General features: G+C 37.7%; 3 protein-coding genes across 3 annotated transcripts in view; all 3 read left to right on the plus strand.

The window, feature by feature from the left end:
• The window catches only part of LOC145777449 (uncharacterized), a 21,717-nt gene extending 20,937 nt beyond the window's left edge, over nt 1-780 (plus strand). Inside the window, exon 8 of the mRNA XM_082588821.1 lies at nt 375-780. Within this exon, the coding sequence (XP_082444947.1) occupies nt 375-780 (406 nt within the window). The remainder of the gene's footprint in view (nt 1-374) is intronic.
• Nucleotides 781-36,441: 35,661 nt separating this feature from the next.
• LOC145777406 (sperm-associated antigen 7 homolog) lies at nt 36,442-43,169 on the plus strand. Its single transcript, XM_082588776.1, has 6 exons — nt 36,442-37,268; nt 37,764-37,920; nt 39,336-39,398; nt 39,960-40,071; nt 41,199-41,358; nt 42,113-43,169. Exons 1-6 carry the CDS (start codon nt 37,190-37,192, stop codon nt 42,211-42,213), a joined length of 672 nt encoding a protein of 223 aa, XP_082444902.1. The 5' UTR covers nt 36,442-37,189; the 3' UTR covers nt 42,214-43,169.
• A 3,983-nt stretch (nt 43,170-47,152) lies between these two features.
• LOC145777344 (uncharacterized) lies at nt 47,153-60,224 on the plus strand. The gene is made up of 13 exons (XM_082588706.1): nt 47,153-47,636; nt 48,126-48,326; nt 48,975-49,196; nt 49,897-50,077; nt 51,554-51,647; nt 52,380-52,585; nt 53,197-53,261; nt 53,519-53,624; nt 55,856-56,260; nt 57,213-58,284; nt 58,566-58,884; nt 59,287-59,361; nt 59,993-60,224. The coding sequence occupies exons 1-13, from the start codon at nt 47,205-47,207 to the stop codon at nt 60,029-60,031; spliced, it is 3,417 nt and encodes a 1,138-aa protein (XP_082444832.1). The 5' UTR covers nt 47,153-47,204; the 3' UTR covers nt 60,032-60,224.
• Nucleotides 60,225-68,733: the final 8,509 nt, after the last annotated feature.

Genomic DNA, 68,733 nt, shown 5'->3' on the forward strand with positions numbered 1-68,733 from the left:
GTAACAGTATTACATCTTATTGCAGTCTACTTTATTTGCACCAAAAACGGCCGTGTTTTCAAATGATAGATCTGGTCACTAGCCTAGTGTCTTTTAATACTTTTTATATATACACATGTTAGTGTTATTAATTACACGTTATTGTTAATAAAACAAAGTACTCTGTACATGAAATAGTTGACATGGTGGCTTACCCCAAAGTAACCCAAAATGTTGTGGATACGGTCATGTGGGGACTCACAGTGAGCTAACTTTATTGTTATTTATCAGTCAGTAAGCATTTTCCAGGTAATTTTATGATGCAGTTATTTTGATTGAAATACCAATATTATACAAGTCATACCATGTGTAGGACATTATTTTTTTGTTTTTAGAGAAAGAACTGAACTTGCAAATCAAATTAAAGAAATCGAATCAAAGATGAAATTGAATGAAAACACTGACCCTAATGCTGTTGCAACTTGTCAAAAGCTTGAACAGCGTTTTTCTGTTCTTACTTTGGAATACGAATCTCTGCTCAAAGAGGAAGGTGTCACTGAAGCAACTCACTTGAAATCCAGTGTGGAAGCTGCACGGCATAGCGAGGAAGGTGGTCAATCCAGTAGAAGCCAGAAAAACAGCTACCTCTGGTCAAACATTGTAGGCAGCTTCATTAACTACAAGTCAATTGCTCCTGTGGTTACAAAGCAAGAAACCCTCATCACACAAGATTTAGGCTCAAATACTTTTGGTCGACGACATGTGAAACGTGATTACTACAATTCATTTGAAAAAGAGTAAGCTATGCAAGTATGTAATGACAAAATACATATCACAATATATATTTGTAATGTGTATATGCATTATGCAATTATGCATGTATCTATAAAGTATGGTGTTCAGCAGTATGATATTGGCTTGGTTTTACCCCATAAGGACGGAATTAATGTTTTTAATAGAAAAAAAATATTGAAATGATTTTTGTATGACACAATATGACACATCAATTTTTTATCAAATGTTTTTTAATTATATAGACCTACCTTAATTTTTTTTAAACGTTACAAATCTTGTCTGTCGAATTCATCCATTTCAGAAAAGTGTTTGCTCAAAATCACAGATGAAACAAGAAACATTGTTCAATTTGGACACTGTAATTCAATGCTTATTCAAACTTTGAGCTCATGACAAAGCAATAATAATGCTCACAAAAAAAGTGCATTGCGCTGCAAGCCATAGTTTCACTCTTTGAAATAATAAAAACCAGTTGTTGTTTAAACACAAATCTACCTAACATTTCATGCAATATATGTATGGTGCACTCATACATCCTGGAAGCCTTCATCTTCCTCTTTTTTCCTGGTATGTATAAAGAAAAATTGTCAACATTGTTCATGCTTATTGATTTCTATGGAATTGGTTTTGTGTTCGACCCCATTCTCTTCTTGCTTTGATAAGGTCCTTCTACTGAGCTTGATGAAGGTCTGCCTAGTTTCCTTGACATCACCTCCTGACCTTGTTTGGACAAACTTTCAGCAACAGCTAAAGTGAAATCCATCCAAGCAAGTTGGTTCTTTTTCGGCACTCCAACGCTGGTTTTTTTTTTCGGTCATTTATATGTCATTGACCGATTTTTTAGCAAAATGTCCGAAAAAAATATAGTCAATTCGGTCAAAATGTCCGAAAAAAAAATATAGTCAATTGACTATAGTTATTACTATCTGAAGCCTTTACAAATTGTTTCACCTAACGGATCATCAGAAGGTCTTATTCAAATATAATTCGCTCTGCTTTGCCTTTTTGCTTGGCATTGAGCACTTTTTGTAGTATTAATAGTTTTCATTGTTTTAGTCAATTGACTATATATGACCAAAAATGACTAAAAATGACCGAAATAAATAAAAAATGACCGAATTTTTTCAAGTCATTTTGGACAAATGACCGAAAAGTCTTAGCGAAAAAAAAAAACCCAGCTCCAACGTCTTTACAGTCTCTTCTAAGTAACCAAGAAGTTACAACCGTCAAGTTGATGAAGTGAAAGTAGATTCGGTGATAATACTTCTTTGTTCGGAGCGTAATTCTATAAGGCCAATAAGGAAATCTAAAAGATCTACATTCTACACCACCCATAAATTGGTTCTAGGACGTAGGTCTGTACGACTTTGGGGTATGGCACATCAACGTTTCTTCAGCTCGATCAAATCGCTTCACATTAGTAATTGGCTGAGCAGATTTAAAACTTGTCACGAAAGTCACACATTTCGAGTCCAGCCACTTGATTACTCTCAATGTCGTACTTTCAACGACACACTCTTTTTCAACATCGGCACTTCTTCCTTTTTTTCAAATCTGTGTCAGAAAGCAAGTTACAGTTTTTTAATTTTTTACTTGAACAGTGCCCAGAGAATAAATTTTATTCTTGGAAAGCTCACATGCCAAAGGAAATGAACTAAACCAGTTGGCATAGTATAGCAAATAATTCATGTTAGTGGGCATGTTGCTAACCAATTTTAATACAATGTCGGAGCTTGCTCCCAAATCAGGACCGTTTGCAGCTGTGGAGAAAAATTTTCCGTATATATCTCGAAGTCATGAATGATGGCAGTAGAGTCACTGAGAACAAACACTTTATATCCATGCTTGTGTGGTTTGTTGGGCATATATTGTTTCAAAAATGGAACACCCTTGAAAGGGTATCATTTGTTCATCCACACACAGCATCTGGTTCATTGGTATGCCAATAAATTTTTGCTTCAAGTGATCTAAGAGAGGTCGGACTTTAAACAATTTATCAAAATTTTCATCTTGACGTGAATGCATATGTGCATTGTCATTGAAGTGTAATGATACTTTTATCTTTTCATATCTATCACGACCCATAACGCTGCTTATCTGACTCATTCCAAGTGCTTTTGACCAATATAAGCGACAAGCGTAAACGCGGTAAGCCAATTGTTGACATTTTCAAAAGTATTGCCAAAATTTTTGCAAATTCTAAACTGTCCATCTGAAGTGGACTTGCAGGGTTAGTAAGTATGGCGCATAAATTGGACTGTTCCACAATGTGCTACATTATAGTTTCATCACAGAAATTTTCAAAATACATAGAAGGAAACAAAATTGACTCTGATTCGGGATACTACGTATATAGTCAATCTGAGTAATGCGCAGCCATTTTTAGCAAACTTTGCTCTCATTTGGTCCAATTACACCGTAGACAGCCAGTTTTAACTTTTTAAGTGTCTTGCTACTTGTAGATCAATTGTACTAAGAAGTAGGACAAGTGCGCCTTGCGTTTGTTCTCAAGCAAATTTTGTTGCACAAACATTGACAACTACAACATGACTCTGACACTAAGTCGATTGAACTTATATATAATTGTAATAATGTAATAAATGTAAGAATGTAAGAAACTGGCGCAACATTGTCAAGGAAGCCTATTTAGAGGCGACCAATTACGACGTCATGAAAAGCGCGTAAAGCAAAATGCGAGACACTGGTAAGGGCAAATTCCCACACAAAATTAAGAGTGCAATGGTGTCGTTCCAATACATTTCATCCCCCTTTGTCTGAAGAAAGAAAAGAACTATCTAACGATACACAAACAGATTACAATTATGAAGGGGGGTACACTATCAAATGCATATGCAATAACGGTATCACATTTACAACACAATTTATTGTCAACAAGCAAGTATTACACTAATAGCAGGTTTGCTCTCGTGCAAACTCCAACAACAGCACATGTCTACATTGTATGTATGATGCACAGCACAAAATCTCCATGTATCACTACAATACGATTCAAGTTTCGCAAACACCTTATCTGTCATGTGGTTTCATTATCTGCCCAGAACGGGTCATACACAATCATAGGCGCTTAGTTTTCAAAATAGCTGGGCGGGCGAACACATATTGTCACGTCATAAAGGTTATTTGTGCGTTTTTGAAAAGAGCGATTTTGCTAGGTTGTTGGGCTAACCTAGTTTTACATTTAAGTCTATACATTTACGATTTGGAAACAAGTAATAAATATAATTGGTACGCAACAACGTCTGGTCCTGGTGATTCAGTTCCGCATATTTTTTGTGATTGGTATGTGCGGGTTGTGGGACGAAAATTGCTATACTGTACTAGTTCCATATTTACATTACTATTCTTGATACAACACGATAACACACACACAATACATCAGTGGGTTCATACGAAAAGTCGCTCCTAGCGAGCGCACAGATAAGAAACAAGATGCTGTAATGCAACGCAGAAGCGATTTTACGGCAATTCAGCTCTCGAGAAGCCCATAGTGGGGAAAAGAACGAAAGGTATAAAACACTTTTTTACAAACGGCGCTCCATAGCATAGTTGAACAAACAATGTGTTTTTCCGAACAGTGCTTTTGGAGATAAATTGCACAATTATTTTGTCTTAAGTACATCAACTTCTTCTTTGTGAGCGGTCATGATGCAGGCATGGTTAAAACGTTTCTGTGTCATGGTCGTTCGCAAGTAGGTTTTCACTCTTTGCAGTGTGCTAAAAGATCGCTCCGGCTCGCATGAAGAGCACGGCAAGGTCAAATACAGCTTGGCAAGTTTAGTGATGTTTGGATAAACTAGCTGCTTTTCTTCTTCCTTACTTAAATACGAACACGAATCATCACCAGTTGTGAGAGCTAAATTTTTGGAGATTTTATAAGTACTGAATCTTCTGATTTCGGAAATCAATTCCGCTGAATTAATAAGCGGAAAATGGCGTGTTATATATATCTTCTGATGAAGCTTTTACATCTCCTTTCAGCAAGTCTTCCATAATTTCTACAAACTCTAAGCTGGTCGCAGAGTAGCGTGTGCTCAACCAAAGCGTGAATAATTTTTAAGCATTTTCCGATTGAAATTTCTCTGCCCTTTTTAATCAACGTTGTTTAACGTTGCATGAATGTAACAATGGCAATAATTGACAAAAACTAATCGCTTAATTAGTAGGTCTAGTAGAGTCTATCATGTGGCAACAAAACCCTGCGAATAAGGTAAGTAGGCTAGTATCAGAAGGTGGCAAATGGTTACAGACATTTTGGGACTTAAAATTGCATTACATTTTTTTTTTCATTCCTGAAATGTCCAGCGGGCGCGGCCCACCAGCCCGCTCGGGACTCGGCGCCGGTGTACACAGTGCTGGCATATTATTTTCACATGGCACATTGGGCTCGTCATTAAAATCATCAGCAACAACGCTTTCATCAGCAACAACGCTTTCATCAGCAATAATGTTTTCATCTGCAACAACGTTTTCATCAGCAACAAGTAACTGCATTTCTCTACATTTGACTGTGGATATAATGGGCTAGACGTTCGGTGATTAGTTTTCCTACCATCACAAAAATTCGCAAATTCGAACGTTAACTCGACCATCCGTCTCCACTTTTTCAAATTTTCTACAACATTTTCTTGTTGGAAATTCATCTCTGACTTTGTTGCTTGCATCGAATCCACTTCTGACACCATGTAATGTTGCACAGACTTCGACAACTACAACATGACTCTGACACTAAGTTGATTGCACTTATTATTGTAATAACGTAATAAATGTAGGAATGTAAGAAACTGGCGCAACACTGTCAAGGAAGCCTATTTAAAGGTGACCAATTACAACATCATGAAAAGCACGTAAAGCAAAATGCGAGACACTGGTAAGGGCAAATTCCCACACAAAATTAAGAGTGCAATGGTGCCGTTCCAATACATTACAAAGCGCACTGGGCAATCGAATGTCGAATGCGCAGTTAGCCTGCATTATAACATCTTCGTGTCCTTGCACAATGCACAGTCTATCACCAGGAAAAATCGGGGAAGGAAAATTTATTGGTGTTTATATCTTTGAGTACACTACCGTACCGTACAAGCCAATGACCTCGCTTTTTGCAGATTCGACATAGGGAAGATGTTCCTCTCCTGGCTTTATTATATTTATCCATATTCCATGTAGCCTACTTTTATTTTTTTGGGATATTTTCTAGGTTTATATCCCTTAGGTGGATACGGACATATTCAGTTTTGATGGTTGGGAATTTTTTAAATTGCCCAAAGAAGATTTTTTCTGGTTTTTCCCATTTACAGTTGATTGCAATGTCTCTTAATAGTTCTACTGGCCACTCTACTGGAACTGGGTAGAGTGTTACAATGTCACAGGATGGTTATGGCTTCCAAGCTGTAATTGTTATGGTAGTTCCTTGATATTGATACGCAGTTGGGGTTTAATGATCTTTTGCTAGTTTATCAAGGTTTTCCTTTTCTTCTTCGGTATGTGTAGTTACAAATTGATGTTGATTGAAACTGGTGGGATTCCTGAAACATGTGGAATTATATAATCAGAAAACTAATTATATTATTGTTTATAAGTTGTTATTGAAAATAAAAAAAGCTGTACATAAATAGGCTACCAATAAACTAGACTTACCAAGTAAAACCTCATCGCCCTCCTGCTCTAAAAGTATAGCCACTGTTAGATCACGAAATGCAAGCTGACAACGCGGATCAAAACGGGGCAAAGTTGGTATTCAAAATGCACACCTTTTATTGAGTATAGAACTCGCAGGCTATGGTTTTCTGAAATGAAAATTACAGCGTAAGAAAAACTTAAAAACATTACACAAAAAACTAATACAGTATAGTACTGCTGTAGGCTACAGAGCTTTGCCTACCCGACTCTAAGCCAAGGTCTAAAAATAGGCGTAATAAGCAGCACGTATCATATAAGACTATAGGTCGAGCACTCATACAGTTATAGCCTACAAACGAATCTCTGACATACATAGCTAATTAGCTTGCACACAATATCAACTAGAAAAATTAGCACAAACTTACCGAATAATTTTACCACAGCTTCAACAGACAGGCGGTTTCGGTACCCAACATTACACGATCCTAAGTTACGATAACAGAGTAGCAGTATACATCATACAACTTATCACTTAAGCCACAGCAATATGAAAATGAACAGAATTCAGTCAGTTCCTGTATTATACAGATATCCAAGCCTAAAAACCACTCCTAAAAACAATAGCACAAAAACGACTGCTGCAGCTGCGAATGCCGCAAGAACGACAAAAAGTCCGCGAAAAATAACGGCAGCGAGCTAGAGCATATCTATGACGTCACAAAGCTTTACGTATTACGTAATACCATGATACAATGTAACAGCCACCCTCTCCTCTTATTTACCGATGTGTGTCAAGCTCTTGAGATGTTCCCGTCCCAGTGCAGAGTACAACCTCCAGTTAGCTTTTCCAAATTGCTTTTCAGGAATTTCATCCCAGCTTCGGTTCTAGTTTTATCTCTCCTTCGTTTTGATGTAGCTGCAGAAAGAGTAATCTCATCTAGATCCCCACCTTTGTCCTTGTGAGCGACTCCAAAAAGCTCAGTCAAGCCTCTTGACGAGATCTTGTGCTTGTCTGCTACTACACAAACACCTGGAGAGTATGGTGAAGACGTACCAGCTCGAGATTCTCGCGATCTCGTTGGATTGGAACTGTATTCATTATCGTCATTTGGATATTTTGGTTCAGTCTCTACTGGATTTTGGTCGTTCGGTTGGATAATCTCAGCATGACTGTGAGATGGTCCATGCTGTTTTGCTACTGTAACAAGTTTCCTTGCGGCTTTCCTCATCAGTCTTCGTTGATATTCAGTATCTAGGCAGCCAACACTTCCATCACGGGTTGTCTTCATGTTCTCGAGGAACCGTCTGTCTTCTCCTTTTCTGGGATCAGTACTGTCTTCAAGTAGCTTCTCATAGTCAGGACTCACTGCCCAAAATGGTTTATTGAATTCTTCCAGGAAAGCATCTCTTTTTGTTTGCTGCTGTACAGTAATCTTCTTTCTTTGAAAATAAAGCGTCTTCCAATTATTGTTGAGCTTCTCAATCATTGAAATAACGTTCTTCAATGTTTTAGTAGCAATATGAGTCCTTGCCCACCATTCAATAACTTGTTCTGCTGTTTGTTTGTAGGCATCTCTGAGTGAAGATGTTCTGTTAAAATCAGCCTGGAGAACGTTATGAGTTCCCTTAAATTTGCGAAATACATCTTTTACAGTTATAGGTTTTGACGCGAGGAATGGATCAGGCATATCAGCATTTAATCATCAAGAAGCCAGATCTTCTTTCTTAGACACATTTCGAACAAAAGCACGTTGACCAATGACCAGTAGCCTACTTTCAAAACAGAATATATTATACACTAACAAATGTAAATTGTTATTTTATTGATTGTTTCCTAATAAAATCATCAAAAATTGAATTTAGGTAATCTATCAAAAAATTGAAAATTAGTCGCAAACTGGCTCAAAATACAGTTTTTCGCAAATAACATAAAAACTAAGTCTCCTAGAGCTTAGAGTTGTTATACAAGCCAGGCAATTGCGAACGTTTTAAGCCTATAACCAAGTCTCTAGGTCATTCTTAAGCCAAAATATGAGTATTTGGAAAGCAATACTTCCTGTGCGTACCCGGAAATTATAAATATGGGGTGAAAGGACTCTTTAGGGTTGGCCAATCGGCCCAAAAGTTTATGGGTGTTCTAGTTAGACCATATCGCAACTTTTGGCAAGAGATTGAAAAAATTGGTGATGGTGGTGTAAATCTGCAACGCCCTTTTCCACAACTTCAGCTTTATCCACTTCAATTAAATTAGTACGGACATGTCTGGGTTTTTGCCTGGTTTTCCTGCCTCTCAATTTCTTGAGCATAATTATGCTTCTTTGATGATGATGCGTACCGCCATGCCCTTAGTTTAACCTTTCTTCATTTTTTTTGGGTTTGCTCTTGTGACCCTTTAATTTTGTCCAGAAGAATCTCTTCAAAGCTAGTCTGTGTTGATTTTGGTGTTGATGAAAATGCAAAGACAAAACTTTGAATCGGCTCCACGCATGCCTTTATTCGTAGCTCAGACTAGGGTCGCCTGGTGGTTTTTCACCTGTGAAGTAAAAAAAATTGTGATTATTGCATGTTTCCATTTCACAAGTAAGGGTATCCTGTGATTAATATTTTCTGGTGTTAATACAAATACTGGTAATGTTATTTTATTGAACAGAATATTTATTACGGCGATATTTATTTATCTAATTCAATGCAATTCGCACAGCTGCATTTTCCAGTTACAGACGAAGTACTTGGCTGCGCTTCCACTGTTTACTGGTTTAATAGCTTTGGCAAGTGCTAGCTTGCACATTACTTCTTCAGGTTTGTTTACTGCAACCCAATTTTGGTACCTTTTTAATAGCCTCTTGTCTATTCTCTCCAGTGGGTATCGTGATCAGTCAACAGGATAAATACCTGTTATCGAAGCCGCTGACAACATTTTCGTTTGAAAGGCAATCACATCAAATAGAACATGATTTGTCGACAAAGGTTGACTTTCCTATTCACTTTCCATTCCCCAACATTTCAGCTCATGCTGATAAAACCTCGTTCTACCTTCTCTTCAATGGAGAGAAACATTTCACATCCAATGGCTGGAGCACATCAGTTGCATGGGGTGGCAATTTCAGCAGTGTTATATTTTCGTCGATAGCTTTTCTGATTACTTGCGGATACGCGTGGCTTAGATGACCGTCCATAATCAGCAGCAAGGGTCTTTTCGTAACAGATTTTGCAAATTGCTTTTGGGAGAAAAAATTCAGTTTCCATCCACCCATTCGCACTGACACTATACACTACATTGTCCCGGAAGTGCTTGCATGCCATTCCACGTTTATTGCAAATTTTTCCTCGGAAAATTACTAGGAGCGGAAGTGCTTTCCCACGTGCGTTTCAACAGGCTAACACTGTCGTGTTTTGTCGACTTGCGTCTTTAGTGATGCGATGGGCAGTTTTTCCCTTTGGGCCAACGACACTGCATCGACTTGGGTCATGGGAAAAAGAAGTTTCATCGCAGTTTCAGATCTGGTCTGCAATCAAACTCTTTTCTTTAACAACTTTTGAAAGTGGTTGATAATAATCAAAAATTGCAAATGGATTTGCACTAGCAGATTTTCAGGCTTGGCTAATCAGATTAGCCTTTTTCATTGAAAGTTTGTTACGTTTTAAAAAGTTCATAAGCCAATCTCTACCTGATCCTGGTCTGCCTTTAGAAAAACAAGTTTTAAGGTTGCTTCACTGAGCATATTCTTGAACAATGTCAAGCAAGTCGCTTTGACGTGGACTATAGCCGTTTTCATACAAAACTGCAAGACAATCTGCCAAACTTTTCTTGATTTCCAAACTCAGCTCAGCCTGCCTTCCTTTTTCAAGCTTAGGAAAGTCCTGCAATCTATGTTTGCGTTGTCGAATTGTACTCTCAGCCTCAGGAATACCGTATGCTTCCGCAGCTCCTCGAATACTTCGGTCTCCTGCAAGGACATCGTTCAAGGCCTGCCCATTTCTTCCTTCGTCCTGCTCATTAGGGTGGTCCTTAAAAATCATTTTTTTGAAATTTACTGCTCCTAACCCTTAAAAAGTTTCGTCCTTACAAAAAATGAGGTCTTGCAAAAAATTTTAAATTTGAAGATAATTTAGAGGGTGCACAAGATCCCTCAAGTTTTGCATCCCCCTAAAAATGCAAAATTTGGGTATCTTGAAAACCGCTTGAGCTAGATATGTGCTTTTGGTGTCTAAAGATGCAGAAGACAAGGTTTTCTATATGCTTTCTGAACATTGAATATGCCTATCTTGAGTAGAAAAGCAGTTATTTTTAAAAAACTACTTTTTAGGGGTTTTACGTGTAAGATTCTTAGTTAAACAATAGTGTAGACCAAAAAACACAATTCTACAATTTACCTTTCTAACCTGTTAATTTGTGATGTTACAAGTAAACAAATAGAACATTGCAAACATGTGTTGTATGGTAGTAGGGTGGTCCTTACACAAATACCAGGGTCAGGTAAGGTGGTTCTTACGAGAAAATGCGCTTAAATTCTGAGATTCAATAATTTGTTTTTGAAAAAGGCTACAAAAGCACTTCTTGTAATCAAAAATAGGAAAACAATGCACAATAAAAGTTCTATACAAAGCATAAGCTTAGCATTATGACAAATTCTTGGGCTTTATCAGAATATCACTGACCGCCAAATTAACTAGCTTTTCGCATTGCTTTGGCATAAAAATCACATAGTTTTTCTGTCCGCATTGTTAATTGTTTGCCAACACATGCTTGTCAGCTAAAGTGGCTTTATTGCAGTTTGGAAATCGTTTCCGAAGGTCTGCAACCACCTGTATCAGATACTAAGGTGTGTCATATTTTTTGATATTTAGAATCTGTATAAATATTCTCTCGGCTACCCCAACAAATGGTGCAAATCTATGCCTAGTACTGGGGAAAAAAGTTTTAGCAATATTGAAGTTTGTTTACCTACATCATTTTGCATCTGAAATTTCGAGAAAATTTGAAGTTTTTTCAATTTTTTTAAAAATTAAAAAAAATTGAAAAAACATTTAAAACACAGCAACACATCGTAAAACACGTAGATAATTGCTGCACAACTACAGAAACACAACAAGAGTTGGCAAAATGGATATTTAAATTGTTCCGAAACTGCCAAACTGGATCAACTTTGCTATGTCTTGTTTGGAATGATTTCTGGACATCAGCATACGGCTAACCTGCTGTGATTTGATGTACCCTTCCCTTCGTTCTTGTGTAAAAACAATTGCTGCTGCTTCAGACACCATCTTTACACACCTCTCAACACTTTGTGTGTGGCTAGACCACATGGGCACGTCCATAGGAACAGCATAAAACTTTCTCAGTTCACTGCTTGTAAGAGAACATGTAAGAGGTGGCTCATAAGCCGATGCTTCCCACTTTATCATGTCTGAAATCTTAGTTGCGTCGATATTAATCTCTTCCACCCGTCTCACTCGCACTGCTTCATTTCCGACTTTGCTTTCTCCTTCTCCTCTCAGTTCAATGATCTTGTTAACGGCCCAAACCCTTTCACTTTCATCCTGGGAACAAAGCATTGCCTGCAAAATTGTCTCGCTGAAGGCGTTCCAAGCTGATCTTTGCACTGCAGGAATGACCAGCTGCTGCACTTCGGTCTTTTGCTTTCTTATCTGTTCTAGCATGAACAACAAATTGGCGGGACCTTCTGTCCATTTATGTTTCACTTTAATATTAAACCAGTTAGGAAGATAGACGCCATGATAAATTGAACAATGCTTTGAAGATTTTGTAGCTTTTTTCCCTTTAAATTATGCTTGGAAATCCAAATTCGGCAGAATCGAAGAGCGGTAGTGAGCCAGCGAGCATGATTTACAGGGCCAATTTCCATGCGAGCGAGAGATGGTGAGAGGTTACCAGTTTTTATAGCTTCATAGATTTTGTATGCGTAGCACTGATCTGTAGACAGATCTTTTATAATTTCTGGTTGAAGATTAAGAAGTGCTGGACCACCACTAATCGTGGGAAAACTTGGATTTATCTCCATCTCCGTCGCATCGTCTAACATCTTGCCTAGGGGTCCAAACCACTTACTATCAGATACGGTCTTTCCATCAAGAGCAATTATAAGATGCTTCAAAGGCAGCTCTCCAGTGTGCAAGTCGCAAACTATCCAAACCAGTTTTCTGTTCAATTTAGTTTCCAACTCCTCCTTTCCAACCTGTGTTTACGTTAGTTGAGTCACCGCCGACCGCCAGGATAGTTTTGTCCAATCCTCTTTCGACCAACCACTCGAATATCTTCTCAGCAATGATTTCAGCATGTTTCTTTTCTTTAGTTGCAGTATCTGGTGTAAAATGAAATAAAAATTTTCCTCCTGGCTCACTACACACCGAGTAATGTTCCTCCTTTACCATTCCTGGGTACTTTTGGCTAGATCCTTCAACATAGAAATAAGAATTAGTATTGTCTATCCTTCCATCAAAAAACACACAGGAAATTTCTTCCGTTTTGATCTGCTCTTCAAGCTTGGATTCGATGCTTTTCATCACTTCTGTTTGTGCTCTTCTGAGCTTGTTATGGTCAATCACCTTAGATAGGTCATCCTTTGTTATAATCCCAGCATCTATCCAAGCTGCACTGGCTATTTCAGCTGCCGCTCGTAAGCCTGTGTTGTGTCGTAAACTAGCTAATGCAATGTTTGGTATTTTTTCTGTGTTACGCTTACGTCGCTTTATAGTAGAAAGCCCAGCAGAAGCTTCTGTAACAAATTCATTATCTTGTAGACTTTCGTTTGCTTGATAGTCATCTTGTTCTTCTTCTTGAGGTTCGAACATTTCATCCTTGTCTTCTAGTCTAAATTTTCTTTTCTCGCTGGCTTCCATCTTCCTTTTTTGATTTAAAGCACTTGCAATTTGTTTTCTTGTTTCAGGAACATCCTTATGAGACATTTGATGGGGCCCCTTGCTGCTATTTTTTTCCCTTTGTCCCTTGATGTACTCTAAATCCATAACTGGAATCTTGTGTTCACGGGTGCAGGTAGAGAAAATATGAACCACTTTTTCACAACCCGAACCACATTGCATTCATCACATGTTTTTATAACACAGTTGCAATGAAGGATGTCAAACAATGAGTCTATGCTTCCTAGAAACTTTTGGCGTGCTTCGGTTTTTCCCTTACCACTTGCAATCTCATTTGCTCTTTTTCACAGTTTTTTTTAACCGGTTCATAATGCTTTTTTCTGCAATAATGACAGGGAATTTGAATAGGGCATTAGCTTTTTGCCACTGAGCATACACCTGGTTGTAGACCATTGAACTGACCACTGAACCCAGTGAACAGGTTGAACCAATCTGAACTAAAGCTGGCTTTTGTTAAATCAGCAATCTTCACATTGACTCTATACATTGGTGTTGGATATTGCTAAATTATCTTTGAAAGCCTACTATTCCCTTGGTTTTTAATTCCCAAACAAACTGGAAAACCAGCAACCTTCAAGCTACCATTATCAAGCAACCAGAGTTCATTACTGCATCACAAATGATTTGATGCACTTGGAGAAGGTGTTTTAATCACTTTATCACATATTTATCTTGTAAACTTTTGTTCATCACTTTATTGTTAATGTTGTTTTAGAATGTAATCATATCCTTTGATATTCTGCAAAACACAAGCATGTCAGGATCCTCATTGCCCTCAAATCAGAAAGTCAATAATGGAGACTATTCTTGGCTTTTTTTTTCCAAAATTCACTGGTTTTTGACATTATTTACAAGAATGTTTTTGGAGGGTAGAGCCATTTAACCACATTTAGGAGGGAGAGTGTAACTATTTTGAGCCATACTGGAGTCAAAAAAGCTGAAAAAATTTGTTGGGTATCAAATTATAAAATCAAGAAAATTTTTAAAAAATGCAAATTTTGGCCAAAAATGAAGATTTTCAAGTGAAAATCGATGTAGGTAGACCTTCTTCAAATTCTTTCAAATTATCAGGACTTGCTATTGTCATTAGAATATCACCTTTTTTAGCATAGCCGATAAAAAATAAATTTTTGCAAAAGTATGACACACCCTAATCAGATACTGAACCTGTTCTTCATTGTAAGTGAGGATGCGGTTATATTCCTCTATGAGAGCTACACCTCGCTTAGCATGGTCATCTGTGACAGTTAGAGTGTCTACTATCTTTGATGCCTCACAGTGTCTACTATCTTTGATGCCTCACAGTAGGCATCACATATGGCCCAGGTTTCTTGTTCCTGTTGCATAAACTCAGTTGATATGTCCAGTTTTTTGAACAGTGACAATGACCCATTAGTGACCTCGTTAGACAACTCCAGTCGATCAGTCATTGCAGAATTGATTGTCAGTCGTTAAGGGGCATCCTCAGTTTCTTCCCGCTCCTGTATTGCTTTAACCATGAGTCTTTTGGTTTGGGCCAATACAGAACGATCAAAAAAGGCAAGGACAGCTACTTCTTCAGACAGATACCACGAGTGGGAGGAAAACGTGGATACTGCAGTGTTAATGCTCGAATATGCTTTAAAAGACTTCACAAGATTTAGATTGTTATTCGGGGCTGCAGCAGGAGATTCTATCCATGCCAAAAGGTACAATTTTGTAGCAAAAATACACATCTGCAAGCGCCCACTCCTTTGTCTTTCTGTAAGTTTAAATTATAAAACAGCCCATCTGTCCTACCCAACACCTTTCCCGAACCACACTCTTTTGCAGTCACTTGATCAGCCATGGTCCCCAAACAGATAAATTACACCAAAAACAAAATACACAATAAGCTACCAAAAGCACAAGAGTATCAATATAAAGGCACAAGAATAAATTATTGTTCAATCCGCAAGAGAAAGATACCTTTTCGTTTTGATGAAAAGTTTGTAGACTGAACGAAGGACACCTCTTCGTATCGATCAAGATTGTAAACTGAGCAAAGGACACCTCTTCGTCTCGATTAAAAAGTTTGTAAACTGTATCAGCTTCGCGCACAGTGCCGTGGAGCGTGACGCTCACATTCTGATAAGATTTCTTCTCTTTTCTCCAATGATCATCAGCATAATCCTCTTCTTCTTCATCGCTCTCACCATCCGAAGTAGTCACTTTTTCATCTTCTTTAATAGGTGTTCCTTCAGATTCCATTCTAATACGCTTCCGCAACACAGGAGATGCAGGATCATAGCTCCTCGATGGCGAAGATGCGTGAGAGCATCTGGATTGTTGAAAGAGTAGATTAAAGAAAGATAATTACTTCTCTATCATCTTGTAGTTTGAATAAAGGCTTGTGTGTGCATGATCGCTACACGTTGGAGCCGTTTTGATACAAGCGCTCTCCTCTTTGCAGCAGTGAAATTAGAAATCAGACCTCCTAAGGGAAAACGAAGAGAAAATAGATGACATATGAAAAGAAGATTTTAGTAGCAGTGGGCTATAAATGGGCAGTTTTTTGTTTTGCTTTAAGGACAGTTTTTTTTTGTTCCATTTACCTTATCTCAACATAAAATGACAAAATTTTTTAGTCTAAGTTCCAAGAAAAAAGTGTGCAGGGCAAAATTCAAAATGGCCACCATTTTCCCCAAAAAATCACATTTTTAGCCATAACTTGGTCATTTTGGGGTTATTTTTACCTGGTTGTGGTGTCTTACCCTATGTTTGTGGGGTCAAGAAATATGTTTAAGCAATAAAGTAGGCTTTAGCTTTTATGTGTAGAGTTATGATATAGTTTGACAAAATTACCCACTTTTTTAAGCTTATTTTGTGGTTTTTATTTCGATCATCAACAGACTACAAACTATGAAATTGTCCTGCCTTCAGCTAAATCTATAAATAATTTCAAACACAAAAAGGCACTCTGTCAGGAAGTAGCAGCTGCAAATGCCTAAGTTGTAATTTTAAATAAGAAGCCCACAGGGTCATTCCATGCTTAATGGAGCAAAAAAGTTAGAAAAGTTCACCCACCCTCTCAGAATTTGGTAAAATTCGGTTCATTTGAAAGAGCTTCAAAATTAAAGCCAAATAAAAAAAAATTGAGCGAAATTGGTCAAGCGGTTCAAAAATTGCAGACATTTTAGTTTTTTGATCATTTTGAATTTTTTGGTCACGCTCGAGTGATTTTCTTCTTGTATAGCCTCCCCTCAATATAAAATGATAATTTTTTTTCAATTCCATGTTTTCTTGGGTGCTGATTCTAAAAATCACACTTTCATACTTCTAAAATCATGCTTTCACAGTGAAAATTGAATTTTTGGTGTTTATTTTCCGAAGCCACTCATGCGTTGCTCACCTAACCAATCACTATACCAAAGTCACCAAGTTGTCTTTGAAGACTTTGAAGACTTTTATTTTCAAGACAACATAGTGCCATTGGCGTTAGCTTCAAAATAAACCCGTTATAAAACAGCAATGTTGGGTTAAGTATTTTTGCTCTTGTTCTTCAGATATTTTTCTGCAAAAAACATTTTGGAAGAAACTAACAAATGTTTCATCAACGATTAAAAATGCAAAAAGACATTAACAAAAAGACAGATGTTCTTCTACTCACAAAAATATTATGACTCCTACTAGAAGTATTACAACTAACAACAAGTCAGAAAATAAAGCAAGAATAAGTTGAGTAACTGTAAACGATTACCTACTAGACGCTTATTGCAAAAACTTCATATTCACATCCGAAATCACTCCAAGAGAAAGTGTATAGGTTCGACCACGTCCATGCATTTTCGGACAGGGTACTTTGCAAATTACATCAGAGTAAGGAATGTTACAAACATCCTCATAAATCAGCCACGAAAATGATGATGATGGACCAGCAGGCTTCATAAATTTAACCTCAACATCTTTGAGTTTGTCATTGATACTTAGAACTATTCCAATCCACCAGTTGCCCATTATATTTGCAGGCAACAAATTCCATCGGCTGAACAGCTTGATACTTTGGTAGTGAAAAGAAATTTGTTCTTCCCGCATAATCAGCATCACAAGCAACATATTTATAACCAATTACACCCCTGGAGAGAGGTTCAAAAAGGTGATACGACCGTGTACCAGGAATGGTATTTCCACCTTGAAACCTCTTTTCCAACATTTCTCGTGCATCTTTGAGTGTATCGGTTACTGTCCCTAGTATCGGTCAACAGGTGTTCAAACGTTATGCCATCAATGTTATTTTTACAGAACTGCATGAAATCAAGAACATTTAGAATTGATGAACGTTTTTGCAGGCTTGCACGCTTTACTAGTCAGTTCACGGTCTCCCCTATACCATCGCAGGCCTTAAAACTCGTGTTTTTTTCCGGCAGCCATCGTGGCCTACCGAGAGCTCCTTCTCGGCGGCCAAATCTGCGTGCTTGGAGGCCAAAATACAATAACGATAGCACAAGTAAATAGCATTAAACTTGCATTTAAAATGATTACTTAGCGTTGTTGAAGTCTGGGCGACGTCCTGCAATAGAATCGTTGCACCACGCATTAAATGCTTTATCGGGATTGTAATCCGGTATTGCGGGACCATCTAACGACGTTAAATTGTTTTCACTGCTCGCAGCTCAGTAAATTGTTTCAACTGCATACCGCCTTTCATAAAACCTGACCATTTATTCCGTTATGATGTCACCATTGAGGGTGTGAAGTCACTAACCCACAGCGTTCTCAACTATGAAGACACGTGTTTTACCCACGGATGTCAACTAACCTAGTTCTCCTTTTTAACAACGATTCAATGTCCGACAACATTGAATCGATATAAAAACGACAATATTGCCAGCCGATGTAAATTAGCACTTCGGATTAACACTTCGTTAAAATAAACATCGGGAATTGCAAACAAGACTTACAGCGCTGGTGATCGCAGCTGTATATATTCAGTACAACAGTAGTGACTATGATGCGCTGACCTAATTCTGCGTCACTCTTTGATACTACATATTTTCGTCATTTAATCCACGATCATTCTATTGTGAAATTAAATAATTGGCTAGAAGAAACCGGCGGCCAAACTTGGCCGACGGAGGAGGTAGCACCGGCGGTCATTCAACCACTACTTAGCGGCCATGGCCGCGATGGCCGCCGGCTGCTTTAAGGCTTGCCATCGCATGGTGATTTGCCATGACTGGTTGCAAAAAATACCCACCTCGCAGCAATACTAAAGTTTTCACTATGACACAAGAGATTAATAAAATTTTTGTAGTTCTTGTATTGCTGTGCACACCCATCTGAAAAGTATTTTATAATGTCGACATGTCCTAAATGTTGTGTTATCCACTTTGTGATGATCCGCTGCACCTCATATACAAAAGCTATATCAGCTACATCATGTAGCATCAGCTACATAAGCATCATAAGCTACATCAGCTACATCATCACAAAAGCTACATCATGTAGCAAGTCTTCTGATAGAACACAAAAACTACTACTACACAATGTTTCATTGTCATCAAGAAAATAGATAACGGCTGGGTGTAGTGAACACTGGGAATTGTTCCAATGAAAACTTTGAACTTCATCTTGTATGACATAACTGTAGTTCTCTGCAAAGTCCAGCAGAACAACTGCTTCATTAGTACTTAGATTGCATTTTAGGTTTTTCAAGAAAGTTGCCTGGCATTTTGCAACATAGGCATGTTTTTTTAATTTGAACATTGATGCAGAAAACATGTGAATAAAATCATTGACTGGCTTGGTAATTTTTACAATTTTGCATTTGTTTGTTGAAGTCCATTATTGATATGTTATTTCCTCTATGATGTCTTCTTTCCTAAACCATTCTTGCAAGCACTGTTCCAGTGTTTCGGCTCCAGGGCACTATGAACAGCAGTCAAGCATACAGTCTTGGTTAGTGTCACTGCATACTATGATCCTGATAAAATTTTTGTACGTTTTTTGTTCCAGTTTACCTTCAAATGAATGTAGAAGACCCTCGTCCATTAGTTTTGCATTCTGGTATGTTGTGCATAAACATACACTGTGTGTCCCATATGCTGATACAGTAACACACGGCTTTGGGCGCAGACTGTAAAATGTGGACTTTCCAACTTTTTTGTCTGGGTAGGACTGACAATACAAAGAATAGAGCTCATCGATATTGCACAAAAGCAGTCTTTTTTGTGCATGTACGTTTCTTGCCTAGCTGACATAATCTTTTTTGGCCTGGCATTATTCGAATTAGTTCAAAAGAATTCTCATCACCAAGATAGAATTTGGTACTTGGCTCCTATTTTATCAGCTGATGGAAGAATGCCTTTGGCTTCTTTTTGTTTCATGGCTTTCGAAACCATGTATATTGACACACCAAAATAATCTGCTGTTTGAGCAATTGTCCAAGATTCTGGTTTCAAACTCAAAATTTTAATTTTTTCTTCTCGACTTGAACTGCTTGAATCTAGTTTTCTCTCAATTGCAACATCAGTGCATCTAAGTCAGTGGCCTTCTCTTCTAGAGTCTTGTCTTTGCTTTTGTTTAGCTGTTTTAGGTGATTCAAACAGAGATTCTTGGTTTGGAAGATCAAGGGTTCAACACATTTCTTCGTTTAAGTTTTCTACAGCACTTGTCAATTGTCATCTTTTCTTTACCATAAGAAAGCTGTTGTTTTTTGGTAAGTGAATGAAGTTTTACAGGTGATTTTCCAACAATTGACAAAATTTCATTTGTTCGCTTTCATGAACATTCCTCTTCAAGTGTTTCTTCATGACTGCCATAAGAGGAGATCATGGAGTAATCTGATAAAGAATCTTTGTTGTCATTTGAAGTGTTTCCTTCCTTTCGTTGTTTCAATTCTCTGTTTGCAATACAAAAACATTTCGGACACATCTTTTGTCCAGGTACAGCATCCCTTCTGATATTGCTTGTTCTCAAATATTGAGCCATTTCAAAATAAATATTGCGAACTTCTTTAACAGTTTTTTTGTTGTGATTATCATAAACGTGTAAACAATTTCTTTTAGTGTTGGCATATTTTGTTCCAAATTTGTTCTCATGGTTAAGACAAATCGTTGCATCTTCTCCCAATATCTGTTCATTTAAACCAGCACGCCGTATGTAAGTCTGCCTCATTTCTTCATCGATATTAGAAAGTAGTAGAAGAAGTGCATGCTTTCCTTTGACTTTTGTAGATTTATGACAATCTTTTAATTTTAGCAGTCTAGCAAATGTGCATGGTGGTAGATCACAAGACATTCTTATCAATATTCAGCTTCCCAGGCAAACAGTAATCATAAATATGTTATTACCGCAATGGTATAATATAATCACAATCAAATGCACAATGCTCTGCAAAGCATTATTCAGACAAACGTTACCCAGGGCCTAGCCTATACGAGTTGTTTGCGATTATTATTTGTAATTATGCAAAAGATGTCAGTTGGTTTTGACATAATCTAATGTACATTAAAAGGAAGTGGCTATTTTTCCACACTTAATGCCATGGTTACAATCAGGTGTTGCCAGAGTTAGGATTAAAGTTAGGAAGGGTTAAGGTAAGGGTTAGAGTTAGGAATAAGATTAGGGTTTTGATCTTTGCCCAGGACTAAAAAAAATTTCCAAAATACAAGTTTTTGTTTTCAACAGCCTAAACTTTTCTCAAATTAGGGCAGAATTCCTTATCTGGCAACACCATGGAAGCTATTATTACACTATATAGTGTAAATATAGCCACGGCCTACATAAAAAGCTGTTGACACTCAAGAGAATGCTGACACTCAATGTAGTCATGCATGAGGACCAATGTGCTTTTTCGATAGGGGAAGGGGAAACTACATTGGTGTTGCTGGTGTGCTCAAGTATAAAATTAAAACAGAAATGGGAATTGCTGGCAATTGCCAAGTGCGTACAGTAATATTTCTCCAGCATAATCTTAAAGGAACTACTTACCAGTGGAAGAAGAATAAATAAATATGTAGGTAATAGCAGATTGTTATGTGACGAACTTCAAAAAATACTTGGTAACTTTGGTATAGTGTTTGGTTATTGGTTAGGTGCGCAACGCACGAGTGGCTTCGGAAAATAAACACAAAAAATTCAGTTTTCACTGTGAAAGCATGATTTTAGAAGTATAAAAGTGTGATTTTTAGAATCAGCACCTGGGCAAGAAAACATGGAATTGAAAAAAAACATTATCATTTTATCTTGAGGGGAAGCTATACAAGAAGAAAATCACTCAAGCGTGACCAAATACTAAAAAACTAAAATGTCTGCAATTTTTAAACCGCTTGACCAATTTTGCTCAATTTTTTTTTGTTTGACCATAATTTTGAAGCTCTTTTAAATGAACCTAATTTCACCAAATTCTGAGTGGGTGGGTGAACCATGGTGTTCTATTAAGCTTGGAATGACCCCTGCATTATAGTTCAGCTTTGTGTCCTTGCACAGTGTACCACCAAGAAAAATCATGGAAAGGAAATTTATCGGTGTTTATATCTTTGAGTACACTACCATACTGTACAAGCCAATGGCCTCGCTTTTTGCAGATTCGACACAAGGGAGATGTTCCTTTCCTGGCTTTGTTATGTATTTCCATATTCCATGTACTTTTATTTTTTCGGGGATACTTTCTAGGTTTATATCCCTTAGGTGGATATGGACATATTCGTTTTTGATGGTTGGGAATTTTTTAAATCGCCCAAAGACGATTTTTTCAGGTTTTCCCCATTTACAGTTGATTGCACTGTCTCGTGATAGTTCTTTACCGGCCACTCTACTGGGACTGGGTAGAGTGTTACAATGTCACAGGGTGGTTTTGGCTTCCAAACTGTGATTGTTATAGTAGCTCCTTGATATTGATACGCAGTTGGGGTTTGATAATCTTTAGCTAGTTTATCAAGGTCTTCCGTTTCTGCTTCGGTATGTGTAATTACAAATTGATGTTGATTGAAACTGGTGGAATTCCTGAAACACGTTAAATTATATCATCAGAAAACTTATTATATTATTCATTGTTTATAAGTTGTTATTGAAAATGAAGAAAGCTGTACATAAATAGGCTACCAATAAACTAGACTTACCAAGTAAATCCTCATCGCCCTCCTGCTCTAAAAGTATAGCCATCCTCTCTTCTGATTTACCGATGTGTGTCAAGACCTTGAGATGTTTCCCGTCCCAGTGCAGAGTACAATCTCCAGTTAGCTTTTCCAAATTGCTTTTTAGGAATTTCGTCCCAGCTTTGGTTCTAGTTTTATCTCTCCCTCGTTTTGATGTAGCTGGAGAAAGAATAATCTCATCTAGATTCCCACTTTTGTCCTTGTGAGCGACTCCAAAAAGCTCAGTCAAGCCTCTTCACAAGATCTTGTGCTTGTCTGCTACTACACAAACACCTGGAGAGAATGGTGAAGACTTACCACCTCGAGATTCTCGCAATCACATTGGATTGTGGTCGTCCTGTTCGATAATCTCAGCACAACTGTGAGATGGTCCAAGCTGTTTTGCTGCTGTAACGAGTTCCCTTTCGGTTTTCCTCGTCAGTCTCCGTTGATATTCAGTATCTAGGCAGCCAACACTTCCGTCACGGGTTGTCTTCATGTTCTCGAGAAACCGTCTGTCTTCTACTTTTCTGGGATCAGTCTTCAAGTAGCTTCTCATAGTCAGGGACTCACTGCCCAAAATGTTTTATTGAATTCTTCCAGGAAAGCATCTCTTTTTGTTTGCTGCTGTACAGTAATCTTCTTCCTTTGAAAATAAAGTTTTCTTCCAATTATTGTTTAGCTTCTCAATCATTAAAATAACTTTCTTCAATGTTTTAGTAGCAATATGAGTCCTTGCCCACCATCCAATAACTTGTTCTGCTGTTTGTTTGTAGACATCTCTGAGTGAAGACAAGATGTTCTGTTGGAATCAGCCTGGAGAACGTTATGAGTTCCTTTAAATTTGCGAAATACATTTTTTACAGTTGGAAGTTTTGACGCGAGGAATGGATCAGGCATATCAGCATAACCATCAAGGAGCCAGCTCTTCTTTCTTAGATCCATTTCGAACAAAAGCAATTTGACCAATGACCAGTAGCCCTACTTTCAAATTCAATCCAGAATATACACTAACAAATGTAAATTGTTATTTTATTGATTGTTACTTAATAAAATCATCATAAAGTGAATTTAGGTAATCTATTGAAAAATTGAAAATTGGCCGCGAATTGGCTCAAAATACAGTTTTTTGCATATAACATAAAAACTAAGCCTCCTAGAGCTTAGAGTTGTTATACAAGCCAATATAAAGTTGGCAATTACAAACGTTTTAAGCCTATATAACCAAGTCTCTAAGTCATTCCTAAGCCAAAATATGAGTATTTGGAAAGCAATACTTCCTGCGTACAGCCGTACACGGACACCATAAATATGGGGTGAAGGACCCTTTAGGGTTGGCCAATCATCCAAAAGTTTGTGGATGTCCTAGTTAGACCATATCGCAACTTTTCGCAAGGGATTGAAAAAATTGGTGATGGTGGTGTAAATCTGCAACGCGCTATTCTACTACTTCGGCTTCTTTATCCACTTCTTTAAATAAATTAGTACTGACATGTCTGGGTTTTTTTGCCTGGTTTTTCTGCCTCTCAATTTCTTAAGCATATGCTTCTTTGATGATGATGCATGCCGCCGTGCCCTTAGATCAACCTTTCTTCGTTTTTTTTTGGGGTTTGCTCTTGTGGCCCTTTAATTTGTCCAGAAGAATCTCTTCAAAGCTAGTCTGTGTTGATTTTGGTGTTGATGAAACTGCAAAGATGAAACTTTGAATCGGCTCCACGCTGGCCTCTATTTGTAGCCCAGACTAGGGTCGACTGATGGTTTTTCACCTGTGAAATAAATAAAAATTGCGATTATTGCATATTTCCATTTCACAAGTAAGGGTATCCTGTGATTAATATTTTCTGGTGTTAATACAAATACTCGTAATGTTATTTTATTGAACAGAAATATTTATTACGGCAATATTTATTTACCCTATTCAATGCAATTAGCACAGCTGCATTTTCCAGTTACAAACAAAGTGCTTGGCTGCTCTTCCAATGATGCTTCAGCAGGGATAGGTGATGGCATTGCATTTGTAGGGGAGAGAGGGGCTAGTTGCTTTTTGGGAGTAGCTTTGGCAAGTGCTCGCTCCCACATTACTTTTTCAGGTTTGTTTACTGCAACCCAATTTTGGTACCTTTTCAGTAGCCTCTTGTCTATTCTCTCTAGTGGATACTGGATATCGTGATCACTGATCAGTCAACAGGATAAATACATGTTGTCAAAGCCGCTGACAACATTTTCCTTTGAAAGGCAATCACTCCCAATTGAACATAATTTGTCGACAAAGGTTGACTTTCCATTCTCCAAAATTTCAGCCCATGCTGATAAACCTCGTTCCACTTTCTCTTCAATGGAGAGAAACAGCTCACATCCAATGGCTGGAGCACATTAGTTGCATGGGGTGGCAATTTTGGCAGTGTTCTTTTTCGTCGGTAGTTTTTCTGATTACTTGCAGAGACACGTGGCTTAGATGATCGTCCATAATCAGCAGCAAGGGTCTTTTGTAACAGACTTTGCATATTGCTCTAGGGAGAAAAATTTCAGTTTCCATCCACCCATTTGCACTGACACTATTCAGTGTCCCAGGAAGTGCTTTCGTGCCATTCCACGTTGATTGCAAATTTTTCCATTGGAAGATCACTAGGGGCGGAAGTGTTTTCCCAGCTGCGTTAACAGGCTAACACTGTCGTGTTTTGTCGACCTGCGTCTTTAGTGATGCGGTAGGCAGTTTTTCCCTTTTCCCGCCAACGACACTGCATCGACTTGGGCCATGGGAAAAAGAAGTTTCATCGCAGTTTCAGATCTGGTCTGCAATCAAACTCATTTCTTTAACAACTTTTGAAAGTAGTTGATAAAAGTCAAAAATTACAAATGGATTTGCACTAGCAGATTTTCGGGCTTGGCTAATCAGATTAGCCTTTTTCATTGAAAGTTTGTTATGTTTTAAAAGTTCATAAGCCAATCTCTCCCTGGTCTGCCGTTGGAAAAACAAGTTTTAAAGTTGCTTCTCTAAACATATTCTTGAACAATGTCAAGCAAGTCGCTTTGACGTGGACTATAGCCGTTTTCACACAAAACTGCAAGACAATCTGCCAAACTTTTCTTGATTTCCAAACTCAGCTCAGCCTGCCTTCCTTTTTCAAGCTTAGAAAAGTCCTGCAATCTTGCATAGTCAAATTGTGCTCTCAGGAATACCGTATGCCTCCGTCGCTCCCCAAATACTTCGGTCTCCTGCAAGGACAATCAAGGCCATGCCCATTTCTTCTTCTGTTCAACTCATTATTAAGGTATCGGTAACAAAAGATGACTCGTAAAAGCAATTGAGAAACAAGCAGATATAATATTTCGGTAGCCTGGAAAATACGAAATATGAAGTTATATCTTCCGTAGTTTATCCGCAGAATACCATACTAAACTGTTTTTTGTTTTCTTTCACATTTTTATCCTCCAGAGTGGGAAAGCGAATTCTATCGCTATATTTCGCATTAAGCTGCACCCACCGTGGAGCCGCCAGTATCACTTGTAATGTTTCGCGGATTCCTTGACGTCTAACTATCTCGGACGAACTGTCGTAAACAAACAGATGACTTTATTTGAATCTCAACATACTCAGACTTTAACATATACTAGCAACGTAAACGCCCACATAGCTGCGGCACTAAAACGATTGACTTATTATTGGAACTCGAGTTTGAATTATGCAACACTGTCAGGAAAGCGTATTTAACAGCAGCCAATCAAGAGGTTATGGAGAACGCGTGAGGCAAAATGCGAAACACAAGGTACAAACTTAAAAGGCAAGTTCTCAAAAAAATTAAAAGTTTAAAGGCACGTTTTCAATATTACATCTCCCTTTGTCTGAAAAAAAAAACTATTTGACGATACACAAACAGATTAAACTTATGAAGAGTGGTGGTACACTGCCAAATACACATGAAATAACGAAATCACATCTACTACACAATTTATTTTTCAAAAGCTTAGGTGAACAGCAAGTGTTAACTTATAGCACGTTGTCTCTCATGCAAACTTCAACAATAACACAAGTCTACATCATCTGAACGATGCACAGCACGAAATCTCCACGTATCACACTATTATCACACTATATGCACTACGATTTAAGTTGCACAAACACCATATCTCTCAGGCGGCTTCACTATCCGGCCAGATCAGGTCATATACGGTGCTGGCATATTATTTTGACATGGCACATTGGGATCGTCGTTAAATTTATCAACAGCAACGTTTTCATCAGCAACAAGTAACTGCATTTCTTAACATTTTACTGCGGGTGTAATGGGCTAGACCAGGGGTGGGGAACCTTTTTAGTATTGCGGGCCATATAAAATGAGAAATAACACAGGCGGGCCACTAAAAATTTCGAAATTATATTTACAGACAAAAAAATGCAGCGAAGTAGACAATGATTTATTTCACTTTCACAGCTAGTGGGATGGCTGAAAGTTTTTATTTTTGGTGAGTCGTGTGATGTCTGCTGACACGGAAGATGTTGCAACTCTTAACTGCGTCTTCACGTTTTTATCAGTCAGTCTGGAGCGAAGCCGACTTTTTGTTAGATTCAATTTGGAAAAACTGCTCGTAACGGTAGCTGCTTTCAAACAGAGACACATATTTCAAAGCATGTTTCCGCATGACTGAAAAATCATCAGCATTTATATAGCGTTGATAAAAGTTGAGCAGCGGAATGTTTTGGTACATCGCTTTCAACGTACCGTCTCTCTGGGGCTCTACTATTTCATATTGGAAGTTAGCCTACTAGGAACCATCAGTTGCAACCACATTGAAAGGAGAGGCAAAAATATTTAACTCCATTTCTTTACTCTTTATGTCCAAAAATCTTGCTTTAAGTCTCTTGTTGACTCTGGTGACATATCACCCTCTTCCAATCTGCCTTGAGCCAGCATGGAAGCAGTAGGCTACGGCTCATAAAATCACATGGAACCCTGTCAAGTAACCCATGTTGATGCGTAATCTGCTGCAAGCGGAGATAGCGAATGATTATTAAGTCTCTTTTGAGCTGTTGTTCCAATATATTTTGGGTAAAGAAATTTTGACGCGGGCCACATGGAAAAGTCACGCGGGCCGCATTCGGCCCGCGGGCCGCAGGTTCCCCACCCCTGGGCTAGACGTTCGGTGATTGGTTTTCCAATTCCATTTTATCGCCCAAATTTAAAGATTGAGCCGTTTCTTTTGCACTTTCATTAATCAAATTAATATCAGAATCTGAAGCTTTTTCGTATGATCTGGTTATATTTTCCTGAAGGAGTTTGTCATATTGTGTCTTTGGCATTCTGTATAATAAGAGAGAGAGAGAGAGAGAGAGAGAAACCTTTTATTTCGTCTGTTGCGACAATAGTACGGTACAATTATAAACAATACGAATAAAATAGTACCATAGCTATCTAAATACCACAACAGACAGGAAGCAGCGAAAGACTATATCAGTCATCGAGTCAGCTGCTTCCCAGCTCTTAATGTGACAAATGTCAAGCATCGGCAAATTACGTTGAAACAAGATAGGCTGATGTTCAGTAATATTAATGAAAGAAAAAAAAAATCATGTGCTGCTGCGATCCTTAAGTGAAGTCCTGTGGTTTTATTCAAATATAAACTTTATTCCGGGTGATTAAAAATAGGAAAAACTTTTGAAATCAATAAACTCTTGTAGCAAGGGCGTTTAAACTTCAGTGCAACCAAGAAAAGTTCAAGCCAATAAATAGTTCAAGGCTACGAGTAAAAACATTTTCAGTAACAGTATTACAATACAAAAATAATCACAATTTAAAAAAAAGGTATAGCCTAGGCCTATTGTTCTGTCATAAAAGAAATGGCTGAGTGACTCTCAGTGGTACCTGTTAGGCTGCATGAAACTAGCGCAATGTGACCATATAATTTGACAAACAAATTGAATAGAATGTAAATGAGAAATAATTGAGTGTAACCGAATAACACAATAGGTCAATAATGTTTTCTTCAGACGAAATTTAACAAAAATCAAATCCAGACGACGTATCATTACAAAGTTTGAGCCCAAAATAACAATTTATGACAATTTTTGTCACTTTTCCACTGACATAAAGCAACAAAATTTAAATTCAATTAAAAAAATCAAACACTTCGCATTGAAATAAAAGCAAGAAAAAAAAGAGCATTTTTGTCGATTTAGGCTAAGTGCGATTGATCCAAACTTGTCTGGCAGCCCTTCTTAAAAACTGACTAGGCTTGATTGCTGGCCAACGTTCGATTTTTATGTCAAAAACTAAGTAAATTATCATTAAAAACTCTTGCGCTGGTTTAATTAAATTGATTTATACCGATACAAAACACACTAATCCAGAAAAGTTTAAAAAACAACTGAATTTAAAACAAAAAATTTTAGGACAAACTTTGAACCGATTTGATAATGGGCAGCAAACAAGATGTTACACAATAGAATGTAAAACAATTAATCCACATGGCTTACTAATGGTTGTTTGATAAATTTTCTACCGTACTGTACTTCAATTGCTTCACTGGATAATAATTTACTTTCCTCATTCCTATTCTTTCAAAGCTGAGGCTGGCGAGTCAATTGCTTGTTTGTTACATGCGACAACCGCAGACTTGGATTCTTGATATGGGTTTCTTTGAATTGTTCTGTCTTTGCGAATTCTTTATTGATTTCGAAAATTTTTGGACTGAAATGACCACAATTAAATTCCTTTCTAAATTTGACTAAAATTTGCTATTCTCCAGGCCTAAGTTTTTCTTTAATCCAATTTATATATTTAGACCTGGAGAGCAAAATCTTTGCTGCTTACTTTGTAAAAGCGCGGGAAAAAGGGACTTAAGTTAGTCGACTTGTCAGGAAATGTAAACCTAAAGAGCTAATGTAAACCATTATTTATTCAACTACAAAAAGTTTGCGCTACCATTGGTTTCATGTACTGCAAGGTACAATCATCAGGCGCATACTGAAAAACACATCAGCAGAAAATTAAAAGCTATACGTCAAAGGCAATTTTTTATCAAGCAAAATTTAGAAATGTTTTGAAGATGTTGCTAAGGAAAAGCGGACAATCATTCATTGTGACGTCTGAACAACAAATTAAATATAATTTTTTGAAAAAGGAAAGGGAGTAAAAAAAGAAAACTAAAGGCAATGGTTAAGAAAAATATGTGATATTATGGAAAATAAATAAAAGCGAATGTAAAAAGCAATAGGGTTAGATAGGAAGCAGCAATTGAACGTAGGCTTATTGTGAAGATGAAAAAATGCAATAAACATGAAAAGTGCGTCACAAGTAATACTAACAATAATTTTTTAATTTAAATTTGTCGCGATGTCTACATTTTGATATGATTTCATCTCTCTTGTTGATACAAATTGATTGATCAGCAGTTGCAATTAAAACTTTTTTAGTAAGGCACAAATCACATCTGCTCGATCCGCAGCGGTATGGTTTCAAATGGGCAATAATTTTCCAGTTGATTTTGTATTCTTGATTATTACATTTCAATGACCAAATTAATTTGGAAAGTTCAGTTTCATTTTTGTATTTTATATTATTGAAAGACTTTGTGTGGTTGCGGAATCTAGTTTTAAACTGTCCCTCTGTTAATCCGTAGTATTTCTTTTGAAGGTCAGGTTGATGGAGAACTGTAGCTTCGTAGACTATGCATTCTGCAAGACAATTACCATTCAACGGGCAATCGTCTTTTTTTCGGCAATTGCATTTTTGCTGCTGGTGTATCCGGGTTGTTTAGAATTTTGCAGTTGTGGCTTTGGATGAGGTCTGATATGTTCTTCATGCAAGAATAACAGAGTTTAATGGTATTACGGTTAAAAAGTTTGAAATATTTGTGATGAGATGTGAAGTGTTTATTAACAAGAGATAGAAATTGTTTTCCAACATTGGTTTTTACATTGGTACTAAAGGGAGGATGAAACCAGATGACGTTTTTTTTTCTTTGTTTTTTCTCCGGAGAAATAGCTTCGTACTTCAATGAGAAGTCATATCCACTTTTCTTCAATGCATTGTCGTAAATGGTTTTACACTTGTCAAACTCTTTTTTATCAGAAGACAGACTGCTTATCCGCTTGTTAATCATCTGTGGAAGTTGTTTTGTGATTAAAGGAAGATGGTTAGATTTGACATTAATGTACAGAGGATTGTTGTTTTCTTTCCTGTATGGCCAATATTTGTTGAGATTTAGATCAAACATTACGTCCAGAAAATCTGTGCAAGAAAGATTGGTGTCAACTGTGATGCTGAGACCATTCATTTTGAAGACTTTAATGAGATTTTTTCTTAATATATCCAATTGTCTGCCGTTAGAGTTGTGCACTATTGCAAGACCATCATCTCGGTATAGTCCAACGTTCGTGCTGCCGAAAATACTGGTAAGCTTGCTCAGCAAGTAACTCCCCACTAATTCACAAATTTCAGCACCATCATAGCTTCCCATAGTTACGTCAAATGTGCCTTTATTTTTAGATTTAACCCAAGGACCATTAGAATCAAACAAGAGAGATTTCCTTGCTTTCCAGATCGTGTCCTCTTGGTGAGGGGTAATTTTTGTGTGAAGTTTAGCAAACTCGATGGAATTTTTCAATAAGGCAGGAGTAATTGAAGGATAAAAATCAACGATGTCGAACTGGATGAACTTTGCTTTATGCTTATTGTTTGCAGCTTTAAACCAATCAATGACCATGGACGAATTACGCCACTGGTTTATATTAGTACTGGCAATTAATGAGCTATTGATAGAGTCCAAGTATTTCTTGCTAATGATGCCCAGTTCACTTTTAGCTGGATTGATTAGTCTGCATTTTATGTTGTTTTGAAAATTGGCTTTATGATCTTTCATAGTAATAAAGGCCTTTTTTGAAGCAAGAAACTTCCATTTTATCGTCCAAATTTAAAGATTGAGCTGTTTCTTTTGCACTTTCATTAATCAAATTAATATCAGAATCTGAAGCTTTTTTTGTATGATCTGGTTATATTTTCCTGAAGGAGTTTGTCATATTGTGTCTTTGGCATTCTGCACATATAAGTTAGTCGACTTGTCAGCAAAAGCAATTACTTCTTGTGACGATTGAATAGATGACATGTCCTCTTTCATTTTGTCTAGAAACGGATTATTAATCTTTTTGAACTCGATGGCTTTCACTAACGAGTGCAAATCACTTTCAAATGCTCGTAAATGTTCATTCGTAGGCGGAGAATTTTCTGATTTAAACCCAAATGATGTCTTCACGTTGTCGGTTGCAATACTTAAATCACTAGTTGAATTATTAAAAGAATTTCTGCTGAGGTCTTGCTCAAAAAAATAAAACCTTCTGATTCTGATGATCCGTTAGGTGAAACAATTTGTAAAGGCTTCAGATAGTAATAACTGTATATATATATATAAAAGTATTTACTTTGAACCGCGAATTATAAACCTTGCGGGTAAACAGCATTGCAGTTTATACTTAACACGTATGGTATGTATTGACCAGCATAGGTCTATAGCTTTTCACCAAAGTCACTACCGCTGCTTTCATTGAATGAAGAATCAATATTGTTTCCAGGATGGACATACTCGTCTTCCTACTCACTATCTTGCAGACAATCATCATTACTTTCCCCATCTTCCTCACCAGTTGGTACCGCAGTCCAATTTTTTCTCCCATAAAGCGTCTCACATTCATAATATTACAAAGCACTGGCGCCGACTTACGGGGTTACGGGGTGGCCACCCCACCCCATAACCGCTGTGGCGGGGTGGCAGCCACCCCGTTTAGGTTACATTGCTTACTGCAAATAAATGTAATTTGAACGGATGTTTAAATCTTTTTTTTGATCATTGGTTTTCGCTTCAAGTCAACGTAAAGCAAGAGGTGAACCAATACAGTATTGCGAAGAAAATGATTGTTTTTGTCACAAGCATGATACTCGCGTAACATCAAGCAAGCTACGTGAACGAGTTTTTTCCTTGTTGTTGTTGCGATCGTTTTATTTGTTACTTGTCATAAGTCATTGTTACATTTGTTAGGTTTACAATGGGATTTATTAATCAATAAAATACGATCTTTCCAATTTCCATTGCCTCCCTCAAAAATCTTTTTTTTTAAATTTTAAACTGCTTATAATATCGCAAAAATTATGACAGCTATAAAATACTTGGAAACAAAATTATCTCGATGATTGATGGCTCCACCCCCTAAATGAATATCTATTTTCAAATTTCATTAAAAAAATGCAATTTTTGAAACTATTTGAGTTTTATTTGAAAAGTGCACTTAGTATGTAAAGTAGCAGTTTTAACGTTCTGCAAATTTACACGTTTTGTAACAATGTTAAAAACAGATTTTTGTCAACTATGTCGCAACTGCTTGATCTATTTGCAAGCAATGAAACAATTTCATTAATGCTTCCAAACGTGGTCTGCATTGTGAAAATATACTTATCGTTGCCTTCCACCACCTGCGAGGCGGAGCGATCGTTTAGTGCACTCAGGCACATAAAAACCTACTTGCGATCTACCATGACGCAACAGCGATTGAACCACGTCCTAATTTTAAATGTTTATCAAGCTGAAGCTTCACGGTTACAACTTGACCAGTTGATTAACAGTTGGATTGACAGAGCTGCTGTTCGCAAAAATACTTTTGCCAAATGTTAAGTGTCAGAGCAGCAACGTAACAATAAAATTCACGACATACTTCCTGTGCTTTATTTTAAAGTGGCTTTGTAAATTATTGAGCTACAAATCAGGTGTGAAAAGACAATTGCATCTACGAAACACGCTTAGTAAAAATCAAACAAAAACATGCAGTTTGAAAGTTTTTATGTTGCCATATTGTGCTATCCGCCATCCCGTGCAAAAATACAAGTCGGCGCCTATGTTACAAAGTATAGAAACTTATTCAACTACATCTGCATAAAAAACGAAAATTTGCTCAGATAATGCCTTTTGTCCCAAGGCCTCTGAGGCTAAGTTCAAAACAGTCCCACATGAACGAAGTCAACTGATCTGTTGCCTTTAGACAAACTAGCATAACTGCTTGTCTTGTGTCAATTCATTTCACCTCAGTGCTATTTCTCAGAATATACTGTACCTCACATACAATTCGAATTAAAATCATTAGACACTGACAGTACAATCTAACGCTTTCTCAGGACTGCTAAACTCACCAACACTGCATTATTTTCACATCAACAAAATCTGAACTTTGCCTCCTAGTTTTTCAGAATTTACTGCAAGTCAAAGGTGTTGCCAGTATAAAAAATAACTTTCTGAAATGTGACAATTCTGAGACAGTCGTTCACTTTGCTAAAAATCCGTCTCAACTACAATTTGGTTTAATTGACAGTGTTGATAGCTTTGAGCGACCATTATTTGATTGTGTATTATTTTTTTTGTTATAAGGATCTTGGTTTCTTCTTGGGCTCCTTTTGACCACCCCTGACTCCATAGTGTCAAACCACATGTTTAATTGGAGGTGGTAAGGTTATCTTAGTATTGCAAATCTTTACCTATTCTGATATCAGTACTCTGCAACATAGTGTTCTCATAGAGATGATTGAGAGTACTGTATTTGTATGACAACATTTTGCTTAGTATTTAAGTTTACTCATTCAGTCAGATTCTTTTATTATAGAATTTTACTAAAGACCAGCTCATATTTCTTTGTGCTTAGATTTATGTTAGTCGAATCATCCGCAATGGACATCCTGAAGAAATGCGAAACACAATTATTTTATTTCTTAGAATGATATTTTAGGTGTATTTTGGATTTTATTTAGCACTAGTTTCTCATGTATTTGTGTTATGCTTGCTCATCCTCAACAGATGTACCGGTACTGCATATTATACTTGGTAAAGTACAGTCGTGTTAAGCGAAATACGGTAGTAGCAAACAAATCGAGTTTTGAACTTTGTCAATACCTTTTAGGAAGAAGAATACTCAAGGCCTAGTTAATGACACGCCACACCCATGTAATGTATTTGATCAACTTTAGTCGTGAGTTTTTATGCAAACAATTTTCTTAATTCAAGAAACTGACCTCTACTTTATTTTAAACAATTTTAAAGGGTGTCACAAAAAGGGTCTTTTTGTGTTCTGCTGGTCCTGGACTTTTATTTAAATATACTTTTGTCGTTTTAAAAAAAAAGATATTACAAGATATTGGTGGAATCTTTCAATTCTTGACCACTGTATGTGTAAACGCGTTTATGCTTCAAGTAACATTGTGGCCACTACTATGTCATGTCGTGCATTTATTTATCTCCAACTTGCCTTAATATTGTTATTAAGCCCATTCTAGCCATGCTGGTATTAGGTCTCTAAGCTCTCAACGGCCATGGCCTCTGATAAGTCGTTAAATGGCCTTTGAAACTATCGCGCCGTTAGGCCATGATTGCTCACCAGCTTCCACAAGCCTACTTTTCTCCACTCCGAGAAATATTACTAATAAAAGTTTCGCAAAGAGACTCAGCAACCTATAAAACCTCGAAGACTAGCTCTACACTTTCTTGAGAAGCAGTAGATTCAAACGCAACTGCAAATGTGTTTCAGGGCCTTGTTGGCATTGTTATTCAAGTGAACGCAAAAACGCTGTTAATTAGCGGATTTTTAAAAACATGAATTTTTAAAAGATTTTGTATATTGGTTGTCTGGCGCGAGAAATTTGGACTCCCTGAAAGACCTGTGATAAGTCATGCTTGGTCGCCAGAAAAATATAGGAGCTTAGAGATCTGTGGTATATTGCATGTCGACTGCTGGTAAGAGGAATATCACAATGTGTGATATTGTGAAGTGTAGCATAGTCTGTTCAAGTTTTGCCCAAAAATAGATGTTTGGATTCAGTAACTTTTAAGAAACTTCGCTTAAATTGTTGAACAGATTTTAATCTCACTCACTTCATGTGTGTAGGTTTTTGTGAAATTAAGAACCGCCACTGTGATTAATGCGAGACATTGCTGTGAAAAATGAGCTTTTTTTATTGTCATTATGTGCTATAGTTTGGAAGTAAGTTGTAAGATAGCTCCAGGGTTATAGATATCCCTGGATAGCTCAACCGAACATGTCCGAAAATGCAACACAGAAGTGTCAAATACATTTCATTTAGAAATCCTCAAGCAAAGCTGTTCTGACATTGAATTTGGTCTGTCTGTTGGTTTTCTGGTTGCAAATTTTAGCGTGGATAGGTTGTAGAAAAGATCTTTTCACCTGCCTCACTTTAGATAATACGAAGACCTATCCTTCATATATACGGTACCTCAAACACAAGGGATAGTTATCACCCAACAATTGTCTTTTTTAACGACTCCGGACACGCCAGAATTCCTCCGACTTCACAGCCCTGTGTACAACTTTGCATTTTGTGAGATGGCTTGATTGTCTTTTAATTTAGGTTGATTTCTGCCTTCAAAGGTAGTTGAGGAAGAACTGATTTATGCTTTATTCAATTTTTACTTGTAACTTAATCATGTGTTTGAACATTTGCTTCTCTGAATTGTTGCTACCTGTGGCGCACATTAGCCGTATTTGTCTTTTTAACTTTGCACTGAAATAGTCTGTTTGAAGTAATTTGAACGAGAAATTTCTTTTTTAATCAATTAAAATGTTTTTTTTTTTCGTTTTTGATCAACTTATTTATATCTAACTATTTGATCATACTCGTGAATAAAATTTTCTTTTTTTTAGATGATAGGTGTCATAAAGCTTGATAGTGTTTTAATAGATAAATTTGAAAGCAATGATGTGGTCTATTCTTCTCACATGGATGTTGCTGTTTGAAGTTCATTCGTTGGTTCTTTCAACTATCTTTCATTGGAGCAGCACTTTCAGTTTTATTGGCGTTAAAGAAAAAGGATTTTCATACATTTTGTGTACCTATTTAGTCTTAATTTGTGCCATCATTAAGTTTGTATACAATTACATGGCAGCACTGGAATAGTTGACTGTGTACTTAAGCTCACAAAATAGTTGAATTTTCAAAACATGAAAGGATATTATAAAATTTTCATCAAATTCCACTAAGGTGAAGCTAATTTTTGTTTCTTCAAAGTTTGTTTGACAATTTGCTGATAGAATTTATGCACAATTAATTGTACAAGCTATCTAAGCAATTGTAAAGCAAGCTTTTGCAGTTAAATTAATCTTTTGATTTTTCATAACGCAGTCGTGTGCTATCTTTTCAAACGAGTTCACGGCTCTTGCAGGGAATAGCCATTATTTTTGTCATACCAAACTATTGCTCGGTTGGTAAATATTTAGGTTAAGTGGACTGAAAGGCAAGGGTTCCAATCTTTGTGTCCACTTTCAGGTATGCTTACCCTTTAAGTGTCTTAACAAATACACAGCCGTATAATCTTAAATGGTGTCGGACCAGTGCTCTCATTGCTTGGCCATGCAACCAATTTAGAAATAGTCATCTGGACACCCAAGGGCAGACTTTCTTTTAAGGTGGAAGCCTACTGTCACTTTTGACGATAACCTTAATACATCTTGTTTGAGAAAGGAACGGAAACCCTTTTTTAATATTGCGGTCACCTTAAAACTATCACTAGCATTTGAATAGTAATAACTCGCATATATATATGTTAAATGTTATACCAAGTTATACAGTTGTTTCCAATGTTATCATCTGTCAGTTTTATGGAGAGCCCTTCCGCTGATATTCTTTTGTGAAACAGTTTGTCAGATATTTTCTATTGTTAAACTTTCCTTTAGTGGGGTAAACAAATCGCTTCTTGGGTTATTTCTTCTTGGTCCTGTGGTTTTGTGTTCAACAGCAGCAATGGATCTACTGGGATCCATACTTGGTTCCATGGAGAAACCTCCCACTGTCTCTGCAAATGAGAGAAAGAAAGCAAAGTGTAAGTTATGTTTTTCATCACCTCAGCAACAGCAAAAGTTTATGTACTTTTGGCTCAGAATTTTTTTTTCTTCTAAAAACACCTGCATTGTTCACAGTATCACTGATATTGTGATGATCGAATAGAAGCTAATTTATTTGTGTGGCTGCTTTATGCTTATTGTTTATATGTACCGGCACTGACTCCCAGCTAGCCAATTGGTCTTTGGTTTAGCGGTTGCAGAACATTGTATCAAAGACCGATTTGCTGCCTGTGTTGTTTAGTGATGAATATTTTATTCGAATGCTAAAAATCGAATGAGGCTGTTCACCAGGCATTTAGTTAAATAACACGATATGCGTTCTGAAGAAACGCATATCATAATATTTAATTTTATCGGAATGTCACTCACTTGGCTTACCCAAAATCAATAGGCTCACATGTTCTAGAATTAAGTTTCAAAGAAATTTCTGTTGAGAAAAATTTTTGCGCAGTCGTGACAAATATTGTTTTTAGGTGAAGAAGAGAAGATTGCAAAACTAAAAATGCAAGAAAGAATTCAAAAAGAAAAGTTTCGAAAAACAGTTGAAGCCATACTCTCCAAATTTGTGAAGGACGGATCGAAGATGAGAGAACGATTAAAAGCGATGACCAAGCTGGAAAGAAGTTTAGTGTAAGGTTGAGTGATTATTTCAGTTTAGATTAAATGTTTTTTGTTGGCATTTAGATAATGAAAGCACTGCGCTTATATCTCTCCATTTTGCTGGAGAGCTACTTATACAGTAATAAGGCGTTTCTGTCTAGTGTACGATTTACTGCACTGAGGAGACCTTAAGGTCGAAACAGTGACGTCCTGTTCGTAGTTATGTATAGTTTTAATTGTTTGCTTAATTGCAAGTCTAGATATTTCAAGGTAGCTCTATGTTTATTGTAAAAGAAATCTTTTGTAACACTGTATTGCTCGACTATCTTGAGTGTATTTTTATCACATGGAGTAGTAGCCTACTCTAATTGCTTAGTGTTACTGTTAAGTGAACTTCTTTAACTTCAAGATGCTGGAAACTCTCTTGTAGAATTTCGTTACATTTGCGCTGCTATTTGATGTTGTGCGTTGACAGAGCAACAAACACCGTGTGTAGTTGTAACCAGGTTTTTTTTTAAGGTTTGGTTTGGGTGACCGCTAAGTAGTTTTAAGAGACCGCAAGTGTTCCATTTAAATACCAAAAAATAGCCATAGCTACATAGCCTACAATCAACGCAACATAAAATGAATTATTCGACAAGGCACAGCATGATTGTGAGAGCGACCAAACAGCCTGCCCAACACGGCCGTCAAACAAGTTTGCTGCACAATCAAACAAAGTGTGCTTGTTGGCTTCTGCTTGTTATGTTTCCACACGTAAAAACTGATCATTATGCGCCATAAATCAGAAATAAACATTGACGAGTATCGAAGGTGCACTTCTTTTGTGAATAACTCTTTGATTCAGCTGTTAGCTGTACCTCCACTTATTCTTTTTTTCCGGACGTGAACTATTGATCGTAGGCTATATTCGTATTATCGATAAGACGTAGCGAGAAACAACTATTACTTTTCTACTGTAGTTGCAAGTCCAAATTTTGGAAAACCGCTGGAGAAATTTGGGGGACCGCTTCGGTCTCCCAAAACATCTTAAAAAACACTGATTGTAACTTTGATGATGGAAGAGTAAGTTTGTCATTGCTCGAAGCTTGAGCACTTTTCGTCTGACTCTCTTCAGGAGCTCGTCGTCATAATGAAGTAAATCTAAATTGAATGAGATAGTTGTGTGAGACGGAAAACGCTACAGCTTCGAGCAATAAACCGACTTCTCGCCATCGTCCAATTGTGCAACAGCAATCAACTCTTCGAGTAATTTTTTTAAACTACCTGCCAACTCTAAATTGATGAAACTATCCAGTCAACAAAGTTAATACTTTTTACCTCCATTCAACGTCTGCACACGTTAAATCAATATAAAAGAACGAATTTTGCTGGCTGGGTAGTTTCTTCAGTTCAATTTCAACCTCACTCAGCGTGGCCTCTTTAACCTGTTGTAACTTATTTAGACACGAAATGGCTGATGAAGCTGGCATCACTACACAAGCTTTTGGGCAGGAGGAGCATGACAGGTAGGCATAACAAGATCTGTGATGATCAGTTGATCACTCGTTCTCTTGATTTTATTGAGGGCGTTTTTATTTTCTTAGTACAAAACAACTTTGGCCTCTTTTAGTTTGTACTCTTCTGCAATCTACATTGACATGTAAAGTTTGTGAACAGCATCAAAAGCAGCCAAACCATGTTGTTTCCTCATCTTTTCGCCGGTTTTCTTACCGAGATTGTTGAGGGCGTTTTCTCTACTTTTAAATCTTACAAATGTATTAGTGGATTTGCAAGGAGTCACTTAACAACTATAACCAGACAACGGTCCTCGGTTTGGCATGTACATATGGAATAGTCTCACTAATGGTGTTAATAAGTGCTGGAACTTGAAAAAATCAGCCAAGGGCAATGCATCGAACGGTAGCTTCGAAGGAACATAATATGTTCGATTACTTGCGAAGGATTTCTATTCTAAATATTTAACAATTGTCTGTTCAGAAGATGAAAGCCGCCATTGCAGACGGTAGCTTGTTAGCCATCTGGTTGGCACTGCTTGTGATAATGACTTGCATTCATGATGTTGGCAGATACGTAATGTTGTTCAAGAAAGATCACCCTGCTTCTGAAGACGAGTTAGCCGCATACAGAAGAGGAGAGACTTGGAACGAGGAGAAGGCTGAAGAATGCAAGAAGAGAAAGGTGATCTTTATTCTCATGCCAATTTTTTTTAAATGTGTCCCGTTCTTAGTTTTCTCTGCTGGCTTTGCATTCGCATCATCGGTTTCCATCCGATCTCGTGGCTCTAACACAGGGGTGTCCAACCCGTGGCCCGCGCTGTATTTTTCGAAATAACTTGTATCATCAACTTATTTTCCTACGTAAGTTATGGCGAACTTATATTCCAAGAAATTCGGATTTATTGCTTGCTTTATTTTTCTATTACTCTATAGTGCAGGGGTGCACAACTGTTGAAGTTAATTTTATTGCGTCACAATGCACATTGTTACGTCCGCATCCTTTCCACGCAGCGACAATCGTACTCGTGCTTCAAGAGTCAGTCAGTCAGTGATTATTCTTTTGCTTCGTTGAAGTACAATACATCTAATATTAGAGACTTGCGCAAAACACATTTCGCAGTAAAACATCTTCTGCATTCTGCAGTAATTTGAAAAATATGTCTCTACAGAAAAATATCAGAGGATTCACAAATTGGCAGTTTTCGTAACCGCATTATTTGACAGCACTTACTTGTGCGATCAAGGTTTTTGCGGGTGAACCAGGTCAAATCCCCTGTAAGATCACTAATTTCTGAAGTGATAATGCAGCTGTTTCTAAGATTACAAATTAGCAGTAAACTCTCAAGTGGCCAGCTCAATCATTCGTAAACCGCGTATGGCCCTTTGGCCACAACGTTTTGTACACCCTTGCTCTAGCACGACCACACGACGCTCAAAATTACTTCACACGGCAGAGGAAAATTGAGTCTGCCTTGTTACTAGCGTCATACATTAAGAGTGAAGCTACTGATTGTTCATTAATGTTGCATTGGCCACGTGCCGAACAATCTTTGTCCAGTAACTTCCGTTTCACTGCGTGTCCTCGCTGGAGGAGAAAGTTTATGGAAGCAAATTATTTCTTTTGAGATAATTAAAAATTTTCTTTAATAGAGTCTTGAAAAGAGTTTCTCGTTGTTTTACGTGAAGTTAAATGAAACAATCCATTTTTCTTTCCTGTGAAGCCACTGGCTGGTCGAGATATTAGGGTAGGTGTCGCGCAACCATCTACACGGTGTTATTGATGGGAATTAATTTTGCGTCCACTTCCAGGAGGAGGAAATGCAAAGCAGGTTGTTGGAAAAGTCAGACGACCCGCCATGCAACACAACTCCATCCAGTAATTACAAGGACAAGTACAACCACATCATTGGCACGTCCGCGGCTAAGGATGCTGCGAGGAAAACTGAGGCCAATCAGTCGTTTGGAATGGGTGAGATCATTATTGTGCTCTGTTTGTGTGTCATAGCCATGGTTCCATGAATGCAAGCAATTTTGTCTACAAGAAAAGTTTTGATTAAAGGAGAGTTTATTCCTCAATATAAGCTTCCCTTTCAAGGAGAGCAACTTTAGTGAAACATACTGCAGTGTTGCTACTGTTTCTATAACAAAACGCCGATTACGTGGTGTTCAATTATGACTATCTTGAAGCAGAATCAACGTATTGGGTTATAGTTCTTATTGGTTTGTGAAAAACGGCGTCATGGATCTGTGTGAACAAAAACTAGAAAATCATATTATATTTGCACATTTAATTTATCACCACCTCTCTGGTGCCGAATCAGTCCTGTGGTCAAATAGCCTCATCATCATTTTGTTCCTTCCTCGTCTGGAGGGTTGGATACAATGCGCCATTGTTCTCGACCATGAGCTGTGCGTACTGCACATTCATAACTTAATTTTGTCCATTTTGTGATGTTTGTTGTCCAAATCATTCTTGGTCTGCCTTTACTTCTTTTACCGTTTATCTTCCCTTCTATTAATGATCTTTGTAATGAATTTTGCCTTATTGTGTGTCCGAAATACTTCAATTTTCTTCTTTTGACTGTTTGTAAGAGCATTTTGCTTGAATTGAATTTGGAGAGTACTTCATCGTTAGTGATTTTTTGTTTCCATGAAATTTTTAACATTGTTAAAAATAGCCTATGTTGAAAATAATCTTCCAACTTAACAAACTTGTCTTTCAGTGCCAAGTCTAAACAAGCGCGACCAACGATCGATCGAGGAAACCATGAACGAAATCCGAGCCAAGAAGCGACAGAAAACTGAGAACGATAGCGCTTCTTAACGTTTGTTTGTGATCATATGTCTGACTTCGCTGTCACTCAAGCAACGTGAATAGCTACAATTTGTTGAAAGCAGACAAGCAATCCCACGTCAGGAAAGAAGTCAATGAACTTCAATGTTTCAGGGTCAATTTTCTCTTTGGAACACCTTGTGTTGACATGTGTGCTTTCACTGTTACTGCTTGGCTGGAGTTGCTGAAATTAATGTTTTTTTATGCAATTTGATGTCCGTTTGGCAATATTGAAGCCTTGTAACTTATTTTCAAAACTTAAACTATTAGATAAATAAATAACCCTCCCCAGAGAGTAAAAACCGGAATTTGCTGCTCTGGGGTCTGTACTAATGTCAAATGAAAGTTAGCGAACTTTTACTAGGGCTGTGGAGTCGGAAGGATTTTGCCGGAGTCGGAGTGGTTATAAAAAGGCTGACTCCAGCTTGATCAAAACAATACAATTTTTGCAATGTTTTGTCAAAATATTGTTTCTTGGTCTTCAAATTGCGCTCTAAATCTTTTCAACAAAACGTAGGTGTTGTTCTTCAGTTTTTGGAAAAGTCGCCGTTTAAATTTCAATTACAGCTTAAGTGAAATTACATTTAAAGAAAAACAAAAATAAAAAATCTGGCAACACTGAAGCTGGAGTCGGTCAGTTGTACGTAAATCGAGGAGTCGGAATATAATTTTTGCCTGACTCCACAGCCCTGACTTTTACCACTCGGCATCGTGTGCGCTTCACTTTCGGCACTTTGTTTTTATAAACCATCGTCGAAATCAACTTCATCTTCAATATAATATTTTTAGAAACTCTTGCAGTGGTTCTCAAGCATAAAATGTACATGGTGGGTTAGATCTCTGGGTTGGATTTTATAACATTTCTACGAATCGTCTGATATGGAAGTAGGGTTGCCGGTTGTAGAGACCAGCGTCGGGATTGCATTATTAAATTTGTTTAAACATTGTTTGACGTCATTTTCTTGTAGGCTACTATTGGAAAGAAGACACATGCTCTTTCACAATAGAGGGGCTACTTTCCACATACGTTCATGTCTCTTTCCAGCAAAAGAAGATGACGCATGAAATGTTCTCTTCATTTCGCTGTCATCATGCAGACAATTGTCATCCCAGAAAACTTCCGGCCAGGAGCCAGAAGTTGGTGACGCGTAATTAGAAGTTCTTAAAACTTCATCATAAATGGCCGGAATAAAAGTTTTACCCGCCCATCCCGGCGATCTGTCGGCTACACAAAAAGTGCGGTAAGTCTACTTTCGCTCTGGAGAGTCTTGGTTCTAGTCACTGGAGTGAATTTTAAGCTCAGATAGAGTATCTTGGCCTAACGAACAGGAGAAGTATGAACGAACACGTCTTAAAAGTAGCCCACAGATTTTATAGGAAAAGGTAAGTTTCATAATATGGCAATGTCCAATCGGAGTGCGTCTTAGGACAATAGAAGACAGAAAAACTGGGTCTGAGACGCGACTAGCTGGAAAAAGATAAGAGAATGATATGATAGAACAAGTAGATCGTGTGGATATCCTACTTTAGGCTAGGTACTTATATTTCAACTTTTGAGCTGGCCAATGCATTCGTGAAGCAAGTCAGCCTTCCACTTATGTTGCTGTAAAAACTTATTAAAGCCGAAATAGAACGATAACCTGAGACTCTTGCTGTTTCATGCAACAACAATCGAAAAAATCTAGTAGATATCAAGAGTAATTTTTTCACGCGAAATATTTTCCTGATGGATATCCGTAGGCTAGATGTGCACGACCAGTATCTGCAAGGCTAAGAATTTCTCGCTGAGTTTAACATACAGTGGGGCTACTTCAAAACTCACATTTGCAACTTATAAAAAACCTGTGTCGGTCTGCTCCTTTTTTACTGGAATTCAATTTTTGGCAAAATTTATATTTAAACAGGTCTACATGTGGTCTATAGGTCTGTATGCTAGTACCGTGGTCTGTGTTCTACTGTTGCCTAGGCCCACACGGCACTACATAAAAGATGTTACGTCTAACGCAGAAGGAAATTAATAACATATAGTTTCAATGTCCGCCGTTTTAAATGGCAACAAATAGCCTGGGGCTAAAATCTTAACCAACGACAACACGTGTATGGTGAGTTTTCACCGTGAACTGTGCGTTAATTTGAAGCAAAACTTGACAGGCTGGTTTTGCTTGCTTATTGGCACTATCAGATTGAGGACAGCCTACTGAAACTTCCAGTTCTTTCAAAAAGAAACAAAAGCACAACGCTGACTGCCTCACTAGTTGTGGAAACTGCAAGTAGGCTAATAGCTTAGTTGAAGTTAAGAACTACAGGGTCATTTAGATGGGCTAATGGAGATCTTGTTGTAGCAGGTCAGAAATAGCAGGCTCGGTAGCTAATTTCTTAACATATAGCCTAAACCTAACATAGCCTATGGAGCGTTAGTTCCTCGACTTGACCACATTTATAATATTTTCACCATTTAATTGCCGAATAATCTATATTTTAGTACCAACAATATATCAGCTGTCATCGAAGTTATTCGATGACTCGTCAGCTCAGTGGTAACGCGCCCGGCTCAAGATCACGCCGCGCTGGTTCGACTCTCTGGGTGTGCGCTTGCGCAACGCATTTCAGGACTGCCCTCCATTCAACGGCACATGCTGAATAAAATAATTGTGGGAGGCCCCCTGGCAACAACACTTCAACAATCGGAAAATTTTACACTGCCAATCTCGGTAACCGGCCCTGCGTTAAGAGTCTTTACAAGTATGCGAAACTACCAAGAATAACTTATGCGGTAAGTGACGTTTTCCAAGGTTTTGTCAATCCGAGGATAAAAATTTAAAAACAAACCAACTACAGCAGTTGTAGGCCATGTTAACTGATCTAGATTCTGGGTCCTTAAGAGACTGGAAAATCTTGCAAAACGATTTTTTGAAGGACCAGAGCTTCAAAACAGCAAAACAAATACTATACGCGAAATGAACAATCAAAAGTTGAACATCTAAAAATTGTATAGGGGATTTGAAGGTTTTGACAAATTATAATGTTTTGTCGCTTTCTGAACATTTTAGGGTCCAATAGCCTACATATAGGTGGTCACAAGAGTAGGGGATTGATACCTATCTGCAATCTCTCTTTCTCCCTATCACAACTCAAAACTATAACTTGCAATCTTTTATTTGTTTTGATTTACTGACTGTAAAGTGGGGATAAAAACCTAATTTTTTGTAGGCTACGCACTTATGAACTTTAAAACGGTTAAACTTAAATTCAAAGAAGGTTACAAACATCTCATAAACGCATCCTGGCATCCTCTCTCGCTTGTATCACCACTACTGAATTCAACACAAAAAAGTAAGTCGTCTCTCGAAACACAACAGCTCCCGGTAGCCTATAGGGGAGACCGGGGAGGGTTGTTACAATTTTCAGTAAATCTAAGATTTCTCTTTCAATATTTGTACAAAGTTGCTGAAAATTTTATGTAATCTTGCCACATCACCAGTTGTTATAAATACAACTTCAAAATTTAACAAAGTTATGTTTACAGGAAAATATTTGCATTAATATATCAATGAGTCAGTTGTAACAAGTCACCCCAGTATCGGGGTGACTTGTTACACAGATGGGGTAAAATGTTACAATTTCAAATAGGCTGTTCTATTAACTAATTTTTCTTACTAAAATACCTAAAACTGATGGAATACGTTGACACAACATTCTTGAATTTATTGAACATCCAAATTTAATAGAAAAAAGTCATGAACAAACAAATAACATCATTATTGACAATGCATTGTCACCAGGATTGCAAACACATGGTCTCCATTCAACCATTCATGGTATCTGGCCTCAATAAGGCACCCTTTATTAGTTTTTGGCATGTTTAGGCACAGATACAGCAACAACAGATATTAGTAGAACTTAAAAATGTAATCAACTATTCTAAATAATACAAAATTTGTTATTTAAGTACCAAATTAAGTACTTTTTCCAGTTGGGATGAACAAGCATTACACTGTGTAACAACTCACCCCAATAGTACTTGGCTGAATAAGATCAACATATGTCAAACATGTGACACTCAGCTTTAAAATATTTATAATGAATCAAAGGTATTGCACTTCAAGTCTGATTTAACTTTGAAGCCAGTTAAATATCACTCATAGTTTTGTAGCAATAACATTTTCTTTGACAAAGCAAAAATTTACTTTTCATACCCTAAAACAGTTTTTCATCAATAATTTTCTACTGCAGCCTTCAAAATGGCTGAAGCTTTGTTTGCACATGGAAACTCAAAACCTGAATAAAACAACTTAATTCCAGCGGTTGAGGTGAACTAATTTAAAAGTTAAAAGGACTGTAACAACCCTCCCTTGTAACAGATCTCCCCGGTCTCCCCTACGCTGCAGTAGCGACAATTACGAGTGATACGCTTGAGTCCGAACGCAGGCCACGTCATGGAGAACAAAGAAGAAACAACTCAAACTCAAGGTCAGCACAAATGCAAATAGCGCAATCGAGCGGCCAGAACAATAGGTTAATTGTCTAAATAAGACATCAGAAACTAGTTACAATACATACATACATAACTGCAGAAAGTGGCAGACCGTTTCGGCCTTCGGCTTTTTCAGTGCAGTAGGTACACTGAATATGGCCATGGAGATTTACACCTCCGTGTGACGTTTTCCATTTGTGGAACCCAATCTCCAAAAATGGTACTACTGCCAACCTTGCCAAAGTGCTCAAACTGCAATCAGTAAGCTTTGCGCAATGCACATTCATACATAGGCTACATACGTAGGCTACATACAATGAGTTATAGCCTATAAGTGATAGTTATAGCCCTAGCATAGGTCTACGCTATATCTATCGTAGTAAATATGGTGAATCTAAACATAAAAACAGAATTAATTAACCAATTCTTCATTTTATTTTTTTTACTGTAGCCTATTATAGGTTGCGTAGATGGTATAAATTTAGTTTGTGTTTGTCATATTTTTAAAATGAAAATCAAAAAGAAAAAGAAAAGCAAAGATAAAGTTGTCAAAACACAACCACAGTCAAAAAACGTGAAAAAAAGGAAAAAGGTTCAAGAAAACCCAACTGTACCAGGAAAAGGAAAACAAATCAAAAAGCTAAGGAAAGTACCATCCATCGCAAGCAACAAAAGTGTTTCTTCCAGAGACTCCTCCACTCGAGCTGGCTCTTCCTCCCGCGTTACATCGAAAAGCGAATCCGAAGAAGAATCTCATTCTTCTGATAGTTGTAGTGAAGATGAAGATTTAACCAGTAGTCCGTCATCTTACCACGGAGACGTCGAGGCCCAAGAACGCCCATGGTCCAAACCCAAAAAAACACTCGAGCCGATTGTTTCCACCTGCTGTGGATTTTGTAGTCTCGGCGCAGGCAGCCTGCTTACTGCCATTATTTACATCGTAAGTATGCTACCTTGCTACTTGATGGATAAAACTTTTCTTCATACCTGCGAACACAAGAGAGTGTGTGATTTATGTGATATATAGCCAGCACTATGTTCAAAGCAATTTAACGAATAGCGGTGTTTTTTTTCGCGCTCGACAGGATTGTTCAGATTTCATGGCAGATGATGGAAAGCCAGGTGAGTGTAGCTTTGTCCAGTGCTGCTATACCATGAATTCCATTTGGCGCCTCATGCATAAGACATTTAAGAACGACATGGTCAGCAGTGCTTGGTGAAAGTAGGCTAACCTGGAAAGAAATGTGCAACCTCATTGCAGTTTGAGTATGCTATTTTTTAACTAAATATTCATTGACTCACTGCATTCTACTTGTTTAAAAACATCTCCGTTGAAAGATAACGTTTTTCGACCAAACAGATGTCTATTTTAGCGACTGCATCGAACTTCGGTATTGAAGACTTATTTTAATCCGTTGTTCATTTTCAGGGATTTTGCATTGGATTTATGGTATACAGAATTGAAGACATTATGAAGCAAGTTGGAAGTAAAAATCAAATTTATGAAGGAGGTGAAGACATTTACAAGGATATATGGAGACTTGTGCTTGTTGGAGAAATCACAATTACCTGCCTTTCTTTAGTTGGGGCGCTTATACTATTAGTCGCGTCGTGTGTGTTTGGACAAAAGGTCAATTATGATATTTCAGCTGACAAAATTCATTTTTTTACATTGATTTAATGCTTGTAAACGTTGAATCAACGTAAGAAGAATAGCCTAAGCTAGGCCTAACCTTTTTTCTGCTAACACTTGCAGTAAATATTATTTGACAAAAATATTGACCAGTAGGCTATGTATGCTACCCTAGGCTTGTTTTGAAATTTATTTGTAGGCTTGCAATAGCTTAATTGTTAGCTTACCAAAATTTAGCGAACAAAATTGGCAAGTGTACCTATGGTAGCAGGAAATTTCAGCTCTCTTATCACATGCTACGTATTAATCTCTTATCACTTATCACATGCTAAGTTTCTGGTAATAAACAAATTATAATAATGCTTTTAAAAAAGATGGTTTTCTTTAAATGTTTAAATTTATACATATATTTTTGTGATTTAGTTTAGGTTTTTTTTTTAATAAAATTGTATGAGCTAAATGATAGTTTTGACATACCGTAAGCTACGTGCACAATGTGATTTTAGGCTACCACATTTGCTATTTGATCCAGTTGTTGCTAATTCTAAAGTAGGCTACTGTAGCTTAATTTCCGATTAGACAAAAATTATGAAATTGTGATCCTGATAATTCATCTCTTAATTATTAAAAGTATACTCTGCTCAGGAGCACTACTCGAAGATGAGGACTGCAGTTATCATATGGTCATGCTTGACTGCCTTTGCCATCCTGTGCAACATTGGTGAAGGCGTCTACGTAATTCTCATGCCTCACGACCTCACTATTTTGGCGGAAAGTGGAATTCTTATCCACAGGTTCAAATATGAAAACATCAAGGAGTTGATTCCTACTATTTGGGGCCTAACTGGTGCACATGCTCTGTTTTATGTGAGTGTAAAATCTTATATATATAGGTAAGCCCAGAGCTGTTGAAAGGTAATTTAGGCCCCGTACCAATGAGGTCTTCGGGCTCCAAATCAATGCACTTCTTAGTAAAACGCACTATATCCAAAGAATATGCGGTAAGTTTCAGAGCCCCTTAAAAGTAAACGGACCCTAAAGTCACCCCGGGCCCTGGTCCAAAAGTACCACCCGGACCCCCATTTTAACGCTATTGGACAAGGCTAATTTAAATCCCTCACTTGCAAAATTGATGCCACTAAAATACAGCCATTTACATTAGCCTACATTAGAACTCCAAAAACTTACCTAATTGATGTTTTTCTAATATAGGCTAGATTTTATATGGGAAATAGTTTGAGTCTGTTTAGTAAGTAACCAGCCATGATTAATTTTGGTTATTTTTGCTTCTTCATTGTAGCTACGTCAATATTCAGAGGCGAATATTTTTTGAATTCCGTTGCATTTTCAAGCAATTATTCTTCAATGATTGATGTTATTCTTTATATTTATGTATACGACACCAAAGAGCAGCTTTTCCTTGCCATTGAAACGACAATGCCAAAGTTTGAGTCACCGAATGAAGTTTTTTTTTAAATTGAATCAGTTATAAAAGTTAAAGTTGAACACTGTTTTTATCGTTAGACAATAACTTTTGAAAATCTAATTCTTGACAATTGTTTTGCAGATATATTTCGTCATTGTTTTGATTTCTTATCTTCGACTTCTTCGATATAAAACAGCTCCCAAAGTAGGTAACGATCAAAAAGGTGAAATTGACACTACACATGGTAACAAGATCATGAAATCCAATCTATCAAAGTCCAACACAGCTCAAAAAGACAGAAAACTTGTCTCCAATAAAGAAGGTTCGTATCTTAGGTTACCGAAATCTATAAACGGCTTCATACACATTTCTAGATGCCCTTGCCTTTGATTTGTGTAGCTCACTGTTTGTTTCGGAAGTGAACTTTCTACGAAAAAAGTGTGGTAGGTAGGGGAGACCGGGGGCGTAAAGTAACACGGGTCGGTTGTAACACTTTAAAATGCGCCACCCACAGACTAACTGGAATCACGTGATTAACATAGCGCATGCGCTTTTCAGTTCATTTTCGCCATTGAAAGTTTGAGCAGGCTTCCTGAAGTACAAACGAAGTTGTGGACAAAAACATATATTTCAGTTAAGAAAGTAACTTTTTTTTTACTTTCAAACGAGCTTTGGATTCAATTTGTCGTATGTCACTTGTGGGCCCACAAAGCGTGCACCCCCGACATGAATTATTCGTATTTATGTCGTAACTGCAACTCGGATGATGAAAACTAATTTGCTGGATAACTATGGTAACCGTACCTTGCGATGTTGTCTCATGTGCATAAAGAAGATATTATTTTTGCTGGTTTTTTGGTTTACCTTCGAGTTGCTCAAGCTGTTGTCAGTAGCCTACTAAAAATCACCAATTTCGTTTAGGCTAGTTTAGTGATTCATGCCCATCCAAGCCTGCAGTTTCAGCTACAGGCTAATTGAACTTAACAGTAATCGAAATTTGTTTAATAGTAGTAATCCTGTCCTTTTACACCTCCTGGTTACACCCGCTTTGAGACACAGCCTTATAGTAGCCCAATTGGTCTACCATCATCGTAGGCTAATACTTTCTGTTACATTTACATTTGAGTTTGACATTTCGTTGAAGTATAACAATAAAAATGCATTTCCAATGTGTTTATGCGGCTGTTTTCATTTGTTACAATTCGCCCCTTCAAGTGTTACAACCGACCCATGCATGGGGCGGGTTGTAACACTTTTTTCATCTTTTTTGAAAGGTCATAACTTTAGCTGTGGACAAGATATTTTTACAGAACCTGCGGCAACTTATTGCTAAAAGATTGTATTTTTATATGTCGAAAGTTTTATTTCATTCATTGGAAAGTTAAACAAGCCATTAGATAATATGTCAAAATTGTTACAACACGCCCCGGTTTCCCCTACCGTACTTTAGAAGTTCATGTAAGTTTTTTTTTTATCTTTGCTAGTGTACAAATATAACCCTTGTCCAATGTTAAAGTACACACATAGGAAAACATTTAAAACTCTTTTGCTCAAACATCTACAAGCAAAACTCATTTCCCACTTAGTTGCACTGTTGTAACTACAATGGAACAATACGATGTAAGCAAAAGCTCATACCATGCATTGAACAGTTGCATGGGTGGTACGATGTTTTTCTGTAGCCAGCACGGTCACAAACGAATGAAAATTGCTATAAATATAAGTAAACCTGTTTGTTGTGTTTTCTATCGTTTTGTTAGTATTTTTTTTTTATAAGTTAATGTTTATGTCTTCGCAGCAGCAATTACTTTGGCACCAGTCAGATCTGCGGGTGGTTTGCCTAATCGGTCATCAACCCAAATTCCAACTGATGCCGGAAGCACAACTACAAAGTAAGTTTTATCAGCTCACAATTTATTCTACGTTGATTTCGTTATTTTTCTTATGCTTCGACTAGAGATTTAGTTGCGTGATATAGCCTAAGCCTTATCCCAAACTGCAAAATCCGTCGTATTTACATCGATTCAACATCTGCAGACGTTGAATCAATGCAAAAATGGCAAATTTTGCTGTCTGGGATCATAAATAAGTTCAATTTTGCTTTAGCCTACTTCAGCTGAAAAGCAACTGGCTGAATTAGTTCAACCTAAACTTGGCTTCTGGTTTTCGCGATAAATCACAACGTGATACAATGAACTTAAATTAAAGTTACTTGCCTTTAATTATGTTTCAGGTAGCTTGTTATGGCTGCTGAACTTTTCTCCTAAAATATTGTAGCCTAATGGCTTTGGTTCCATTCTGTAATAAGAAATAGGAGGTGCTTGTCCACTTGTCCCAATGGACTAAGCATAAAAATAAATTTAAACATAAACATAAGGGAATAAATGGGAATTTTATCTACTACACAGGCTAATTTGAAAAGTGTTTCATTTCATCTCATATGCATTTTTCACGTTTATAGTGTGTCTTATGATTAGATGCGATATAACAGAAAATCAACGCACTAGCATTTCAAACGGACCAGCATCGGAAGCTTACGAAGTTGACTAAATAGTAAAGTTAAAAGTGTGCAAATTTACTAAGTTCATTTTTCTGTGGGATTGAAATAGCAAGTTTTTGTCCAGATCACTAGGAAGCAGAACCGGATCGCAATCGTCCATCAGCGCCAGTAACTTTCGCCTGAATGGAAATACTTACATCAACTGGCCTCACTTTGATGATGATTCCGCTCTTGGTCATTCACCAACTGACGATGTACGGGAGAACGATGATGAACAATCACTACCAGAGTCATCTGTGTACGACATGCCACCTGGGAACCTATATGACGGTAAGCATGGCAGCTTCCACGTAAAAAATTGTTGCTGCAAAGATTACCGGCCTATCATGATGAAATAATCTTAGCACTTTAAGTGAAAAATGATTTTGGTACATATTTCCCTACATTGAGTGACAGTGTGTTGCGAAACCACAAGGTTGTCTTGCTGCGAATGGCAGGACATTCTGAGGATTAAGAATTTTCCATATTCTGCAAAATCGTCCATTAGGCTTAGGCTACTTATCTCGTCCATATCTTTTGCTGTAAAATTGAAAGTTGCACATTGTTTAAATGCCAATGATAAAACCATTGGCGATTAAATGGCATCAGCGTCCATGTTTGCAAACGATAAAAGATTTGATTGCATGAGAATGTAATGTGTATATTTAGGCTACATCGGAAGTAGGTTGCTCTCTAACGATATCTTGTAATATGACGACAATAGGCTACATGAGAAAATGTGTAAGATGCATGCAGACAATTGCCTATGAAAGTATAATTTCATTTTACACTTGAAATAAATCCATAACTTATATTTGATAACTTACTCAATTACCTCTTCCATTACACGCCTTGCAGGTGTAAATAATGTTTTAATCGAATGAAAAGTTAATTTTATTCAGAGACTCCTCTTTACGATGCTCAACAGCGCCCTCCACCGGTTCCAAAGTCAGCCCATCCTAAACAGGTTCATGGGCCGAGAAGTGATTTTTCTTGTATCAATTTGTGTATTCAACATTTTTAGATACGACTTTTTTTTCTGTTTAATTTCTAGTTTTAATCGTTGATCGTAAGTCATTTGTGATAAGTTTATAATAGAAAAACAAGGGATATTGATATAAAATGTTAAACTTGGACCCACAAATACTCTCACTCCCACAGTCCATTTGCGAAGGAAAATATTTCAAGATTCAGATGTTTATGAATATCAATTTTAATGTTTAGAATGAAGAGTTCAATAAAATACAAATGTCCGATTTAAATTTGTTGACCTCACCACTGAACGAAGTACAGGAATACGCAAACACACCCGCACCATCTGAAACGGGAGGTACAAACGCGTTGTGCTGTTAAAAAACGGTTTAATTATTTCAGTTGTGTCAATTGTCACCATACAGCAGTATAGATTTTTCTCTTTATTAATGACACCGAAGCAAAATACTGTCAGTTTTTGAAAGCACTCATATGTGTTTAGAATTTTGAAAGAGCAAAAGATTACAAATATTCTCAGCTATTTAACTGATTGAGAAAATAGCTTCAAATCAAACTATTGTTGACTGTTGAGAAATTTTTACAAGTCACCATGTTTTCCTAATGGCGATTGCTACCATAGCAACTGTGCCTTCAGTTCAGTTTATTTTCTTGTTAAACCATAGGCATACGAAGCCGAGCAACGTGATCAAGTTGAACATATTCAAGTTTATTACTTTACAAGTACTACCACATATTACATACTATTACATTACATACATATTACTATAGCCTACATACTATTACATACATATTACATATTGCATATTACATACTGTATATGTAATATGTCGATATACATACTGTATATACCAGGGGTTCTTAACCTTTTTTGTCTTGTTTACCTTTTGCCGAATAAAAATAGTAAAATTTACCCCCACCGTTTTGGTGGCCCCTTGTGATGTCATCGTGTCCAGTCAATCATGCAAAGAAATGCAAAACATCCTTTTTTGTCTGGATTTACCTTGGCAAATATCAAAGACATGCTGTTTATTTGCCGAAGACACGATTGTCCTTGACGGGGTCCTGTGAAAAATAATGTCTACTCAAATGACCTAAATAACTATGATAAAAGCACACAAGAATGTTTAAGTTTTTTTTCTTTTATTAATAACTGACACGCAATTTCAACGGTCAATCAGTGAGACTTTTGTGCTTGCTTTCCACGAACAATTTTGGAGATTCTTGGAACAGTCGTTGAAAGAGCTACTCGCATGTCGTCTTTGGAAACTAAGCGAGATTGATGTTTTTGTTTTAATAGTCAACAATGAAGAGAACCCTGCTTCACACAGATAAGTAGTTGGAAAAGATATAATAACTTCAAATGCACGCTTAGTCAGCGTAGGAAACTCTTCGACTAATCCACACCAAAACTTGGAAAAGTCACCATTGCACGATAAGAATTTGGAACAAAGCGTTGTTGAACATTGAAGATCAATCAATTCATCTTTGCAAAGATCGTCGTCAGCAATACTTTCTAACTTGGCTTCGAAGGGATGAGTTATCCAAAGAGCAGTAGCCTAGCTGTTAAAACTTTCACCTTCGAAGCAACCGTCAAAGGTCTTTTTTAAGGCGGCAAGGTGATGACTGATGGCATATTTCGACTTCGAGGTTAGAAATCTCGTTGCAACATATATTGACTTTCCAATCATCAAATGTTGGAAAATTTGCGTAAATTCCTTTTTGAACTCTTCTACTCCACAGATCTAATTTGTCTGAAAGCCCTGAATTTTATCATGTACATCTATAATGGTAACACTTTTTCCTTGCATTTGCATATTGAGCTGGTTCAAACTTGAAAAAATGCCTGTAAAGTAAGTCAATGCACCAGTAAATTTGTTGTCGCCCAAGTGCTTACTCAACGAGGATTTGCGTTCTCGAAAAAAATCTCGATTTCGCCATGCGGTAGTTCAAAAACTCAAGACAAAACAAGACCCCAAGAGAGCCACCGAACTTCGGTGTGGTAAAGGAGAACAGAGTGTTCTGATCCCATCTGATCACAAACCACTTTGAAAAGACGATGATGATGAAGTTTGCTTTAATTTATGATTCAGTAGATTTACCCCCTCGGTAGGTAAAATTTACCCCCGGTTAAGAACCCCTGGTATATACACATATTACAAGTGATCATCATGTGATCTGTTCAACACCTTTTGATGCAGTTACCTATGATTATCGTAAAACCCATGTCGTGAGCTAGTCATAAGTACTGTGCAGTTTTTGTTTTTCCTGTTTATAGAGTTAGTAAACCATTGTATTTTATTCAGATGTAGTTAAATTGTATATATGTTATTCTTGAAGACGACATCTTGTGATGTCGAAAACGTTCGATATTTAATTTGTTGCGTAGTTTTGTGTTTTTGTATGTTAAACTTGATCGCGTTGCTCAGCTTCGTCTGCTTCGTATGCCTATGGTTCAACAAGACAAACTCTCCACCGAACCGCTATTATTTTCTTGGATGGAGGATGACAGCAAAAGACCAAAAGGTCACCAAAGTCAGCTGCCACCCTTCACTTGATATATTCTTCCAGGGTCGACCTACTCCACTCCTCGTTCCCAACCGATTGTAAACGACGCCCCCGTAACCAGAAGCCGTGCCAGTTCCGTTGGCTCTGCAAAGAAGCAAGAAGTTGGTATTTCTAAAAGCAAAGAAAAAGAGCAAGAATCGAAAGTCAAACCGGAGGAGGTCACAACATTTTTTAAGAAACTTGCTCCTGATCAATCTTCTGACAATCCTCTTGAGGAGATGTTCCGATTGTTTGGAGGAGACTTGTGTAGCAAGCATCCTGAGAACTGTGGTCGATATCTGAGGTCGTACAAAGATGTCAGGTCAAAAACAAGCCATTTGAGTTCCCTAAGAGACCCATACGAGTTTGAACGGTTTGGAGGTTTGACAGAATCTAAGCGACGTGATCCACCACAACAATTTCCTTTAAGTAAGTTTTTCAACTCTTTGTTTCTCGACAGCCGATTATAGCAAGAATTAACAGCGATAGACACCGTATTTCGCCCAGGAGTTTGGGTTTGTCAGTATCGTACGTCGTACCACTAATTCATGCCACAAAGGTGTTCGACCGCCGCTTTTTCCAATCAGTTTAACTCTTATTTTTGTGGAAAGAAAATCATCATCATCATAATCCATCGTCGGTTTGTTCCCCACTAGTGGGGGTGGCCGATTAAATAATATTTTAGAGCATAGATTTTCCAGCCGGATGCCCTTCCTGACGCTAACCACAGTTATTGGCGGTGGGCCTAGCCTTTACTTAAAAAGTATTTCCTGCAAGGCAGCAGGATTTCTAACAAGTTTTAGTCAACCAGTCGAGGTTGTTGCCCATGAGGTGGGACGTGGACCCACTTGTTAGTTTGGTGTGTGATCAAGACCAGTGTTCCCCGAGACCCATGGTGTAACAGTCCATGGCGACTGCCCAGGGTTCAAAGGTGCTACTTATACCTCACACCTACCAAAAGAGCCAACAAAACCAGCAAAGTTGATTGGATAGTTGATTGGATGGTCTAAATGGCTAGCATGGAAGCTACACCGTTATGGTTAGCGATTCGCAACTGCTCGCTGTACTCGTGAGTGCCCAGTCTTGTGCTGATAGCCAGGAAGAGCGTTACCTTCTTCACAATTCTTAACTCTTCATTATTTTTTTAAACATTTTTTGTGTAAAAAAAATATTTTTAAAAATATTATTTTACAAGTTTAATTTATGAAAAAGTAAATGACAACCCTGGATTGAATATTCGTTAATTGAAGCACAAAAAGAAAAATAGCCCACAACAAACAATTAAATGTGAATGAATTAATTTTAGCATTAAGTTATCAAGTGTTTACCTTGCAATTTAATACTTTGCAATCCACTTTCAAATATGGAATTTTGTTTTCAGAGAATGACCCATACATCCTCAACTCTTCCGTATACAGTGAGTTTTCTAAATTCCAAACTCTTCCCTCTCGCCATTCAAGTCACAAAACAATGAAACTAGAACCAGAGTATAGCTCCAGACCCAGTTCAAGAAAGATTACTCGTCCTTCTGGTCCATCCAGAGCTTCTCTATCCAGCTACATGGACTCACAGAGATCTGCAAACACACTTCCACCGAGGTATCCTTCTTTTCATAGCCAATCCCACAGGAATCGATCGCATCAACATCATCCGGATCGGTTCCATCGTAATATTTCTTTTCAAGACCATTCCCACGTGGATCCTTCCCATTCACATGCATCCTCCTATCAAGGTCATTCAAACCCTTATAGCATTTACTCATCATTTTCTCCACGGCAAAGCATATACTACGATGATCAATGCAGCACTTGCTATGGTGATTATTATTACGGAAGCTATAGTGATTATACATATGAAGGTTATTATCCTCCACCTAAACCACAACCTCCTCCAATCTATGCTCCAAAACCAAGAGCAACGTTACCAAACAGATCGCAAACGTCTTCTTATAATCCTTCAATGTCACAGTTTTCAGTGATGTCAAATCTTAGACGTCCGAGTTCAAACAGAAACGCCCCAACTTGGATTCCAGTGGACACAGAAGATAATTACTCTCTCTACACTGCTCAAGAAAACAAATCTTTCCATGCAGACAGAAGTCGAAGTCTGCCTAATCTTAGCAAGGCTGGTAATAAAAGTACTGCTTCATCAGCTGGAGCCGACGTGTCTTTCTCAAAGCCCATGGGACCTGAATTTACTCTTCCGTCTCCGAGAGAAGTCAATAAACTTAATCGATCTTCATCTTGGAGCAGCTTTCAACAACACAAAGATCGAGCATCACACAAGAGATCTTTTTCCAGACCAAGATCCAGCTTAGGTCATCACTCAAACAACTACAGTGGATACCACACCGGGGATTTGAGACGGCGTACCTCGCACACTTCTTACAAGGATGGAGATTGGTTGCAGGAACGTACATCATCACGAAACAGCAATATCTCTGTCGGATTAATGTAAGCTTGTTATAATATTTGTTTAGAAATCGTTAAACCTCTATGCTGTCATAGAGATTTGTAGCAGGAACTCAAACAAAGTTGAGTTCGTTTTTAGGCTGGTGAGTTGACAGTTAGATTAGAAAGTGTGCTACATCCATCACGGGTTGGGAGGACTTGGCAATGTTGGATACTTCATCAAACGTCTGTAGTTTTTGGTCTGAAATGTGAGGACACGTGTTTTTATAGTATTGATTCTGTTGTAAAAGACCAAAACTTAGAAAAATGTTTTTTTGTTTAAGCCGATCTAACCGACCCCATCTTCCTCCAAGAAGACTGTCTTCTCGTTTTGATGATCAATCAAGATCATCTTCTTTTTTGGATGATTCTTGTGGCCGACCGCCGGCTCACAAGCCATCTTCGCGATCTCTGTCAAGACCTTCTTCGCAGCCTTCGTTCTCTCGCTCAATGAACTCGCGAAGTTTATCGAACCAATCATCAGCCAACCAATATCGAGACAAGAACGCTGCAGCGCCACTTAGTTCAATTTCGCATAGCCGAGAGTCGTCACTTGTGGGTAGTAGATCTCCCTTTTCACAAAGCAGATCATCAGAATCCAGGGTAAGAAACTCTATTATGTTTTATATGACTCCTTTAAATTGGATGACAGGCAATGTGCTCTTGTGTGATATAATGTAAAAAAAAGAACACAAAAAGAGCAGTTAGAATTAGAAAAAACCTGCCACTACATCATGTCTAATATAATGCCTTGTGCTATGCAAGTTTATACTAAAATCACACAACCCGCGGTTGAACAAGACTTGTTACCAGAAACCGTTCATAGCAGCTTTTTTAGTACATACGGTAATTTGGCATTGGTAGATAGATTATGCTACAGTTGTAACTCGTATATTTTAATCATATCTCGGAGGAGAAACGATTGAAATCCTAAACCTGAGTTTCAGAAATCTATGTAGAATTAGTGGAACTATAGCTTCGTTATTAACCTGTTCGTGTTCTTAGAGCGGCAATCAATTTCAACGATCTTGTTCGGTTCGCCATCCTGACCAACAGAGCAACAAAACTACAAGCAAGCAGGTTAGTTTTGCTTTCTTATCAAAACCACACGTTCAGGGGCGTAGCCAGCATAAAATTTCTGGGGTGGGGAGCAAATAATTATTTTCGCACATGTCAGTGAGCCAGGCAACAAGTCGCTAAAGGAAAAGAACTCGAAGAGAGGTGTAGGGTCCTTCTCCCAGAAAAACTTGAAAAGAAAATTTTAAAATTGAGAAAAGAACAATGAAAACTTATGTGCAAAATGAAATTCAACTTGAATAAGTTTCAAAATTTGCGGCGATAATTTCTGATTGGAATTTAAATGTCATTTTGCATGATTGATTGGTTTACAGTAATATGGTCCTGTGTTTTGCCATGCTAGACAGGTAGTCATTATCTGATCTAGCCCCCTGAAGAAGTCAGTTGTGTCTAAGTGACGAAACGGTGGAATAGAAGCAAATTATCACCTTATGCATCTTGTGATATAGTTCATCTTAGTTTACACCAGAAAAACGCATATCATGTTTTTAAAATCATCGGTTTATTCCCTTTCCAAGTCAGTGAGATGATAATGACAGCATGTCATCGGAGAAGGTTGTTTCAGGACGCATTGTTGAAATTATTGGATTGAGTAATTGCTTAGCATGATGATGGGTCTTGTGTATATTTTCAGGTAAAATTTGGCAGCACACCGGACCTACGTCATATATAGAAGACGAAAGCAATATTTGAAAAGAAATGTTATTTTCAGCATTTTCATTCTATGCAACTCACACAAAGCAGCCCAAGCTGGAGTCGGTTTGATTCCCTCATCAGTCATGAGCTGGCAGCCTTATCATGACATGATAGAAGCGACAGTAAAAAATCACATGATGTTGTCAGCAAAGTTATATTATGATATGTATGTTGCGCATGTTGTTCATAATAAATGCAAAATCATTAAAAAATGTATCTACAAATACAATAAGTAGCTTTTGTGATTGTCCATGTTTTGTGCCAAATAATGAATCGATCTTGCGTAATGCAAATAGAGGGGTGAGGTGAAGGGAGTCTACAAAACGAAAACTTTGACTTCAACATTTTTGATGAAATATTAAGTTTGACACATTCACTTCAGCTAGCGTTACCTTGCAACCAAACGTATGCTTGTGAAGGTAAAGCAATATTTAAACCAGAGATCATCTTCATCTCGAATGAGTTTATCTGAACGAAATCATCTCACAGAGCATTCATGAGACAGTATTAAGTGGTGGATTGTTCCTCTGTAACGTTTGATCTTCCACAATTATTTACCACCAAAAAAAAAAAAAACTCTACCACAGTGATTTGTCAATTCAACTCAATTTTATTTTACATTGCTAGCGCAATCATGTAGAGAACGACAAAGTACACACAGGAATTTGGCATCAACAAAAAGAAATATGGCAAACTAAAAGGTTTAAATTATGCACCGATAAAACAGTCAAAATTAATATTTTTAATTTACACAGCCACCAAACCTAATATTTTTGAAACTATGGCAGCGCATGTAAGCTCTAACTCGGATCCATGTTGCTTGGATCCGGTATAAACCTTCAAAATCAACGGTTTTGCCTGGGTAATTCAAGTTTCGATTTTAAAACGTGAATTAACATTTGTCAACCTACATGCTACATTAGCACGAATGCAAACAGTAAAATGTTTTAATAATTCCACAGCGTTCATTGTGTTGGTATGTTTGCGTGTAATAATTTCGAAAAAAAGCTTCTTGAAATTCAAGTTTTCACAATTAAATCTTTGTGGTTATGTGCGGCCATCAACTAATGCAAAATACTAAAACTTTGCTACAGAACAAGCCAGTCTGTGCTAAGAAAACATACATTCTGCTTTGAGATCGACCTTAATCCACATATTATTGAATATTCCAAGCAGACGTTGAATGAACGCAAAAACGACTGATTTGCTGTTTGGGAATGCAGTGTAACTCAGATTGAAACGTGCTTGTTAATTTATAGGAGGCATTCATAGGCGAGTAAGAAGTGACATTGGACCCGGACATTTTTGATAACAACCATTTTTTAGTTGCAGGAGGCTTGTCTGGTAGTCAGACCAACGATTCTAAAATTCGGCAAAAATTGGACTTGGGGAACTGCCCCAAAACCGCATTTTAAATTTTTATAGAGCGCCATCTAGCGGTTGTAAATATTTGCTCTAAGTAAAGTGCAACTTAGTAAGCATATACACGTAATTAACACTCACAAAAAGATAAGTGTAATAATATTTTTTTTAAAAGGTTGTGATCATGGGTGTCGGCAGGAAAGGGGCACTTACCCCCCTCCCCCAAGATTATGATTTACATGTCATTTGCTCGAGAGTACAATTTTCAAAAATTGTATTCGCCTTCCACGCAAACACTTTCTCATCAGGTTTTCAACCAACTCTACTTCAGTTTTTTGATTTCTCTAAATGGTTTGCGCCGTAGGCGCAACAACCACTTACATCATACGTTAATAGTAATTTTTTTCACAATTCTCGCACCTCACCACTCAAATGTTACTTTAAATTTAGAACTTTTCTTACCTATGTGGCAGCTTACAAGATGAATTTGGCTTTAAAAATTGTGTCCTCCCAACCCCCGCTTCTCTCCCACCCCTGCATTTTTTCTGCCGACGCCCATATTTGTGACGTATTTGGCCATTTATTACAGTTTAATTATTATTACGCAATTATAATTGCCTACGTTAAAGTGTAATTCAATGTAGGCTATATGACACTTCAACAACATTAGCAACTGAAACAAGTGGTGATACAACGTTAACAGATGTATCATTAACGTATAATAGAAAGACAAACATCAGCGATTTGAGCAATTAATGCTTATCTGGAGACCATTTAATGTCGTTTATTCAGTGCTATTGCTTTGCTTCAACAGAAAAGGCAGCATATATTTAATATGATTATGCGTTCACTTTCATTCATTGCAAAAATATTTTACTTGCAAAAACTACCACAGTAACAATTCGTGGTCCCGTTCTAGGGATGCGACTATTTTTATTAAAGTAAATATACTTCTACACTTACAGCTCTTGGGTATCTAACACTCTAAAAGTGATGAATTTTCACACTGAGCTTCACAAGCACAGTGGATACTGCATTTAAAGCCTTTCTTGAAGCAACCACAAGATGTGCATAAACGCTTAGCGCTCCTGCAATTGCACCTAATTTCTTTCAAAAAGGTTTTGGGTGCACATTTATTATCTCACATTATTGGGACTAGACCAGAAGCTGTTTCCTTGTATCCATAGAAAGTAGGATTCAGCACAGTTTTCAAATGACGCCATGTTGACACTTGATGATGCACACGAAGGCTGTAAAAGTAGCATGCTCTACTTGTTGGAGGCATTCTTTCAACTGATATATATTTTGGGGATACAGCGTAATGGTGGCGAAACAAATTCAAAGTATTCATGGAAAACACTTGCTTGTACAGAATTTGGGAGAATTCTTCTCCAATTCTGGAAATGTCATTTCTTTTAAAGCTTCCTTGTTTCCAAAGGCGGCACATTTACGTTGCACTTTGTCCAGACCTTTCAAGATTTTAAAAACTTCTACTTTTCCCGTTTCGTAAAAGCAGGATGTTGTATCGCATCCAGAGAACGCGTGGCAAAATAGCAAAGATGGGCACATATTTTCTCCAAGTGCAAGCTGAGCTCGACGAATCAAAATTTTCGCGTTAGACGTATTCATTTAGTCTAAATACTGTTTCCGCATGGTGCGTGATAAAGCAAATGGATGCAGACATGTTGCGCTGGGGCTTGGCAGAGAGTGCTGCTTGTGAGTGTGGTGAAATGCAGACGGCAGCCCACATTATCAAGGACTGCCGGCTATACAGACCACCTCATGGTATGGAAGGCCTAGTTTCTATCGATGACGACACGCAGGCAGTGGCTAACCAACGGATGCCCTGACATATAGCGACAACACGAGAGAAGAAGGATGAGTACATCAGTATCGTCAACTATCACAGTTAGCCTACATATACTTGACCATAGGTTTCATGTTCTTCCAGAACCTTACGGACGATAGCAACAGCAGCGTCTCTTTCTCCTTTGGTCTTGTCCACAGTAATGCCATTACTATAATAAGATTATCCTAGAGTAAGTTTATAAATTGTTATGTTTATTTGATAAAAACGGAGGTTTATTTGCCGGGATGGGTGTGTCTAAGCAAATTGCTACGTCGGGACAAGATGTGGTCAGCTTTATGCGCTTTTGCTCTGCTCCTTTGGTTGTTTCAATATCACAGTTGTCACGTTTCAAGCAAATTTTTCATATTCCTAACTTTTGGCCAGGAAAGTCAGTGAATGAAAGTACAGCCATCGAATACAATCGAAATACAAGATAATCGAGGATTAGTGCACAAAATATTCTCATTTTGCAAGATTATGTATTTGAACAATGCAGATGTCTGAGATTTCCGCATACTTCCGTCATCTGAGAAAAGGATGGTGGAATATTGGCAAGTTCATACGAAAATTTGTCCGGTTCCAGTGACCCCTGCAAACAGGCTATAGACAGTAATCTGTGAAAGATTTCGGTGGATGACATGTGTAATTGTGTATCTCTTTATCTCCATATAATAAGGTTTTTCGCATGACGGCAAAAGTAGGCTACTTGCTTGGTCAGATCTTTTTAGCGAAATCTCTTTCAGTTTCTTTCCACACATTTTGCGAATAGTATCGTTACCAATAATTAAGACGTTATCCACATTTACACGAGTATCAGCAATAATGCCCCGCTGAAACGTTGTAGCCTACAAATCTTCTCTATCATTTTTGGCAAAGATTTCGATGCATACACATCATCATCATCATCATAATCCATCGTCGGTTTGTTCCCCACTAGTGGGGGTGGCCGATTGTTTCCGCGCAGCAATTGCTTACACAGTTTTCCATAAATCATCTAAATCACTTCTTTCCATCAGTTTGTACCCTGCTCCGAGAAAGGACATCAGTTGATGAAAACTACCACGTCGTAAGTGAACATTTTTGAAAATACCAAAAGTCCTGTTTAATTTTGAATGCTCTGAAGTAGAAGGGCTGGTCAAACGTTAGCGGTGTACAACGTATGCTCATTTTTCTCGCTTGGTCTTGAACGAATATCATTGTATTGTAAACAGCTTCATCTGTTGCAGGATTAAGCGCTATCATAGGATGAAATGATACTGACGAAACCTGAAACTCACCCTGAAACTCACCTTGAACTACATTAGCCATGAACCCTTGCCATTGTAGCCTACTGGCTTAGAATTGAATACGTTTGAACACAGCCATAGAGTGTCAACCAATTCATGGTGCGTAAATAGCACGGAAGAGAGGTTCAGCTGCTTGATTCGTACGTCTTTCCAAGTACCTGTCTTTGCACCAGTATACGACTTGACTAAAATGCCAAAATTGCCTGATTCCAGTAGTTCAGTTGCACTGATGTGTTGTTTTTCAATAACTAGTAGTCGAGTTGCCATTCTTGGTGTTTGACAATTTATAATGCCCATCACATGCGTTGTAGCATGAGTTCATGACCTGTCAGAGTATCTTCGTTAAAATCGAAATTATCTGCTACCCACTGACAGAAAGAGCCGGGATGACTTGTAGAGTGCATTACCTCATCCGTATTATCACCATTCGCTTGGCTTACACTAGCTGATCGTTTAAACGCTATTACTTGACCATAACTTGCACAAAGACCAAAGGATGATAGTAGCCTACATCCAAGAGAATACTCGATCTTGTGACCTGATGTATAAAAATGCCAATTGACAATAAAAGTCTGGCGACATTGCATCGACGTAAGAATGGCTACTTATGTAACGACCTATTTCTTCAGGTAAGTATTTTTGTGCAGCTTTGGTGATGATACAATGGATTTAATGACTTGGCTGGTGTATGTTATAGTTGTTATCCAACTTTTTAATTATGCTTTTTCTGAAGTCTTTTCTTTGTGAAAGTTCAAGATATAAATCATTACCAAATTTAATGTGTCCGTAATTTCCATGTTCGTCAGATACGTTGTAACAGACGAAATTACATTTTCCGAAATCCATCTTAGTTAATTAGCATTTTGTAGAATTTTACAACCACTACACTGCGGGATGGCACAACGGGCAAGGCGTTGGCTTTCCAATTATGCAAACCTGGTTCGATTCCCGGCTTCCGCTGGTTGTTGAAAACACCGCTCACCTCTACCTGGGGTGTAATAAATTGGGTGGGCATAATTTCTGCAGGAAAGGTGGCTGAGAGAAAGGAACTGGCCACCCTACTCTCCTTAGTGCCGAAGGCTTAGTATAATGAGGACCTTATCTTCTCATACCCAACACTTGAATCAAGTATGGGACCACCTTTTTACACTATCATTGGAGCCTAATTTCTGTTACATGAGGCACTCAGCAAACAAAATATGTTATTTTGCGTCGATTCAACGTTGCCAGACGTTGAATCGACGTAAAATAGCAAATTTTGCTGAAGAATATTTCTAGACACTATGTTAATCATCCTTGTTTCACTTGAAATTCGGAAATTAGCACGACAGAAAATACATACATTTTTCTTCCGCTAGATGGTGCGCCGATCAATAATTGCCCCAGTGAAAAAGGTCTTTCCCCATGTCCGAATTTTGCCGAATTTTAGATTTGGGGTGTCAAACAGGTAACCCATCTTTTTATGAAGAAAAATGGTTGTTATCAAAAATGTCCGGGTCCGGCTATTTTTATGTCAATTCTTACTCGCCTATCACGGTTTATGACGAATCTTTGCAGAGTTTTGAAAACTTTAAATCAATGCAAAGTACCACCTTGCTTTCTCCGTTAGCGGGAACATGACAAAGACATTTTAATTATTTATTTTACTGACATTTTGTTTTCAATAAACTTCAAAGTATGTTCGATTAAAACCACACAGTAAAGCAGTTGCAGTTACGTTGTAAGACGTCTTCCCGTCTATGAAGCAACTTGGGTGTCACGTGTTGTTAGCAAAAACAAGCAGGATCTTACACACCTCACTTATATCGATTTGATGAGACATTTACAACTTCGTCCTATTAGCTGTTTTTCTAAATAAAAGTTTGGTGATAAACTACGATGCGTTTTTTAATGCATGCTTATTTAACGTAGATTATATCGGGTAATTTTGGTTAAACTTCGCTTCGCATAGACCAGGGGTCACCAAACTACGGCCTGCGGGCCAGAACCAGCCCGTAAACTGATTTCATCCGGCCCGCCACGTGCTGAGGAAATAACAACTGTAGTGTAAAATGCACTGTAGTGTATCACAGCAGGGGATAACCATGGACTTCTAAATAGTAGCATCTGGACTGGAAATGCAGTGACCAACATGTGGCCAAACAGTTGGTACAACAGTTGGCCAACAGTGGGCCAATAGCCAAGTAACTAACCTTGTTGGCCCACTGTTGGCCAACTGTTGTATTAACTGTTTGGCCACATGTTGGTCACTGCGTTTCCAGTCCAGATGCTACTATTTGGAAGTCCATGGGATAACTTTTCCAGCAACCTTTCGATTTTCATCACAACTTTGCTGTTCCACCACTGACTTTGTTATTTATTGTGCTCAATTCAAGTCAATGGAGATTCTAAATAGTTGTATATCTTTTCGCAATTTGCATCCGGCCCGCAGCTGTTAATCTCGCAGCAATCTGGCCCTCAGAGAAAAAAGTTTGGTGACCCCTGGCATAGACCATAGAGTTTTGATTCCAATACGAAAAGCAATGATTCTGCACCGGAAACACTTACATTAAAAAATGTTGCAAACTTTTTATTTTATATCACTGAAATTCTGTATTTTTACGCTAAAAAATTAAGGTGATTTCACTTTGTTTAAACAAAACATTGCTGGTGGTTTATAGAAGTTGATAATTTAGAAATTGAAATTTGGAAGCTAATAAACAAAATAATGAATTTGGGCCTTGCCCCCTTTCAAAACTACCATTACTGTAACATTTTAAACAAAAAATTTTCCTTGTTTTTGGATAGAAGCGCTCAAACATCTCATTAAAAAAGTATTTTAAAGCTAAACCCATGGCCCACTTTCTTAGTTCACATCTGTATTTTTTTATTCGCACCAGGGCTACATGATTTTCCATGCTAGGTCATTTGCCTGTGGGTTGCTAATATAAAAGTTGAACTTGTAATATTTGGTCAAGTGCGGCCAGTTGCTATTTTTAAAACAATTATTAAATTTTGTTAATTCAATTTAATGTAAGTCTTCACTGTAATACGCTTCCTGCAATCTAGTCAACTGGCAAAAGCATTGCCAAATAACGTTTATGAAACATATCATATATAATAATTTTAAACCTCAATATTTCAACTCAGCCCAACTCATCCTATTTAGTATGGTAGGAAACTCAGAAAAACTTGTTGCCGGGTTGTTGTTGGCAAATGTATTCATAATAGCTTCAGTGTTTGAGAGCTTTCTTTGTCAATGTCAACCAAAAATATACAAATATATACGTCTACAGGCGCGAATCTAAGAGTTTTTTTTCGGGGGGGAGGGGGGGCAGAAAATTTGAAAATCAGTTAAAAAGAAAGAAAAAGCTAAACAGATATGAACAATGATACTACGACATATACGATATGCTAGAAAATAGACATTAAAACAACCATTTTCATCAATTGTGATGCCGAGGGACTAATATCAGCTAATATCGAGGGACTAATATCACCACCTCCTCCACAGTACATTCCAGCGCCTACCTGGAGGACAGCAGCGACTGAAATCAAGACGCCCATTTGTGCCCGCCGCACGACAGCTTCTGAACAACGTTGAAGATCTTGGAATAAGTGCGGCACACTGGACAAACTACACATGGAACATGGAGTGGCAAAACAACACCTCCCGACTCCGTGATTTCCTACCCGACGTCGATCCCCACCCTCCGGGAATGTCCCTCGCAAGACTTGCGTGGGTCCGGCTTAACCGCCTACGAACCGGCGTCGGTCGCTTTCGTTCAGACATGTGCAAATGGGCCTGGCTCCCTCACCGGGATGCGAGTGTGGCGCCACAGACCAGACAGTAGATCATGTCGTCCATGACTGCCCAATCCATCAACCACCACATGGAGCGCTTGGACTGAAGGCCCTGGATGACGAGACTGTCGAGTGGCTGATGACATCATGCCCAAACATATAGTCCAGAAGAACAGCTCATACGACGAAGAAGAAAATCAGCTGTTTAGAAGCATATCAAACCATTTGATGCGGAAACATACAATTTTTCACAAAATTTCGGGAGGGGGGCCCGGGCCCGCTGGGCCCCCCCCCATAAATCCGCGCCTGTACGTCTATGAATATTAAACATATCTTACACAAATTATATTTAGAAGCTGTAGGAAAAATTGACAAAGTAGCTATATGTTATAAAAAGTT

Source organism: Aplidium turbinatum, chromosome 9 (genome assembly GCF_918807975.1).
Source record: "Aplidium turbinatum chromosome 9, kaAplTurb1.1, whole genome shotgun sequence".
Classification (NCBI taxonomy): Eukaryota; Metazoa; Chordata; class Ascidiacea; order Aplousobranchia; family Polyclinidae; genus Aplidium; species Aplidium turbinatum.

Bases quoted from the DNA above. Each gene is read 5' to 3' on its own strand.
- LOC145777406 (XM_082588776.1), top strand. From the start codon at position 37,190: ATGGATCTACTGGGATCCATACTTGGTTCCATGGAGAAACCTCCCACT. The intron at 37,269-37,763 runs GTAAGTTATGTT...TATTGTTTTTAG, and splicing joins TGAGAGAAAGAAAGCAAAGT to GTGAAGAAGAGAAGATTGCA. The intron at 41,359-42,112 runs GTGAGATCATTA...CTTGTCTTTCAG, and splicing joins CAATCAGTCGTTTGGAATGG to TGCCAAGTCTAAACAAGCGC.
- LOC145777344 (XM_082588706.1), top strand. From the start codon at position 47,205: ATGAAAATCAAAAAGAAAAAGAAAAGCAAAGATAAAGTTGTCAAAACA. The intron at 48,327-48,974 runs GTCAATTATGAT...TACTCTGCTCAG, and splicing joins CGTGTGTGTTTGGACAAAAG to GAGCACTACTCGAAGATGAG. The intron at 50,078-51,553 runs GTTCGTATCTTA...ATGTCTTCGCAG, and splicing joins ACTTGTCTCCAATAAAGAAG to CAGCAATTACTTTGGCACCA.